Source organism: Talpa europaea, assembly GCF_964194135.1.
Source record: "Talpa europaea genome assembly, chromosome: 5".
In the NCBI taxonomy this organism is placed as follows: Eukaryota; Metazoa; Chordata; class Mammalia; order Eulipotyphla; family Talpidae; genus Talpa; species Talpa europaea.
In genome coordinates, this window is record NC_140071.1 from 22,129,371 (window position 1) to 22,201,459 (window position 72,089).

At 43.9% G+C, this 72,089-nt stretch overlaps 1 protein-coding gene across 2 annotated transcripts; it reads left to right on the forward strand.

Moving 5' to 3' along the window:
- Positions 1 to 15,880: 15,880 nt before the first annotated feature.
- ZNF131 (zinc finger protein 131) lies at positions 15,881 to 45,809 on the forward strand (the record flags this gene model as incomplete). 2 transcript variants are annotated; one of them, XM_084233468.1, is made up of 7 exons in its annotated part: positions 15,881 to 16,004; positions 17,113 to 17,214; positions 25,343 to 25,487; positions 41,047 to 41,407; positions 41,510 to 41,732; positions 44,289 to 44,419; positions 45,123 to 45,809. In XM_084233468.1, 7 exons carry the CDS (start codon positions 15,881 to 15,883, stop codon positions 45,807 to 45,809), a joined length of 1,773 nt encoding a protein of 590 aa, XP_084089594.1. The 2 variants fall into 2 exon arrangements, with proteins under 2 accessions (XP_084089594.1, XP_084089593.1); XM_084233467.1 differs by having other exon boundaries at positions 41,047 to 41,732.
- Positions 45,810 to 72,089: the final 26,280 nt, after the last annotated feature.

Here is a 72,089-nt window from a genome sequence, read left to right on the forward strand (position 1 = left end):
ATTTAAAAATTTTTATTTACATAAAATAAATATCATTGAGTATGTACAGATGTATTACGGTAGGTTGCAGTGGGGCCAATGAGAACATATCAGTCAAGGATTCATTTCTAATCCAGTTATATGAAATTTAATAAAATTAAGAAAGGAAATAGAACAAACAAGAGAGTTCTTGTCAACTTTTCATTAAAAATCAACCTAAAAGTATCAAAGGATAGGAAGTAAAGAGGCAGTGATAATTTCACACCTGGTAGAAGGCCTCAGGCAGATTCAGAGCAAGGCTAGTCAAATCAGAAAAACATGTTTCAGTTTTTCTGTCCTATTTCTCCCTCTTTGTGGCATCTGGGATGGTATCTTTTTTTTTTTTTTAAGATTTATTTATTCATTTATACAAGAACCAGGGTACAGGCCAAATGTGTGGGAGAGTGAGAGGATTCACCAGAGACAGAGCAGGGAACAGAATAGGCAGACTGACGAAATACACTGCTGAGGGGCCTGCTGGCGAGACAGGAGAGGTCTGCCACGCCATGTTGGACCCTCGCTTGCTGGCTGGGATCAAGTCAGCGCTGCAGAGGCTCTGGACAGCTTCACTGCGTGGCGCTCAACCACCTGCGCCACCAGGGGAGGCTCTTGGGATGGTATCTTCACAGTTCTCTAAAGTAAATTAAATAAGCTCAGGCAGCCCAGTCAGGCCGGAGGTACCAGCGGTGTGCCCCAACTCAGCCTGGTCTGGGGGAGTGGCTTCTGCCTCTGCCTGGGCCTCAAGTCATGAAGGGGAGGAGGGAGGGGGTGTGTCCCCTTCCTTCTGAATCTTATCTCAATCAGATTGGTGTAAGACACCTGTAATTCAGACACTCCTGCTGCAGACTTTCAGGAGACAAGAAGGACAAATCAAATCCTTGGACTTAGTCATTGCCTGGGGTGGACCCACACAGAGCTTGGGCAGATCCACATACGACAAGACCATGAGACTAGCTGGCCTGATGACCTATATCACATGAGCTCCACCTACAGTCTCTCTGGGGCCAGGGCAACCAAACCCCAGGTCCCAGCCTGCAGCAGCAGGAGTGAGGCTTCCTCCTTTTCCAGCTGGGGGAGGAACAAACACAGTTTGTGGACCTGAGGCATAAAAGGAGATGAGAGGAGCCGAACCAACCAACCACTGGAGTCCTCTGTCCCGACTGGGAACTTCTCCACCAACATTGGTGGGGACCAGGGCTCTCAAGGCCAAATTATAAGACTCAGAAGCAGCATCATGTGACAGTCACTGGAACAGACTACACAATCCATGTGGATGAGGAGGCATGGAACCCAGACACCACACTGGCTTGGATAAAACGGTAAGGTCCCCTGTACTCCAGAAGCTTCAAAATCAAGGAGTCTGGAGAACCACTCCATGCACTGCCCTGCCCTACAAAAGGTTCCTGAGCAACTATGCCTGGCTACCTGCTTCGCAGTTGCTCCTGTGATTAGAGCAGCCTGGTTTGCTGAGGCCCAGGAGCCCAGGTCCTTGCTCAGGAAAAGGACACGTTTCCAGGAAAAAGACAAGGCCTGTGGGCTGACCCTCAATTCACATCTTGCAGCAGTGGTGGTACCTGGGTGGATTATTGGTGGGAGGGCAGCACCCAAGGGGAACAATAACTATGGAAAGATGACCCATGATGTAATAAATATATTTATTACAAATAATAAATAAGGTAAGGCATATGAGTTACTTAGAACAATGTGTCACATCAGTGATACTCAATAAAATAACTTTTAGTTTTCTTATTCTTTTTTTATTTTTTAAAGATTTATTTATTATTTATGCATACAAGAACTGGGGTACAGGCCAGAGGTTGGGGAGGGATGGGCAGTGAGAGGATTCACCAGAGACAAGAACAGGCAGACTGATGAAATACACTACTGAGGGGAGCAGTGGGCGAGACAGGAGAGGTCTGCTGCGCCATGTGGGTTGCTCCCTGGCCGGGGATTGAACTTGTAGTGGCTGAGGATTGCTTCATAGATTGCATGTTAACCCCTTGTACCACCAGGCAGGCCCAGCTTTCTTATTCTTAATACCATGTTTAATCAAAGGTTGATTAGGATTGGGGGTAGGAGGGTAAGGCAAATATTTGTAAGGGTACAATTTATAAGATATAGCAAATAAGCAATAGAGGTCTAATGTACAGTAGGATATATATAGACAGCAGCATCGTACTGTCATCATCAAACTTACTAAGACACTAGTACTTTATTATTCCAGCCACTGAAAGAAAGAATTATGTAACACGATAGAGATGCTAATTATCTCTACACTGATAACAATAACACAACAATATAAATGTATCACATTAACATGTTAATTTGTGTTCCTTAAATTTATGCAATGGCATACATCAAATATAATCAATTAAAGAATTGGTTTGTACCCAGATTTGCTGACTCATTCTTCCACAAGCAACAGTGGATGCAAAATCTGAAACTGCAAGGAAAATTGTTGATATATCTACTAAATTAATATAACACTTAAGCAGGAATCCTGGCAGATTGAGCAAGAATTGCCCCCAGAATTAATGTTTCCATCTAGTAAATTTCCATCTGCCACCCTCTCCACTCTAAGCTATAAATTCCCACTAATTCTGGCTTTATTTGGAATGAAGTCCAGTTCTATATTTTCCCCAATTGCAATGGTCCAAATAAAATATGCTTTCACCTCTCTAACTTCTGACTGGCAGTGTAGTGTACTGTATTCATTTCCTGTGACTGCTGTAACAAATTGCCACTAAATGGATGGCTTATAAGGACAGAAATACACCTTCTCATAGTTCTATAGGCCAAAGTTTGATGAGATCAGACATGTTCAGGGTGGTATGGCAGTAGACAATAGGCTGAAGTTTGAAACTAAACTGTTGGCAGGGCAGCTCGCCCTCTGGAGGCGCTAAGGCAAAAATGCTTCTTTGCTTTCTGCAGTTTGTGGTAGCTAACTTTCCCAGATTGGCAGCTACAATATGCTTAACTCTCATTTCTGTCTCCTCAGCCCACTCTCTCCTCTTCTGTCTGTATCAGCTCTCTTCTGTTCACTCTTACATGGGCACCTGGATTTGGAGCTGACCCTTATAATCCAGAACAATCTCATTTCAAGAGCCTCAATTTAATTATATTTACAAAAACTCCTTTTCCATATAAGGTCTAAGCCACAGGTTCTGAGTATTAGGACATGCACATAGCTTTTGGGCTGCCACAGCTCAACCCCACATGAATTCTGCGATTTCTTTGTGCTGCAATTCCTTCTGTGCCTTTTCTTTAAAAAGAAAATAAATTATCAAATAATCAGGTGACAGAAACCACACCAGTTATTTGAACAGACAGACCTTAAAATGCTGAACTGAGGGCCTCCTCCGTGGCACAGTGGGTTGAGCACAGCGCTATGAAGCTGTCCACAGCCTCTGCAGTGCCAGTTTATTCCCGGCCGGGCAGGGAGATACCCACATGGTGTGGCAGACCTCTCCTCTCACACCCGCTGCTCCCCTCAGCAGTGTATATCAGTCCTTCTGCCTGGTCTGTTCCCTGCTCTGTCTCTGGTGAATCCTCTCACCCTCCAGAGCCTCTGGCCTATATCCCAGCTCTTGTATAAAAATAAACAAATCTTATATAAAAAAAAATGCTGAACTGAAACTAGATAGAAAGCTAAAAACAAGATCCTGAAGAGCTAACAAGGGAAGCCTAAGATGTCACAGGGATAGCAGCTGCAGGAAGCAGTTCGGGGACACAGAAAAAAAAGGCTGGATTTATTAAACATTTCAGTTTAGAGAGAGACTTTGCTGAGCTGAAGCCCTCACTGGGGAGGCAGGCGCATTCGGGGCCTGGTACTATTTTCATCGAACCCAGGTCTTTTAGAAAAGGGACTGACTGAGCTGATGTTCCTAGGGGACCATATGAAGGTGGTTTTGTATGTGTTAGGAAAAACAGCAAGCTGGATTTATTTGCTGCTCTGAAGAGAAAAACTCCCTCATTAAAGATAAAAATGCTGCTTTAGGGGGAACCAGCAGAAAAATCCCAGAAAGCAGGCAGGAAGGCCCAAGTCTTGCTCTCTCCTCTGGCTTGCCAGTCTCCCACTGAATGTGCGTTGAGGGAGAAACTACTCTGGAGTCACGTAGCGTAGCAAAGCAAACTGTGGTTTGTAGGGTCCTCACTCTAATATCACAATACAGAATACAAAAGAGTGGGTTTAGGGCTTAGAGAAAACTACCCTAATCACTCACACTCCCTCTCCCCCACATGTGTACACAAGCAACCCCTCCTTCTGCACCAGGGCTTTTACAGGCACTCACATATAATAACCACCCCGGAGCATTCATCCCCTCAAGCTATAGTGGTAGAAAGAGGAACCCCAATGTCCTGCTCAGTCAGGGAACACAGAATCTAAAAAGTCCAAGGAATCACCCGGTCCTGACCACTTTGGAGAGAAGATGTCAAAGGTGAATGAATACTAGGAGGTGGGGGCCATTGGGGCCAACTTAAAGGCTACCTTCCCTGGGCAGGGTTCTGAGCCCAAAGGGGTGAGAAGAGAATCCATTCCTGGAGCAATAGGAAAGGCATTGAAGTCCAGGGGGTGCCATAGGAGATTGGAGAATGGTTACTTATAGAAGGACTCTTAGATTTTTTTCACATTTTAACATGTTGAGAATCAGGATATATCCACAAATGTGTAGCGTTTATATTTTGTGAATTACTTGTAGATGCTCAATACTGTGTTCCTTTGGTATGTTGGCATACCCCCCATTAAAAAAATTTTTTTGATGGATGTATATTTATTTATTCTTATTGAGGTAACATTGGTATACAATACTGTATGTGCTTCAGAGACATAGGGTCACATCACACCACACCCACACCAAGGCACCCATAGTGAGCCACCATAGTCCACGGGGCCCCTCCTTGCACACCCTGCTCTCCACTCTACCCCTCGGATACACTCAATTCTACAGTCATATTTCCAGGGTTTGCTTTTGGTTTGGTTCTGTCTAATGCTTTATTTCTCTATATTCCACATATAAGTGACACCATCAGGTATTTGTCTTTTTCTTGCTGACTTATTTATGCTTAGCGTGATTCCCTCCAGTTCCACCTGTGTTGTCACAAGTGGCAGAGTTCATCTTTATATATATCATGTATTCTTATATAGAATGCTACACACACACACACACACACACACACATAGCTGAGTAGTATTGCATATATATACCAAGTCTTCCTAATCCACTCCTCTTATGGAGCACTTAGTCTATTGCAAATATGATGCAATGAACAGGGAGTATATCTGTTCCTTCGAATGTGAGTTTTTGTACTGTTCAGATGGATACTTAGGAGTGGAATTGCTGAATTTTATGGTAGACAGCTCCATGTTGTTTCCATAAGGGTTGGACCAGGACACATCCCCACCAACAGTGCACAGGGCTCCTTTTTTTTTTTTTTTAAGATTTATTTATTTATGCATATAAGAACTGGGGTACAGGTCAGAGGTGCGGGGGGTGAGAGGATTCACCAGAGACAGAGTGGGGAACAGAACAGGCAGATCGACTGAAACACACTGCTGAGGGGAGCAGCGGGCGAGTCAAGAGAGGCTCCCTGGCCGGGGATCGAACTCATGCTTTAGTGGCTGTGGATAGCTTCATAGGTTGTGACTTAACTCCTTGCACCACCAGGGAGGCCCCAGGGCTCCTTTTTCAAGTTGGTTTATCCCTTATAAGATATTTACATGACTCAGTCTATCCTCCATGATAATGGATTCCAGGGTATCTGTGAGATGCAGAGTAAATGATGGAAGAGAATAAGGAGAATTGAGGCATATTTTTTTATTTAAATATTTTATTTTATATAATTCTTACATCTTTTTTCATCTTTGCACAATGTATGCATTTTCATTTTGGTTATATTCCCCATACAATTGCACCCCCCCCACCTTATTTTGACTCTAGTCCTTCCTTTCCCTGCTCCTCCCTTCCCCCCGACCCGTAGTATGTCTCTGGTTTATAGTTGCTTGTTGATTTTGATTTTTACTTTGTATTGATTAGTCTTTTTCCTGGTCTCTTATTTAGGTTTTCTAAATTCCTGCTATAAGTGAGACCATCCAGTATTTTTCTTTTTCTTTCTGACTTATTTCGCTGAGCATGATCCCTTCTGGCTCCATCCATGTTGCTGCAAACTGCATGTGTTTATCTTTTTTGAATGCTGAGTAATATTCCATGGTGTCTATGTACCACATCTTCTTGATCCAGTCATCTATTTTTGGGCATTTGGGTTGTTTCCAAAGCTTAGCTATTGTAAACAGTGCTGCTGTAAACATAGGGGTGCAGGTGTTCTTTGGAATTACTGTTTCTGTGTCCTTTGGGTAAATACCTAGGAGTGGAATTGCTGGATCATATGGAAACTCTATCTTTAGTAGGTCAAGAAATCTCCACACAGCTCTCCATAGTGTTTGGACCAGTTTGCACTCCCACCAGCAGTGCAGAAGAGTTCCTTTTCTCCACACCCTCGCCAACATTTGTTGTTGCTAGTTTTTTTAATATGTGCCATTCTCACTGGTGTAAGATGGTATCTCATGGTAGTTTGATTTGCATTTCCCTGATTACAAGTGATGTTGAACATTTTTTCATATGCCTGTTGGCCATTTGCATTTCTTCTTCAGAGAAGTTTCTTTTTAGCTCTTCTGCCCATTTTTTGACTGGATTATTTTCTTTGTTTTTATTGAGTCTCATCAGGTCTTTGTAGATTTTTGTGATCAGTCCTTTATCGTTAGCGTTGTGTGCAAAAATGTTCTCCCAGTCGGTGGGGTTTCTCTTTGTTTTTGTTATTGTCTCTTTTGCTGTGCAGAAGCTCTTTAATTTGATGTAGTCCCAGCTGTTTATCTTTGCCTTTGCTATCACTGCTTTGGGTGATGTGTCTGTAAAGATGTCTTTGAGGTGCATATCATGGAGTGTTTCATGAGGCACATTTTAAATACAACTATGTACATGACACACTCCTTAAAGACTGTCCTGGTTTTAGGCTTGGGAAAGATGATAAAGGCACAGAGGTTCGGAGCCATCTGAATAGGTGAATCCAGGTAGAAAAATTAGGTGGAAGAAAGTACAAACCTGTGAAGGGGCAGGGAGGAAGCTTGGTTGGGAAGCAAAAAAACCTGGAGAATCAAAAGGCAAAACAAACTGTGACGGACTCGTCTCCACCAAAGACAGCTCCTCTCCCCCAACCTGACAGTCACCCAATACGTTTCCAAAGCAAACCAACAACGTGAACCAGCTTGGCCCTGGGTCCCTGCCTGAAGATCCACTCTGGCTTTGGTTTTCCATCCTTGCAAGTAGGGGAATGGCTCTGATTAGGGCAAGCGCTCAGACGCTGCACCTCAGCTGAGGGACCACATCTCAGCCCATCCCCTTAGTGCTGGGTAAGAGGGTTCTTCCAGAGCAACTGGGTTTCTTGGGGAGGCTGGAGAGGTGAACCAAGGACTTCGATGGTTTCAACCACCACGCGTGTCAGGACCTCCTGGAAGCTTTAGGCCCCAAGGCCTGGAGGCGGGGGAAAGCAGCGAGTACTGCGTCCTGTCAACTCGCCACCAGGGGGCAGTAGCACACGGGCGCCAGCTGGTATGTGTGATTTAGGTTCTTCGACCTTGCGGTGGTCAAAGCCTGCAGATTGCTTCCTGGGACTGAGCAACGCTGCCATTTTATATTCAGCCACTAGGGGGAGGTGCTGCTTTCCCCACGAAAGTGGAAGTGAAAACTTACTTTATTTTTGCTGTTCCCCCCACCACTCTACGGAAATATTGACACATAATATTGTGTACAATATGTTGATTTGATGCACATATAATGCAAAAGGCTTACCGCCATAGGTTCGCTAACCTCCATCACCTCGTAATATTATTTCTTGTCTTTATGATGAAAACATGTAAGATTTACTCTCTAAGCAACTTTTAAGTACACGATGCAATATTGTTAACTGTAGTCACCATGCTATACCTTCCATCCCTAGAACTTTTTTTTCTCTTTTTTAAAAGATTTATTTATTTATGCATACATGAGCTGGGGTACAGGCAGAGATGCAGGGGGTGAGAGGATTCACCAGAGACAGAGTGGGGAGCAGAACAGGCAGATTGACTGAAATACACTGCTGAGGGGAGCAGCGGGTGAGACAGGAGAGGTCTGCTGCGCCATGTGGGTTGCTCCCTGGCCTGCTGGGGATCATACTTGTGCTGCAGAGGTTGTGGCTTGCTTCATAGTGCAGTGGTTAACCCCTTGCGCTACCAAGGAGGCCCCCTAGAACTTTTTCATCTATTCACCGGAAGTTTCTAACCTTAGACTGGTTAGACGTTTCTAACCTTAGGCTGGCTCCCCATTTCCCCCACCCCTGGCCCTTGGCAACCATAATTCTATTCTCTATTTCTGAGTCTGGTAAATGAGATCATATAGCATTTGTTTTTCTCTGTGTGACATATTTCACTTAGCACAATGCCCTCTAGGGCCATCCATTTTATCCCAAATGGCAGGATTTCCTTCTTTCTCATGGCTGAATAATATCCCATTATTTATATTTCTATGACTCTATAGATGTCTATCAATCAATCTATCTGATGGATACTTAGTTTTGTAACTGGGTGCTCCCCAGGGGAAGGGAGGTTCCAGCTCCCTGGCCAACCCAAGAGCAGGGAAGACAAGAAGCTGAAGAAGGGACTAGAGAAGGAGGGAGGAAGGATAGAGAGCCAAAAGGAAACCTGGAGGAGGCACATGAAGCAGAGACATGTGAGAAAGCTGCACTTTCTTTTTGGTCCTGGACTGGGAAACAGTTGTGAGTGAGAGGCCTGTGGGGAGGTTGACAATGGCAACTTTTTTTTTTTTTAATTTATTTATTTATTATATTTGTTTGTTTGTTTTGTTTATACATGCACTGGGTACAGTCAGAAGCGCGGGAGGGTGAGAGAATTCACCAGAGCCAGAGTGGGGAGCAGAGCAGGCAGAAGGACCGAAGTACACTGCTGAGGGGAGCAGCGGGTGGCAGGAGAGGTCTGCGCACCATGTGGGATCCTCCTCCGGTGGCCGGGGAGCAGCAGGGGATCGAACCGGTGCTGCAGAGGCTGCGGGCAGCTTCGCAACCCAGCGCTCAACCGCTGCGCCACCGGGGAGGCCCGACAATGGCAACTTTTATCTTGGTTTTTCTTTTTCCCTTCCAGACTTGTCTGGTTGTTTCTGACCCTTTTCTATGGTCCCTGCCAGAAGGTGCTTTAGACTTGGGCAGACTTTCGGGCCTCAGTGGCCCTGATTTGGGTGAATCTTGTTTGACTGGGCATTTACCCACAAGAGGATGGGTAACTTTGGGTGCTTGGTTTGAAAACTTTATTCTTTGTCTTTTCTCTATTGCACACTAATTGTATTAAAGTTCCTTTCTATTAAAGGTCAATTGTACTAGAGTATGTTTTGTCTCAATGGGGTAAATGGCAGAACCTATTTAGAGCAGGCAGGTTTGGGGGCCCTGGGGTGCCCCTCACCCTGCCCTCTAACAGCTTGTACATGGGAGTGAAGATAACTCTTTGAGATCCTGATTTCAGTTTCTTTAGATAGCTTCCCAGAGGTAGAATTGTACAACAGTGTGCATTCTTACCAACACTTGTTATCTCTTGTCTTTTTGATGATAGCCATTATAAGAGTTGTGAGGTATATCTCACTGTGGTTTTGATTTGCATTTTCCTTATGATTAGTGATGTTGAGTATCTTTCCATGTATCTGTTGACCATTCGTTTGTCTTGTTTAGAAAACAATATTTAATTCCTCTACTTAATATTTAATTAGATTTGTGTGTGTGTGTATGCGCGTGCACGCATGTGTTTGCATACATACGTGATTGTGCTGTATGAGTTTCTTACATTTTGGGCTATTAGCACCTTATAAGACATGAGATTTACAAACATTTTCTCACATTCTGTAGGTAACCTTTTCATTAAGTCTCAGCGCTATTCAGCTGTCTCCAGCCACTGCAGCAAGATTTCGATCCCCGGCCAGGGCACTAACCCACATGACGCAGCAGACCTCTCCTGTCCACCAGCTGCTCCTCTCAGCAGTGTATTTCAGTCAGTCTGCCTGTTCTGTTCCCCACCCCCACACCTCTGGCCTACACCCCAGTTCTTGTATAAATAAATAAAATAAATCTTTAAAAAAAAGAAGAAACTTTCACCTGTGTTTTCTTATAGGAGTTTTGGGTTTCAAGTTTTATGTTTAAGTTTAAATGTATTTTGAGTTAATTTTTGTGAGTGGTTTAGGACAGAGATCCAAATTCATTTTCCTGCCTGTGATTATCCTGTTTACCTACCACATTTTTTAAAAAGACTATCTTTTTTGACACTTGAGTATTCTTGGCTTCCTTGTCAAATATTAGTTGACCAAGTGCGCTTGAGCTTATTTCTGGGCTCCTGACACTATTCCATTGGCCTATACCTATATTTTTATGCCAATACCATACTTTTTGATCACTGCATCTTTTTAGTAGTTTTAAATCATGATGTGTAATGCCTCCAGTTTTGTTCTTCTTTCTTAGGGTTGCCTTGACTATTTGGGAGTTGGTTCCATACAAGTTTAAGGATTATTCTATTTCTGTGAAAAATGCCATTGGAAATTTGATAAGGATTTCACTGCATTTATAGGTGACTTTAGTACTTAGTATGGAAGTTTTAAAGCATTTTTTTTTTATAGAGGCATTTTTTTTTTATTTGTTGTTTGTTTGTTTATACATGCACTGGGTACAGTCAGAAGCGCGGGAGGGTGAGAGAATTCACCAGAGCCAGAGAGGGGAGCAGAACAGGCAGAAGGATCGAAGTACACTGCTGAGGGGAGCAGCGGGCGGCAGGAGAGGTCTGCGTGCCATGTGGGACCCTCCTCCGGTGGCTGGGGAGCAGCCGGGGATCGAACCAGCGCAGCAGAGGCTGTAGGCAGCTTCGCAACCCAGCGCTCAACTGCTGCGCCACCAGGGAGGCCCTGGAAGTTTTAATAATATTAATTTTTCCAATCTATGAATATGGAATTTCTTTTTTTTTTTTTTAAGAAGAGCTGGGGTACAGGCCAGAGGTGTGGGGAGGGAGGTGGGAGGACTCACTAGAGACAGAGTGGGGAGCAGAACAGGCGGACTGACTGAAACACATTGCTGAGGGGAGCAGCAGGCCAGACAGGAGAGGTCTGCTGGGCCATGTGGGTTGCTCCCTGGCTGGTCGGGGATCGAACTCATGCTGCAGAGGCTGTGGATTGCTTCATAGTGCAGTGCTTTACCCCATATGCCACCAGGGAGGCCCAGAATATCTTTTCATTAATTTGTGACTTCTTCAACTTCTATCATCAAAATCCTTACAGCTTTTAGTGTACAAACCTCTTATCTATTTGGTTAAATTTGTTCCTATTTTGTTGATTTTGATACAATTGGGATTGTTTTTATTTCTTTTTCAGATAATTCATTACTTGGTGTGTTGAAATGTGACTGATTTCTGTGTGTGCTTTTGTATCCTGTAATTTTACTGAATTCATTGATTATTTCTAACAGTTATTTTGGGTGGAGTCTTTAGCATTTCCTATGTACAAGACCATACCATCTGCAAATGAAGAAAACTTTATTCTTCTTTTCTCATTTGGGTTTTCTTTCCTTCTCTTGCCTGAGTGTTCTGGCTAGGATTTCCAATACTGTGCTGATAGGAGTGCTAAGAGTGGGCATTCAACTTTTTTTTTTTTTTTTTAAGATTTATTTATTTATACAAGCACTGGGGACAGTAAGAAGTGTGGGAGGGTGAGAAAATTCACCAGAGCCAGAGTGGAAAGCAGAACAGGCAGACTGCCAAATTACACTGCTGAGGGGAGCAGCGGGCGGCAGCAGAGGTCTGCGCCATGTGGGACCCTCACTGGTCGATCGAACCAGCGCTGCAGTGGCTGCGGCCAGCTTCACAACCCAGCGCTCAACCGCTGCGCTATCAGGGAGGCCCAGCATTCAACTCTTGAGGCAGACCTTACAAGAAAAGTTTTTAACCTTTCACCAATGGGTATGGTATTAGGGTGGGCTTGTCATATATGGCCTTTATTAAATGGAGGTATGTTTTCTTTATATTCAATTTGTTGAGAGTTTTTATCAGGGAAGGATGTTGCATTTTGGCAAATGCTTTTGCTGCATCTATTAAGATGAGCATTCAATTTTAATCTTTCATTGTATTAATGTGGCTGTTATTGCATTTATTGATTTATATTTAATAGTCTTTGCATCCCAGGTATAAATCCCACTTGACTATTATTTATGATCCTTTTAATGTAATGCCATATTCAGTTTGCTAGAATTTTGTTGACAACTTTTGCATCTATATTCATCAGTGATATTGGAGTGTAGTTTTCTTTTTTTGTAGTGTCTTTATCTGGCTTTGGTCTCAGGGTAATAATGATAAAATGAATTCAAGTGTTTCTTACTCTTCAGTTTTTTGGAAGAGCATGAGAAGGATTGCTATTGATTCTTTCTATTAAATGTTTGGTAGATTTCATCAATGAAACCATCTGATCTTGAGCTTTTCTTTGTCAGGTTTTTTATTACTGATTCAATCTTCTTATTCATTATTGCTCTCTTCAAATTTTCTATTTCTTCCTGATTACTCTTGATAGGCTGCATGTTTCTATGGAAATTATACATTTTTTCTTGATTATCCAATTTGTTGGTGTACAGCTATTCATAGAACTTTCTTATCATCCTTTGCATTTCTGTGGTAGTTATAAATCCTCTTTCATTTCACATTTTATTTATTTCAATCGTCTCTTTTTCTTAGCTAGTCCAGCTAAAAATGTGTCAACTTTGTTTATCTTCAGAAAAAAGCCCACATCTTAGTTTCCTTCACCTTTCTATTGCTTTTCTAGTCTTTCATTCTTTGTGCTGTGTCCATTGTTACTGTATTATATTTTGATGTATGAAAAGGCAGAAATTGGGCCTCCCTGGTGGCACAAGGGTTAAGACGCAACCTATAAAGTAATCTGCAGCCACTGCAGCACGAGTTGGATTCCTGGCCAGCCAGGGAGAAACCCACATGCAGACCTCTCTGGAATGGCCCGCTGCTCCCCTCAGCAGTGTATTTCAGTCAATCTGCCTGTTCTGTTCCCCTTTCCGTCTCTGGTGAATCCTCTCACCTCCCTCTGGCCTGCACCCCAGCTCTTGTATGCATAAATAAATAAGTCATTTTTTAAAAAAAGCCTGAAATTTGTTAATCAAATATTTAAGGTAAGCCTCAATTTTGGAGACTTGTTTTATGATTTCTCTGTATTTTAATACAGAGGAATATCCTCTAGCATCACCTCAGGGAGAGGGGAGCCTTACTAGGTGTGGGTGACCAACCAGGCTCCTGTTTGGCCTTCTACGGCTTCACCAGAGCAGCAAGGAGAGTTGGCCTGGAGAGGGCCGAAGAACAGGCTTCTCAGTTTTGCTGACATAGATGAAGGTGGGACCACCTTTTTTTCTGTGGTATTTGACCTCCCTACAGCAGGTTTTGTCATGCCTCTGTAGGCTGCCCCTCTCCTGGTCCTTTGACTAGAGTAGGTTTTTTTTTTTTTTTTTAAAGATTTATTTATTTATGCATACAAGAACTGGGGTATAGGCCAGAGGTGTGGGGGTGAGAGGATTCACCAGAGACAGAGCAGGGAACAGAACAGGCAGACTGACTGAAATACACTGCTGAGGGGAGCAGTGGGCGAGACAGGAGAGGTCTGCTGCGCCATGTGGGTTTCTCCCTGGCTGGCCCGGGGATCGAACTCCTGTTGCAGAGGCTGTGGCTTGCTCCATAGTGCGGTGTTTAACCCCTTGCGCCACCAGGGAGGCCCATCGTCCAGAGTTTTTAGTTGTACTTAGTTGGAGAATTAGGAAAAAGTACATTTACTCCATCTTTATTCTGCTCTTTTAAAACTTTGTATAAAAATCTTCCTATTTCTGAGTTTTGGCACCCCCTTAAACTCTGCACCCCAGATAACTGCTTCCCTCACCTTGCCCTGGTTCCAGTACTGTTTGGAAATCACCTCAGAGACTGAGACCCTTAAAAAAAAGTCCATCCATAATAAGGCAACAAGAAAATAACACTAAGACAAAACATAATAGATTCAATATATTTTATATTAGATTTTATATTTTACATTATCTATTATATTTTACATAATAGATTTAAATATACCAGACTGACATGAAACCTGATAGATCGGAGCACTTCAATATTGAAAAGGAATAGAGTGGGACCCTCTGAGAGATCAAGGAGGGCCCAGGGAGCTCCACGTTTGCAACAAAAAAATTAAAAATAAAAGCAACAGTGCTTGGCTCCTAACGGACTCCTTGACAGTAACACTCCAGAGTTTCTCCAGCTTCCAGGAGCTTCCACACCTGCATGCCCCCCACCGCCCCCCCAACCCCCCGTTCCTCATCACGGTTCTGCACGGAGCGGCCAGAGCCGAACTTGAACCCTCAAGACGGAGCAGCCTCTGGGCACCACGAGGCAGGAAAGAAATCCCGGGGTGTGAGCGCTCAGGCTGCGCGGGCGCCCGGCCTCTTCCCGCGCGGCGGGCCGGTGCGCAGAGCCGCAGGGCGGCGTCCCGTGCCAGCGAGCGCCCCCGAGCCCCGCAGAGACGCGCGGCGGGCGAGCACCGGGGGGCGGGCACCCGGGAGGCCGATCCCCGGCGGCCGGGACGTGCTCGCGCCCGTGGCCGCCGCAGTCCGCGCCCGGCCTCTCGGGCTCGCCGCGGGGGCACGTGCGCCGGCGACCCGGGCGGCGGCGGCTCGGAGCGCGCGCGGGGAGATGGCGGGCGCGGCGCCTCGCAGGGGCAGGGAGCGGCGCGGGGCGGGCGCCGGCCCGGCGAGGGGCGGCGGGAGCGGCGAGGCGGCGCGGGCCGGCGCGGGGCGAGGGCGGCTCCCGCGCTAGGTGAGGCGGGCCGCGGCGGGCAGGCGGGGGGCGGGCCGGGGCGGGGCCGCGCGCGCGGATTAAAGCCGCGCGGGAACGGGCTCCGGCTTATTCTGCGGCCGGGGCCGGCGGCGCTCGCGCCCGTAGACGAGCGCGGGTCGCCGGAAGGCGGGAGGGCGGGGCTGTGGGGTGCCCCGACCCCCGCGCAGCCGGCCGCGACCGGGACGCCCCCCCCCCCCCCCCCGGAGCGCCGCTCCACTTCCTCCTCTCAGCGCGCGGCCTCGCCTGGGCGAGCGCCCGGCCCGCGGGCGGCTCCTCCCCGCGCTGGGCGGGGGCGGCTGGGGGCGTGGCCCGTCGTCGCCGTCGCGGTCGGCGCTCTCTCGGCGTCCGCGTCAGCCGGGGCCGACGCCGTGACGCAGCACGTCGACGTGAGTGACGCGCAGGCCCGGGCCGCTCCTCCTTCCCTGAGTGAGTGCCGGCCCGGTCGGGGCGGGGGAGAAGAGGGAGGGGGCCGGAGAGAGGCGACCCAGGAGTCGTTGTGGGCCGCGGGCCGCGGGCCGGACCGGGTCCCGGGGCGGCGGGCGCCCGGGCCGGGCGGAAGGGCTTGGCGGGCCGTTAGAGGGCCGCCGCGACGGTCGGGTCCCCGCTCCTGCCGGACTTACGCGCCCGGCGCCGGGAGCCTCCGGCGCGGTGCCCTCCCGCTCCAGCTCGCGTCTCCCGACTCCAATTAGGTCAGGCTCGGACGGCCCCGGCCGCGGCCCCGGCCCCCGGCGCGCGTCGGCCACCCGGCTCGCCTTTCTTTCTTCCCCCGTCTTCCTCTGCTCTTCCTCACCGCCCCCCCCTTCTTTTCACGTTGCTGAGGCTCGGGGTTTTGTTGTTGTTTTCTGCTTTCGGGGTTTTGTTCCCTAGCACGGGCTCATGGATGTCCATTATCGTGCTCCTCTTTTGTAGAGCTACCCGACGGCCATGGAGGCCGAGGAGACGATGGAATGCCTTCAGGAGTTCCCTGAACATCACAAGATGATCCTGGACCGATTGAATGAACAGCGAGAGCAGGACCGGTTTACTGACATCACCCTGATTGTCGACGGTGGGTAGCGTGGTGGGTGAATTTGTGGCTTCAGTTCTCAGCTCCCCTGCCGCCACCCCCCTTTTCCACCGCCTTATGGGTGCTTGGAAAAGTCTGTGAGGATGGTGCGCCGAGACCCTTGGGCACTTTGTCAGGGCCCGCTCGCGTAAAGCAGACCGCAGGAGGCTGGTGTCACCCTTTTAACAATAGTCATCACAGTTAACTTCTTGCAGCCTCTTGAAGAGGAGTAAAAGGTGATGTTTTAGCGATTGGGAGGATTTTTCTAAATATTTGGTTAATAGCCTTTTCTGGTGATCAGGTGCTTTGAGTAATCTCTCACCGGCGTCTTTTTGGGTGATGATTCTAGTTTCCCAGATGGTGTTGGAGGGAGAATGTGAGAGACTCCTTTGCAGCACTGGTAACCCCTTTGGGAGTCTCCAAATAAAATGGGGTCCTTGCCATTTTGGATACCCAGCTGGGTTATCTTTTTCAGTTAAAATAGGTTTCTCAAGACAAGCTTTTTTTTTTTTTTCCTTCCTCTCCAAATCTGCTGTAGTTTCCAAGTACTAGGTATACTAGAAAACTTTCCATAAGAAGCATCCAGCTTCCTGCTTGTCCTGTGACTTTTCCTTCTCTCTTCCAAATGATGTGTAACCTCTTGGGTTGTGTCTGTATTTATCAGTTTCAGTTGAATAGATTACGCCTTTCACTTTTTAATAGGAGGCTTCTTGCTTCCGGAAGTGTTGTAAATTGACTTTTATAAAATTGACTTAGTAAAGTCTTGGAGGTAATGGCTTGTTTAATGGAGATTAAAGTTTGACAAGAGAGCTGCAAGAATATTCTAACTTTAGTTCAGTAATCTATACAGGCTTATAATGATGAAGAAATCTGGTTTGTAGGGGAGGGATAAGCAGAAGGGACTGTGGTTGATGGTTCACAGGTGATGTGATAGTGGGAGATTTGTGGGGATTACACCTGCGGGGAGAAATCAAATATTGTACAAAAATGAACAATGTAAGAAAATAAAAAACAATTTTTAAAGGATGTTTTTAATGTTTTAATTTTCTAGTCTGCCTTACAGTTTTACATTTGGTTTTTGTGAGTATACATGATTTTATTTTTTATCTAGGACACCATTTTAAGGCCCACAAAGCTGTATTGGCTGCTTGCAGTAAGTTCTTCTACACATTCTTCCAGGAGTTTACTCAGGAACCTTTTGTGGAGATAGAAGGTAAATATTTGTTTTAAATGCAGTATTTAGTGAACATAATTGATGAAGTTTTAGACAGTTAATTTACCAGGACACTATGGGAAACAGGCATCAGTGGTTCCTATTAGGTGCCAATATAAATTGTTCTTTTGACACCTGACAGTTACTTTGAGTAGACTGCTTGGTAAAACTATCCGCCAGGAAAAACTCAAGTTCGATGGTAGATGTTGGTCTCTTAAAGGAATCTTTTCTATGGCTAAAGTCAGTGGTCACTGTCTTTTGAAAACATGTACTACAAGTGAATTCATGTTTTTATTCAGTACGTTTTTCAGACTGGTGGGGATGCAGGTTACAGTAGAACCTGTGTAGCAAAAGTACAGATGGCACATGCACTGAGAAGGCTGCCATAAGGAAAAGGCTAAGAACTGGTGTAGCATTCAAAGGGAGTTAAGTGGCTATGGAGGGCATGGGGTAGAAGGGATCATCCTGCTGGATAGTGGCCTTAAAATAGGAAGTGATTTTTGTACATAGCTTTTTACAATAACCTGTCAAGTGCCAGGTATTGAACTGTGTAGTTGATGTGCATTTTCTGAGATTTGTAGCAATCCTTTGAAGTGGTATTCTAATTTACACATCCCAGAACAGGCTCTAGAAGGTTACTTGCCCAAGGTTGCCCACCTAGCTAGGGATTCACTGTGTGCTAGTAAATACCATGCTTTTTGTCTTCTATAATACCTCCTCCCACTACCAAGATCCAAAAAACTATAGGAAATAAGTTAGCTTGCTTACATAAGTAGTGTTTTAGCTTTCAGATTCTTGCATTTTGGTTTTGTATCTCTTTCACTGTGTATATATTCTTTGTTATGAATGGGTTGCCTAGAAACACTATTCCCTTGGAAAAATTTAGTACCTAGAGGAGTAAAGAAGCAGAGTTATGATATTCTCTTATTTTGGTGCATTTCAATTTTTCTAGCATTCTAGCTCATATACCCAGAGATTATCTTTCATTACCTGTAATGGATAGAGCACAGGTATAGTAGGAATCTCCAAAGCTTTCTAACGTGACAATTTAGCTACCTACATAATAGTGGTTTCTGTTACAAGGCAAGATTTCATCCATTTATTCACCTGCAGTACTGTGAGTCCAGGCAAATTACTTTATCATGATTGCATCTTTGCCTCCTCATCAAAAGTGGGTGATTATTAACTGGCTTGTAATGAATAATTGAAATAATATGCAGAGTGCCTGGTATTGTTTGGTGTATTGTCCAAGCTTAATGAATTGGAGATATGAATTGGAGATATTTGTCACGGTGATCTGTTACAAAGTGCTGTGCTAGGCTCATGAAATGAAAAATTGATGACAGCTCTTAAAGAATTTGCAAAGTTTAATCACAGACAAGAAACAGGTAAAGAAAGGAGTGCAAAAACTTTAGAGACTTATTGTGGAATGTTGTCACTAGGGAGAATGAGTGATTTGGTTTACCTTTGGTGGGAAAGATTTCAAAGGGAAGTTGTCTTCAGTTTAGTTTAGCACACACAAGTCTTTGGTATTTAAACTTTAGATAGAGAAGAAAGTAGTCTTTTTTGTTATTTGCCTTATTCAGGTTTAAAGAACTAATTTGGCTCAGGGTCTTAAGCCTTTAACTTTGGGATTGCTATATTACAAACTCAGGTCACCTGGTAGTAGAGAAAGCCCTGGGCATGTAATTAGAAAACCTGAGAATTGTAGTCCTGACTTTGCTTTTTGTCAGTTGTGTAGTCTTGGGAATATTTAGGTACCATATGTACTCCCCGGGATGGTAGGCTACCCTCATGCACTTGTAATAGCCTTTGCTGTGCTGTCTCAGGTCACTTCTACTGCATGCAGCTTGGTGGTAAGCACAAGACTTCATGCACAGATTTAGCAGGTATTTTTCCAGCTTTCTCTTCTTCTTCTTTTTTTTTTTAAATAGAGGCATGTTTTATTTATTTATTTGTTTTGTTTATACATGCACTGGGTACAGTCAGAAGCGCGGGAGGGTGAGAGAATTCACCAGAGCCAGAGCAGGGAGCAGAGCAGGCAGAAGGACCGAAGTGCACTGCTGAGGGGAGCAGCGGGCGGCAGGAGAGGTCTGCGCGCCATGTGGGACCCTCCTCCGGTGGCTGGGGAGCAGCTGGGGATTGAACCGGCGCCGCAGAGGCTGCGGGCAGCTTCGCAACCTAGCGCTCAACCGCTGCGCCACCGGGGAAGCCCCACCAGCTTTCTCTTCTAATTTAGGAGCACCTTTTCATCATTTTCTGACTAGAAAAGTTGGGATTTTAAACCTCTCCGTGCTGTCATATATTTCTTGCAGTGGGATCCACTTTCTGGACAAAATAGTAAGAGGGAAAAAAAAATTCTCACCATGTTCTTCACGTCTCATTCCTAGTTCTGGTAGGGAGATGAGCTTTCTTTTAGGGTTTAGGTAGCCTTTATTTATTTATTTTTAAAGATTGATTTATGCATACAAGAGCTGGGGTACAGGCCGGAGATGCTGGCCTGATAGACTGAGTGAAATACACTGCTGAGGGGAGCAGCGGGCAAGACGAGAGGACTGTTGCACCTTGTGGGTTGCTCCCTGGTCAGCCAGGGATCGAACTCGTGCTGCAGAGGCTTCGGATTGCTTTATATGCAGTGCTTAACCCCTGCGCCACCAGGGAGGCCCCCTTAGGTGGCCTTGAAAATGCTCGGTGGTCACCAGCCACAGGTGTGCAGCTTCAGAACTGGCTCTTGCCTTAAAGCAGCACAGAAGAGTAAAAACCAGGTATGGGCCTCCCCTGTGGCGCAGTGGGTTGAGTGCAACACTGTGAAGCTGTCTGCAGCCTCTGCAGCGTGGGTTCAATTCCCAGCCAGCCAGGGAGAATCCCACATGGCGAGGCAGACCTCTCCTGTCGCGCCTGCTGCTTCCCTCAGCAGTGCTTTCGGTCCGTCTGCCTGTTCTGCCCCCCACTCTGTCTGTGGTGAATCCTCTCACCCTCCCTCGACTCTGGTCTGTACCCCAGCTCTTATATAAATAAAAATCTGGAGAAAAAAAAAAAAAACCAAAAAAAAAAACAGGTATTTTTCCCTATTCTCTCACCATCTCTTTTCCTGATCCTCTAACGAGAAATACTGTCTCAAGCTTTTTCTGTCTGTACCTACTGTGTAGTTACAGGATTTGGGCTGTCCTCAAGTCTAAGCTGGGATATGTGGAAGAAAAAATAAAAACCAGGAAACTGCTGTTTTTTGAGTTTTGATTCCCCCCCCCCTTAATATGCTTGTTTCTATTTTTCAAACTCTTTGTATACTTGTGTATGTATTCAGCTCAGGATTTTCATTTGAAATCAGTAGATAAGATCGGGTGGAATGTGCTTTCTCCATCTTAACTGGAGCTCCTGTCTGTTAAATATAATGACCTGTAGTGATGGTTCAGGTCCTTAACTGCACATTAGAAATGTCAGGGGAGCTTTTTGCAAGTACAGTGTTTAGGCTATACCTCTATGTCAATTAAATCAGTCTTTTGAGGGGGTGGGATCCAAGTATTTTATTTTTTTTTAAATAAAGATTTATTTATGCATACAGGCCAGAGATGTGAGGGGGGGATGAGAGGATTCACCAGAGACAGAGTGGGGAACAGAACAGGCAGACTGATTGAAATACACTGTTGAGGGGAGCAGTGGGCGAGACAGGAGAGGTCTTCGTCATATGGGTTGCTCCCTGGCTGGCCGAGGCTCAAACTTGTGCTGTACAGGCTGCGGACTGCTTCATAATGCGGTGCTTAACACCTTGCGCCACCAGGGAGGCCCTCCAAACATCTATTTTTAAAAGTTCTCTAAGCCACCTATTCAAGGTGTGGCCTGAGAACACCTATTTAGGCATCACCTGGAAGCTCATTAAATATGTAGACTTTCAGGCCTACCCCTCACCAGAATCAAGAGATCGATCCCCAGGTGATTCCTGTGGACAGTAAAGTTTGAGCAGCACTGGTTGATTCTAATGGGTAGTTAATATTGAGGAAAGACTGCCTTACAAAGTTTCGTAAAATCAAGTGACGTGTATATTAAAAGAAATTTAAATTGTAATGCGCTATGTAAGTATAAATTGTCACTAAGTATAAGTTGAGTTTGCCCTCTACCTACTTTCTTGGTTCCTGGTAAGTAAGTACCTTTGACTAGAACCACAGGTTTCCCCCTCAGGCTTCAAATCAAAAATTATTCTCAAAGCCAGTTGCATCCCAGCTCAATGTTGTGATTAGATTCATACCACATGAAATCTCCAATGGACAGTCATTCTCTCATTCCCTTGTTCAGAATATACAGTGTTTTAATGTGAACCTCCAGGTTTTAAATCCTTCCTTTCTCTACTTTATACCTAAACTAAGAGCAACTCTGCTATCAAAGTCAAAAATTTTAGCCCCTGAAAATAGAGACCAAAAAACTTGCAAATATATGTTCAGGTATATATTTTTAAAGATTTATTTATTTATAGAAGAACTGGGGTACAGGTCAGAGGCGCTGGAGGGCGAGAGAATGCACTAGAGACAGAGCAGGGAACAGAACAGGCAGTCTGACTGAAATACACTGCTGAGGGGAGCAGCGGGCGAGACCGGAGAGGTCTGCTGCACTATGTGGGTTTCTCCCTGGCTGGCTGGGAATTGAACCCGTGCTGCAGAGGCTGCGGACAGCTTTACGGCACCGTGCTCAATCTGCTGCGCCACCGGGAGGCCCCAGCTATCTTTTTGAACAGGACTTTTTCACCAGTTGGGGGAATTTCCTAGGACTAGAGAAATTCCAGATTGCTGCCCTATTTTGTTGCTTTCCAAGTAGAAAATTAGGATTCAGGGTAAAGGTGTTTATATTAATGTTTCTAAGTTATTTGTAGTCAGGAAAATTGGATTTTCCTGCATACCTCTTTTATGAAAGGGTAAGGGGTTAAGGAGAAAATAAACTGAGATTTGTAAGTTACCGAACTAGTCCTGATAGAGAATAAAATACTTTTGCAACCATCTTGTTTTCTACCACCACATCACTTACCTGAGCTGGTGTTACCGTTTGTTTAATGTTAGCTAATAAGTGAGGTCGTTTTATTCCAAGGGCCAATGTTTTGTCACATACGAAGCACCTGGAATGCCTATAGTTTCCTGTCTCCGTTTTGATTGTGGTGATTAGGGACCCATGCATTATTGGGTCTCCGGTGATTCTGATTAGCCAAAGTTGGGAACCAAGTTCGCCATTTTTGAAATCCTCAGAGGCTAGATGTGTTTTTCTAATTATTTAAAGATAACACAGTCTATGTCTTAAACTGTCAGTGGGGACTAGGACAGCATTCCATAACCAAATAATATTTCAGTAGTGTAGCATATTGATGTTTAGTCTCTCTAGGATGAGGATGAAGAGTGTAAATAGCCTCATGCAAGTTCAAATTTTGGTGCTAAATTTATGGGGAAACTTCTGGTTTGAAGAAATTTGGAGGACTTTGAAACTATGAATAAGAGATACAGGCCTGTAGTAGATGAGATGATAAGTATTCAGACTCTTCAAGCAGGAATATGCCCTGACTTCATCCTACTTAAAAAAATTATCATGGACTTTGGAGTTAGACCATTTGTGTTTGAGCCGAGTTTTACCACTTAACAATTATATGACTTTGGAAAGTGTTTAACTTCTGTACCTTGATTTCCTCATCTGTAGAATGGGGATTATAATAGAAGTTTAATGGATTGCTATGAAAATTGAGTTAATGAAGTGTTTAGTCATGCAATATATGTGATTAAAAATCAAAGTCTGTACTTCAGGAAACATCTACACTTTGTTTTTAGGAAGAATTTTCATTGTACTTTTAAACTTTTGGTTAGAACTCCTTAAAAAGACAGTAAAATCTGGTCGTCGTTCAGGTAACTCTCACATAGTAAAGAATAACATGGTCAAAAGACAACAGAAAGAAAAAAGATGATTTAGGGGCTTAACCCGTCAGTGAATCCCATTATTCTTGGTTTGCTTATTTGATAGCGTATAACTTGACCATCTTTTATTTATGATATTTCTCAATATTCAGATTTCTTTTAGACATTTTGAAGATGAATCTGCTTAGGCTCAGAGGTTCTGACTGTCCAAAATCATCAGGTCTTAGAGAGTTGGGACTAAAACTTGAGAGTTCTGACTCCCTGAATGATAGCCTTTTTTTTTTTTTTATTTTTTTTTAAAGATTTATTTATGCATGCAAGAATTGGGATACAGGCCAGAGTGTGGAGGGTGAGAGGATTCACCAGAGACAGAGTGGGGAACAGAACAGGCAGTGAAATACACTGCTGAGGGGAGCAGCGGGTAACTGGAGAGGTCTGCTGTGCTGTGTGGGTAGCTCCCCGGCAGGAAATCGAACTCGTGCTGCAGTGGTTACAGATAGCTTCATAGGTTGTGTCTTAACCCCTTGCGCCACCAGGGAGGCCCTGATAGCCTTTCTTCCCACAAATTAGAGGATGGTTGCTCTTCCTCTAACATACTTAACCATTGTCCTGAAGGTCACATTCCAGTATTGAAAGTGCATGGGAAGAACATTCAAATATTTTTTGTGCTTTGCATTTGTTTGCAGTTTGGAAGTAAGCATTTTTTTAGCCTCAAGCTCTGTTACAGGTAGTTTTCTTTTCATTCCTGTCAATAGATTTTCGTAACCTTGTATTGGTAGACTGAAACAATAATATATAGCTGCTTTCAGGACCACAAAGCAATAGAGTATCATTTTGGGCCAAATTTTGAACACAGAACTTGTAAGATAAAGTTGGAATTAAGGATGCTTAATTTTGAAAGTGACTTTAGCGTATAGTGGCTGCATTTTTAGAAGCATTGTGTTAGGTACTGTGAGGTGACAGTACAAACAAAATCATTTCCCTCTTGTAGCTTACATTCAAGAGCTTTAATTGTAATAAACAGAACAGGTCGAGAGTTCAGCCTCTGGAGAACTATTGACGAAGTTTTCATAAATGTGGCATTAAATATAAGCCTTCAATGCTGGTAGGATCTGTGCAATCATAGTAATTAAGCAGTTAGGGGGCGTAAGTATAAATGAAGACAAGGAAGCTCTTAGAAAGTGAAGGGTTTGTTTGAGCATTATTGTATAGCATGGACTTGATACAGTTTAAAATTTGGAAGGGAAAATAGTGATGAATACAAAAATAAGGTTGACGACCTTGAGATAAGGAGGAGTGGTAATGAACTTTATTTACTAAGCAATGGAAAACCATTTAAGAGCTGAGTTGACACACAACTCCCTGGCAGGCAACATGGTATATCTGACATATGATTTTTTTTTTAAAGATTTATTTATTTACTTATACAAGCACAGGTCACAGTCAGAAGCGCAGGAGGGTGAGAGAATCCCCCAGAGCCAGAGCGGGGAACAGAACAGGCAGACTGACGAAGTACACTGCTGAGGGGAGCAACGAGCGCAGCAGGAGAGGTCTGCGCGCCATGTGGGACCCTTGCTGGTGGCCGGGGATTGAACCGGTGCTTCAGAGGCTGCGGGCATCTTCGCAGCCCAGTGCTCAACCGCTGCACCACTGGGGAGGCCCTGACATGTGATTATTAATAAACTTAGTTATTAGAATGATAGATCTACACTGTTCTGTAAGAGCCTTTGGAAATTTTTGGGAAAGGTCTAAACTAAAAGTAGTTTACTAGTTAGTGCTGGAACTTGGCTACAGTATTACTGTACTATTAATGACAATTCTGTCAGGAAACTGTCTTCAAAAATGATAAATACTAGGGTCTCCCCGGTGGCGCAGCGGTTGAGCGCTGGGTTGCGAAGCTGCTCGCAGCCTCTGCAGCGCCGGTTCGATCCCTGGCTGCACCCCGGCCACCGGAGGAGGGTCCCACATGGCGCGCATTCCTCTCCTGCCGCCCGCTGCTCCCCTCAGCAGTGTGCTTCGGTCCTTCTGCCTGCTCTGCTCCCCGCTCTGACTCTGGTGAATTCTCTCACCCTCCTGCGCTTCTGACTGTACCCACTGTTTGTATCAATAAATAAATAAAAATCTTTTAAAAAAAATGATAAATACTAATCATGTTCCCAACACTGGGTGTTTTTTTGTTTGTTTTGCTTTTTCCCTTCAGGATTTAAATCAAAGGGACTAGATGCTAACGCCCATCTTTTTTACAGGTGTCAGTAAAATGGCTTTTCGTCATTTAATTGAGTTCACATATACAGCAAAACTAATGATACAAGGAGAAGAAGAGGCCAATGATGTGTGGAAAGCAGCAGAGTTTCTACAAATGCTTGAAGCCATCAAAGCCCTTGAAGTCAGGTAATTATTTCTCTGAGGAGGCACAGATGGTTGTATTCAATCATGTTCAGTTAGTCAGGGATATAATGAACTGACATTTTGAAATTAATATGTAAGGATCTATCATATTCTTCTGATACAGATTGTTCTTTCCCTCACACTTGATTTCTTGTACTTATGTGAAATAAAAGTAGTATGTTTTGAATCCAATAAAATAAGGATGACTAGGCAGCTTTTAAGGAGTTCTCTAGGTCCCTGTAAATTGTTTTGTTGGATTCAAGTTGTCAGTTATTTGTGCCAGGCCTTACACTAAAAAGGTTTGGCTTACAGAGATTAACACAGTAAAAGTAAGAAAAGTAAAAGTAAGAAAATTGATGAAGATAAATAAGCCAGGTGGGCCTATTCAATATAATCAGCAAAGTTAGAAACACAGTGGCCAAAATGCATGCTGCTTAATTCCTGCCAGATGGCTCAGTCTAGCTCTTGAGTTCCGAAGTACTTTAGAAAGAAAAAATACACATTATTTATGGTTATGAGAACAAATTAATTGGTTAGGAGTCATTACTCATATTAAAAAAAAAAAATTTCTCATAGGAAATACTAAGAAAACATTAGAGGAAATAATGAGTAAAGACTTTAACGTGCGTCCATAATGAATAGTGGTAATGTAATTTAGTGACTAAAAAGGAGATCTGGAGTCAGGCAGCCTCGATGTTTCCTACCTCTTACTGCTGGGTAACCTTAGCAAATTTACTCACCCTCCTGCCAGCAACGCAAGTTTTCTTATCTGCCAAATGGAATAATAATGGTACTGTCCACATAGGATTACTTGCGAGGATTAAATTAGTGTATGTAAGGTGTGTGGCACATTGTACTCCAAGTATGATTGGCTGTTACCACCTCGTTTTGTTTCTTAGGACCCTTAATATAGGTGGTTAGCATAACACTAAAGTGCAGTTTGGTGAAATCAGCTTCACATGAGGCAGAAAGCCATAGATAAACTCACAGATGTAGTCAAAAGATCTTTTAGAAGAACTAAGAAATGAACTATATATGTCCAAACATGCTATTTTACCTAGTGATCTTTTAATTAGTTTGAGTATTAAACTTTTCTGACAGGAGTTTGGTGCACATATATTCTGATACAGTGGCCAGCAGTGTAGGTGTGCATGAATGGATGCATGCTGGCTCAAATCAAATTGATATTCTCCTGCAGAGAACTGAGACATGGCTGGCAAAATAGAGCTATGTTGAGAATATGTACCTGATTAGATCATCTCTTAATGGAAGTGAACCTACAGAAATATATATATGGATGGAGAAATATCAGATATGTGGTTAAATTCTCTGTGCAGATCTTCTGAAAAAATGTTCTGTGTGGGGGCCTCCCCTGGTGGCGCAGTGGTTGAGCGCTGGGCTGGGAGGCTGCCCGTGGCCTCTGCAGTGCCGGTTCATTCCCTGGCTGCCGACAAGGGTCCCACAAAAAAAAAAAAAAAGAAAAGAAAAATGTTCTGTGTGGTTCCTTTCTGCTGATGGTATTGAGTAGTGGCTCACTATGGGGAAAGCCCTTGGTATAAGACAGTGGAATGTTGTCTATGACGGTGCACTAGGTTGAATTTTGGATTTTGCTGCATTTAGTTGAGTTGATGTGTACAGTCATTGAGAGATGAAGATAAGAATAACTGGATAGACCTGTTTTCCCAGAACTATTTAGGTCTTTATAGTTATTAGGACCACCAGTGCTTTTTGATATAAATATAATAGCTTGTTGATTTTTTTTTTTCTTGAACCAGTCAAGAATTAGTTTACAATTTAGACATTGAGGATACTGTGTAGAGTTCTTGAGCACAGGAAATTTCCAGTATTATGTATTGGTTGGTTGTAATACAGTGTCTGGACTTCCATGAGGACAGTTTCTATTGGCTTTTTCCCCTGTGTATGAGCTATGCTTTACTGTTCATCTATGTCTTGTAAATTTTTTTTGTTAGAAATTAGACATTATAAATAATATAGTGTGTCAAATTGATATTAGATACCCTCTCCCCCCTGTTTGTTGAGTGATTTATCTGGATTAACTCCGTAAAGTCTGTGTTCTTTGTGGGTAGCCATTGAAATCTCTTGGTCAGCTATTGATTAGATATATCCTTAAACCAGTCAGTCTCCAAGCCTTTGTTGAAAAGCTCTGTTTTGGGGCACACCAGCAATATTCCAGCAAGTGGTTTATGATTTTATCTTTAGTTCCTGTATGCATGGAACAGAGGTGAGAGTTTAAGGCTTTGTCACATCTTTCCTAAATAGGCACACAGACTTGCAGTTGCGTACCTGGAGTATATCAGAGTTTTCCCAACTCCTCTGTGGACATCTTAGTCTTCCAGTTATTCCTCTGAGTTTTTGGGCAGCTTTTTAAGTTTTGGCATCAGCTGTTAAGTCTGCAGTGATAAACAGGTGCAGCTAATTGTTTTTGACAAATGCTTGTGGTTAGGGCTGTTTGCAGAGTAAGCTGACTCAGGTCATATCTCCAAATATTTTTATCCTCTTCTACCTTTTTAATTGAATAAGTATAAAGTGCCTAAAACAGTGTCTGCCGCATAATAATACCCTATTCTCAACCTGGCATACCTTATACCTGTTAGTTCATTGGTAGAATCTTTATCTTTATGGTTGCAGTGGAGAGCCAGTCACCAGTTCTCTGAAGCCTGACCTACCTCCTCAAGCAGGTTGACTTAGGTACTTCTCTAAGTATTTTTATTCTTTCACATTCTCCTTTAGAGCAATAGTATTGTTCCACATCTCCCTAATGTAGTACAGCCTTTTTGATGCAGGGATTATGTGCTTTTTAGCTTTAGGAGATACTTAGGTGGATTTGAAAAGCTACCACTTAAAAGTGTCTCTCCTTCCCTCACCAGCCTCTAAAATATGTTAACTTGCCCTTTTGGTCTGAATCCAGACTTGCTTATCCTACTCCACAAGAGCCTGGAAACAACACTTTTTGTTGCTTTTTAATTATTCCTGTTTCAGGCTGGGCTCCGGGTTCACCAAATCATACCCGTAATTAAAACAAGCATAAGAAAGCTAGTCAAGGGCCTCCCCGGTGGGGCAGCGGTTGAGCGCTGGGTTGAGAAGCTGCCCGCAGCCTCTGCAGCGCCAGTTCGATCCCTGGCTGCTCCCCGGCCACCGGAGGAGGGTCCCACTTGGCGCGCAGACCTCTCCTGCCGCCCGCTGCTCTCCTCAGCAGTGTGCTTCGGTCCTTCTGCCTGCTCTGCTCCCCGCTCTGGCTCTGGTGAATTCTCTCACCCTCCCGCGCTTCTGACTGTACCCAGTGCTTGTATAAATAAATAAATAAATCTCTGGAAAAAAAAAAAGAAAGAAAGCTAGTCAAGAATTAGTTTACAATTTACCGTAGTATTTAGGTTTTTTTTTTTTTTTTATATTTGCATAGAACTGGGGTGTAGGCCAGAGATCCAGGGGGGTGAAAGTATTCACCAGAGACGGAGTGGGGAGCAGATCAGGCGGATTTATTGAAATACACTGCTAAGGGGAATAGCAGAGGTCTGCACCATATGTGGGTTAGCTCCCTGGCCAGGGATGGAACTCAGGCTGTAGCAGTAATAGCGCTGAGATTTGACCCCTAAGCCACCAGGGAGGCCCAATTGCTTATGTTTAAAAAGAACAAAAAGAGGGCCTCCCCAGTGGCCCAGCGGGTTGAGCACAGCACTGTGACGCTGTTCGCAGCCTCTGCAGCACGGGTTCGATTCCTGGCCAGGCAAGGAGATTCCCACATGGCGCGGCAGACCTCTCCTGTCACACCCACTGCTCCCCTCAGCAGTGCTTTCAGTGTGTCTGCCTGTTCTGCTCCCCACTCTGTCTCTGATGAATCCTCTTACCCTCCCACGCCTCTGGCCTATACCCCAGCTATTATAGAAATAAAAAACAAATCTTTAAAGGAAAAAAAGAACAAAAAGAACCATACTTCTTCATTAAAAGAATTAATTTCTTATATTAACATCTTTCACATTGGCATGCCTCTTTAACGACGTAATATTCATGACTTAGTTTCAGTTAAGTTGTTGGAGTTAATTTGCATTATTGATACCTGGCAAGTTGAAGTTGTCATTTAAAATGTCTTCAGAGTGACCAGACTGCATAAGTTGATATAAAAGCAAAAAGCTATTGTGAAATTGGAGCATTCCAAAGTGGAACATTAATTTCATGTTAGTAGTGCAAAATATTGTTATCAGAAGAATAACCACAGTTCTCTGTTAGCAGTAATTAAGGGCTCTTTAGGACCTCAAAAAGAAGATACGTGATTTAATAAAATAATTTCAGAATAAAAATTAATTTAGTTGTGATTAAATGAATTAGTTAAGGCACCCTGTACTGAGAAGACTGTATGACTGTTTTGCAGATGCAGGATTTGAATAAGGTGTACTTCTCACATTTGTAGTATGCAAGTATTTTTGGAATACAGTATAAACTTTCTGAATGACACTGAAAAAAAAATACTAGGACCTTATTTTGCTTTACTTGGAATTGAATCGTTTATATAAAACTGTATGAGAAAGTTCCTGCTATTTTTAAGGAAGTAGCAGTTGCCTTTCATATTTTTCCTCCTCAGCCTATTGAGGTGCCCATCAATCAGGGCCACCGGCTGACATTGCCTCCAATGTGACCTCCCCCTTCCCCAATTCAGTTAGAATGTTTGAGCTTCATCCTTTATTTTTGGAGGGAGTATCTGAAGGCAGGCACTGCAATCTGTCCTTTTTGTTGTAAATACCCACCTGATACCAGCTGAGTGACAATCATCCACCTTCCAAACACAGAACCATGGTAATGGGGAAAACATCTGGTGTTCTGCATGGGCAGCTAACCCCTGATGTTCCCAAGAGAACTTTCTAAGTTGGGGAGGATGGTGATAGGACTCAACCAGAAGGGGATAACAGAGCCAGCTCAATTTAGAAACTTGCAACAGTTGGAGATTGCTATGTCAGAGCAGTTTCCTTCTGAGGAATACCCAATGGACAGTTCTGAAGGACAAAGATCATTAATGTCCATTGATACCTGACTATCATGATACTATTGTCCCTTCCTCCCTATCTCCCTACCTCTCCTGGGGTCTGAGATGTCCTCTTCCCAGGTGCTGGGGTTACTGCTCTCCTTCCACTTCCATAAAAATCATTGTATTCCATTTCAAGTAGATGTAACTTCATTTCCTGTCATCTGCTTTTAACCAGATCTTTCTGTAGGATGGTCAGGGACAAGTGTATTTTTATAAAACTTAAAGACCCATTGTGTTTCCCATTTTGCTTCATATACACCATACTGCAAGCAGTATATTCAACCAAGTGGTTATTATTAGGTTTTAAGATGATGTCATTTCAACAAGAGAATCCAGGTGACTGAACTAGAATTAAGCTTGAATCTGCCATACCTGCTTTCAAACTGTCGCCAGAAGAGGTACCAACTGGACTGTTCCCAGTGTTACCGTAGGGGAAAGACAAGCATCATATCTATGAATAGTCAAGGCAACATCCCAAATTTTCAGTTAGATTTATGTAACTTCCCACCTCTTTTTTCTTGATCATTACCTAGGAAGCACTTAAAAAGAGATGATCCCTTTTTGGTGACAGCTGTGTTCAGTGACCCAACCAAAACTGCTTTAACTCAGGTTTTTGAACCAGGAGGAGGTGAGGGAGTAGTCAGAAATCTTCTTGAGTCCCTGTCTGAGGAGGCTCTTGCAGTACTCTGCAGTGTCATTACCCATGGATGATAGAGTTCGAAAGGTCCGTTGATAACTATCAGACAATTTTTAATAGTTTATGCCACATAATTATCAAACTGAAGGTGGTACAGAAAGCTGACACAAAATAGTCTTGAGGTTCATGGTGGTATGGCCAGAAACAGCTGGTCAGAGTGGAGTAGCAAGAGTATAACGTCAAAGTATCCAGTGAGGCCTAACTGATTGCCCTGAGACAGGCTAAAAAAGTTCAGGGTAGCCAGTCTGCAAGGAACAGTTGGAGACAGTGCCCTGGGCATTGTGACCTCCTTCACATTGATCTGCCAGCTTCTGGCAGGGATCACAAATCTGGTGTACAACAGCAAATTCCTCATCAGAAACACAGGATACTTTACTTTCTGTTCAGTCTGTGGTAGTGGATGATTTCAAAGTAATGATGGCTCTAGATGTCAGTGATGGAAGTCTGGGCAGTGCAGACTTGATTAGCAGTTTGATTCCATTGACATTTAAACGGTGATCTGCATATATAGTTTGATCAACTGCTGTGTGTGTTTTCACAATTTTTGACACAAAGATGGGTATGTTAACCTGCCAAGATGTCTAAATCTTCCAGACAAAATCGTCCAGACAACTAGACCGTTGGCAATAATAGCCCAAAAGTCAGTAAAAATCTAACAAGGTTATTATGGAGCTATGACTACAGCCTGAGCTCTGCCCTTTTAGCAAAGTGACTACCTCCATCTTTCGTTTTACACAGTTGTTGCTGAGGCTGAGCGTCTGCAACACCCAGGCTTCACCAAGCCATCAGTGAATCAGAGGCCCCACTGATCTGCTTTCTTTGGACAGCACAGTAGTGAGTGGTATGCACAGACTACCACTTTTTTCATATACAGCCAGAAGGTTAACCTCTTTCTTGAATATATTTTTTCTGTTTGCAAGTGAAACTTGCTGGGCATATCTTACCTTCTAGTCATGAAGTCTTAGTTCACACACTCCTGGTGGTAATAACAAGCTAGGGCACCTCAAAGCCTCCATGGATCAGGCATCAGTTTCAACAGGAGTCCAACAGCGCGCTAATTCTATTTCAAGAGAGCGCACCTTGTAGCCCTGTGGGGGAATTTGACTGTCCAAAACCTAGTGCATACCTTTGCGTGGAGGCTGCCTCCCTTTTCTAGAAGTTCTCATCTACAAAAGTATCAGTCACAGAGACTTGTAGTTCAGAGAAAGTTCATTATTAGGGTTGTGGGGCCCCATAGGTAGCAAATGTACCATAGCTTGATGGACAACTTCCATTATAGCCTGTTGGAGCCCCACTTAGAAAATTTGCAGGTGAGCTAATAATATAAAGACGAAAAAGAGGCAGAATACTCTCTTTGTATCCAAAATGTCCACTTAAGGTGCTGGACGTCGTTTTTGGTGGGAGGAAGTGATAAGAACAGTCAGCTTTTCCTTTACTGTTGTAGGAATTGAGTGTTGTTAACCCACCTGTAAAGTGCCAAGAAACTTGACTGTCTGAGCAAGCCCCTGAATCCCTAATGGTGAAGGTGTAATAATAACACCAAATCAGGCCTTTGAGACTGAGTCTTATGCTTTGGTCGACAGGACATCAATATAGATAGAAAAACTTGTGCTAAATCTTGATCCCTGCATTGGTGGCTCATGTCAGGGGGTTTGTTCTAGTCGCTCTTCTCTACCGGTGACTCTTCCAGATGGGATGATGGATCTCTGGTACTTGTGGGATAGTGAAGTGTAAGTGCACACAGTTCTTGCCATCTATTCGGATGTCAAAGCATCACAGTACACAGAATCAGCCCCACCCACAGGATCAGGATAGCCTCTTTTTTTTTTTTCCTCCCACGAACCTTGCCCAAACCCCATCATTTGAATACAGTATGCCCTCTCCCCAGTGACCCAGGGGGAATAGTTAGACACCTTAATCTAACAGAGCCATGGACGTTTGAGTTCCTCCCATTCCCAAGTTTCCTTCAGTATACATGACTTGAGCTGCTTTAAGGAGAAAGATAATTGTAGGTGGAACCAAGGTCTCTCTCCTTAAAGCAGCTCAAGTCAAGGTAGAGGGGAAGAAAAGTAGAAGAGGAAGGGGGAAAGTGATCTGTGTTAGTAAGCAATGCTTATTTCAGTTTCAAGCAGTATGAAACTGCTTGAAACACCTCCTCCATCAGGTGACAAGGTCGTCATCATTACTGATAATGTTTATATCAGTTTTGGGGATCCCTGATTTAACAGCCCCATCTACATTATTTTTCCATTGGGGTCCTAAGGTATAAACATTAATCCAGGACCGTTGTTTCCCTTTTATGCTTTTGCCTGTTTTTCACATAAAGATTTAGAAGGGGTTTTAGCTGTCCTGGCCATAGGAATTTTTATTACCTTGGGTCCTTTTCTCATCTAGTGCCTCTCAGTTGGACAGAAAGACTTTTGTTGTTGTTTTTAAGGTTATGAGGCATTATTTTAATACTTCATTTAATCAAAGAGACATATCCCATGGGACGATAAAGAGTTACTCCATTCTATTCTGTTCTATTCCATTTTTATTGTTTTACTCACCAGTTCTTAAGCCTGGAGCAGCCTAGAAGTCTGGAAGTGAAAGCTGCTAATGTTGCAGCTTTGTCCTGGTTGGTAATGTAACTTTTCTCCCCCCATCATCTCCTCTGTTCCTTCTTTCTTTCCCACCCTCTCCCCACTAACCTCACATGCCTCGGCATGTTTATTAATGTCTGCTAGACTTTGAGGCTATTTTACATGATCAAATCTGCTATGTAAATGTTCAGCATTTATTTTTATCATTTTAACTTTGCTGCATATAATTGTTAGATTTCCACCATTTTGTTGAAAATGACTGTGTTTCATCATTATTATGGCTGCATAATACCCCATGGCATATGTTCCATGTCTTCTTGATCCATTATTCCCTCGAAGGAGATTTTGGCTACTTCATATCCATGCTATTATAAATAGTACTGCTATGAATATTGTGGAACATATGGAGGTTTTTTGTTGTTGATGGGTTTCATATTCCATGAATATAAGCCCAAGAGTGGGATTGCCAGATCATACAGTATTTCTGTTTTTTTAATTTTTTAAGGTAAAATTTCTTTCCACATGGTCATACCAGTTAATTTGTACGAACAGATTAGGGTTTCATTTACTCTTTAGCCTTCCCAACAGTTGTTGGGGATCTTTTTAATGTATACCATTATCATGAGTATGAGATAGTACCTCATTGTAGTTCTGTCTGAAGAGTCTTCCTCACAGGATTTTGTTTCAGAGAACTGTCCTTATGGCAGCCAAAGCTCACTGCAAAACCCTCAGACCTTTTATGTTCATCTCCAAATGGGCAAAAGGGGGTATGAGAGATTGCAGGAGGAGCTGAGCCCCTCATATGACGCAGGTGTTGCCATTGTTTGATGAACATTCTGTTGCCTCACATATTGCACTTTGACCAGCCAAGGTTCTAATGACTCAGCTGGTTTCTGTTAGTAACAGCTGCAAATTTCCCTCTTGTCACACTTAGTTTAGGTGCATGTTGCAGTCACCTGTCATTAAAGGGGCAGAACCTTCAACATCCATATACAATAAGACTGACCAAGATGGAATATAAAGAATCTACCTCAATATAAAAAAGACCATATGTCACAAACAGCCAGTATACTACTCAGTGTTGAAAATTGCAAGCTTTTCCCCTAATACTCAGCACAAATTAAGGATGCTACTGTCATTTCTTTTTAACTTAGTATTGGCAGTTTTGGCCAATCAGACAAACATAGGAAATAAAGGGAATCCAGACAAGGAAAAGAAGTGAACTCTTACAATTTGCATATGATATATAGAAGGTTCTAAATACTCCATCAGAAAGTTACAAACAAATGAATACAGCAAAGTGGCTTTTTTTCTGGTGGGATCCTCGCCAGTGGCCGGGGATCGAACTGGCGTTGCAGAGGCTGTGGGCAGCCTGGCAACCCAGTGCTCAACTGCTGCGCCACCAGGGGAGGCCCCAAGTTAACATCTTTAAAAAAAAATATATATAGTTTTTTTATATACAAACAAATAAGAAACAAAAGAAATGAAGAAAATAATTGCATTTATAATTGCTTCCAAAATAATTAAATATGGGTGATTTGGTGGTGAGTGCACTACTGTAATGATATCTGGGGAGGGCTGTACTTCCGAAATACACGGGCCAACAGTGTAGGCCAGTGTTAATTAAAATACAACACTTTAGAATCAACATAACAAAGGAGGTAAAAGACCCATACCATGAGAACTACAAAATATTATTAAAGTACTTATATAGCGACATATGGAGATGGAAGGATATCTGTGCTTGTGGATGGGGAGAATCAGTGCAATCAAAATGACTATCTTGCCTAAAATGCTATACAAATTCGACACAGTTCCCATCAAAATCCCAGCAATATTTTGTAAAGAAACAGGACCCAAAAAAATGGGATTTATATGGAACCACAAAAGGCATGAATTGCAAAGACAGCCTTAAGACAAGAAATCTTAAGTTTATGGGGATAGCACCTTAATCTGATTTTGAACTTTACTATAAAACAGTATTAAAATAATTAAAAATAATATGGTATTATAATAATATGGCACAAAAATAGATCAAAGGCCAGTGGAACAAAATAGAACATCCAGAAATAAATTCACACTCATACCATATCTAACCTATGATCAAACATCCATGACCATAAAATGGGGAAAAGACAGTTTCTTTAGTAAGTGGTACAGGGAAAATTGGGAAGCCACACATAAAAAGAATCAAGTTAAATTAGTTGCTAATACCATACACAAAAATTCCAACTGGATTAAGGACTTGGATATAAGACCTGCAACAATAAGATACATAAAAGAAAACCTTGGCAATACATTCTACAGTATTGGCAATAAAGATCAGTTTAGTGTCTCAACCACTATGGTAGAAGTATTAAAAATAAAAATAAGCAATTGGGATTGCCTCAAGTTAAAACACTTAATTTGGCAAAAGAAAATATAAGAAGAATAGACATCCTACTAACTGGGAAAAATAATATTTAACTGATAAAAGGATTAATATCAAAAGCTCATACAGTTCAACAGCAAAAAGCACAGTTAACAAATAGGCAGCAGATCTGAACAGACAGTTCACTAAAGAAGGCTAAAAGACATGATAAAGTGTTCATCACTCCCAGTAGGAGATGCAGATTAAAACTACAGGTAGATACCCTTAGCACCCTTGAGAATGGCACATATCAAAAAGATCCCCAACAAGTCACATAAGAGAGGATGTTGGCAAGGAACCCTATTGGTGGTGGGAATCTGAACTGATGAAAGTAAAACCATATGGAAAGCAATCTCGATTTACCTTAAAAAATTTAAAGTGGAGGGCCTCCCCAGTGGTGCAGCAGTTGAGCACTGAGTTGCGAAGCTGTCCGCAGCCTCTGCAGCACTGGTTCGATCCCCGGCTGCCGGGCGAGGGTCCCACATGGCGCGCAGACCTCTCCTGCCGTCTGCTGCTCCCCTCAGCAGTGTACTTCGTCAGTCTGCCTGCTCTGCTCCCCGCTCTGGCTCTGGTGAATTCTCTCACCCTCCTGTGCTTCTGACTGTACCCAGTGCTTGTATAAATAAATAAATAAATCTTTTTAAAAAATTAAAAATGGAAATATTAGTGTATGACCAGGCATTTCTAGTCATGGGCATATTTCCACAGAATATTTAACAGTAAATCTCGTATGTTCCACAGTATTTACAACAGCATTATTTACAGTAGCTAGGATATGGAAGCAGCCTAAATCTCCTTCAGTGCATGAATCGGTCAAGAAGATAATAGTACATTCCATATTACATAGCCACAGGAAAAGATGAAATGCAGCTATTCAACAGAATGGAGGGAATCTGAAAAAATTATATGCAGCAAAACAAGTTAGAACTGATAAAAACAAGTATTGGACATTCATGTAACAGTTAAAGAGGGATTTAGGAGTGAAAGGGGATAGGAAATTCAAGGGATAGTTTGGGTGGAGGGAGAGAAAATTTTTTTATAATTTCTTTGATGAAGCCAGGTAACAATATACTAGTTTCTTTAAATAACAGAGTACACAATTAAAGGGGATGGGGGGAAATGGGACGGACCCTGTTTCTGTCACACACACACACACACGAATCTTAATTGTTAATGATGGCAGATTTCAGACTGACCATCAGACTGACAGGGAATTCCTTCCCCCAAGTTTTCAACAACCAGCACACAATTCCAGCAGCTGGCCTTAATGTTACTGCCTAGTACTCCTCCTGCAACCACCTTCCCAGTTTTTCTTCATAAGTATGTTTTGGTTTCCTGGGGCTACCATAACAAAGTACCACAAACTTACTGACTTAAAAGAAATATGTTTACAGTTCTTGAGATTAGAAGTCCTCAATCAAGGTAGTAGGAGGGCTGTGCTACCTCAGAAGCCTCGGTTAAAGGATCCTGCCTTGCCTTTTCAGCTTCTGGTGCTCCCAGGCATTCTTTGACTATGTTACCATAACTCCAGTCTGCATCCATCTCCTACTACCATCTTTCCTTTTTATCTGTATGGCTTTCTCTTTTCTGTATGTATCTAAATGTTCCTCTCCTTTTGTTTTTTTTTTTAAAGATTTATTTATTTATACAAGAACCGGGGTACAGGCCAGATGCACAGGAGGGTGAGAGGATTCACCAGAGACAGAGCAGGGAACAGAACAGAGCAGGCAGATCTATTGAAATACACTGCTGCGGGGGGCAGCGGGTAAGACAGGAGAGGTCTGCCGTGCCACATGGGACCCTCACTGGCTGGGATTGAACCGGCACTGCAGAGGCTGCGGATAGCTCCACAGCACTGTGCTCAACCCGCTGCGCCACCAGAAAGGCCCTTTTTTTTTTTTTTTTTTTTCTTTTTTTGGTGGGACCCTCGCCAGTGGCCGGGGATCGAACTGGTGCTGCAGAGGCTGCGGGCAGCCTTGCAACCCAGTGCTCAACCGCTGCACCACCAGGGGAGCCCCGAGGCCCATATTTTTAATTTTTTGAGAAATCTGTTTTCCAAAGAGGCTAGACCAGTTTATGTTCTCACAAACACTATATGAGGGTCCTTTTTCTCCACATCCTTATCAGCACTTGTTTCTGGTCTTTCTGATGTGGGCTATTCTCACAGGTATGAGGTGGTATCTCTTTGTGGTTTTGATTTGCATTTCCCTGATCGTAAGTGATGATGAGTATTTTTCTGTGTGCCTGTTGGCCATCTGTTTGTCTCCTTTGAAGAAGTGCCTGTTTAGCTTTTCTCCAGAACCCCATTTTTTGATTGGGTTATTTGGCTTGGTGGTGATTGTTGAGTTCTGTGAGTACTCGTTGATCGATATTAGTCTCTTGTTGGATATATAGTATGCAAATATTTTCTGCCATTCATTAGGCTATTATCTTTTACTGATGGTTTATTATGCTGTGTAGAAGCTTTTTTGTTTGATGTGGTCCCATTTGTATATTTTTGCTTTTGCTTCTCTTGCTGTTGGAGTTCTTTTTCCAAAGCCTTCACTGAAACCCATGTCATGGAGTGTTTTTTGTTTTCCTCTAAGAATTTTATAGTTTTAGATCTCACATCTAAGCATTAGATCCATTTTAAATTTCGTGCATCTATGTGAGATAGTCTTTTTTTTTTTTCATTGTTTTGTATATGACTGATTTTCCTAAGACCATTTATTGAAAAAAATCTTTCCTTTTTCCATTATATGTTCTCACTTCCTTAGTCATAAATTAACTGTCTATCTAAGTATGGATTTAATTTTGGTGAGTAGGGCCCACTCTAATGAGCTCATCCATTACATCTACAAAAATGTGTTTTCAACTAAGGTCACATTCATAAGTATCAGGGATCAGGACTTAAACACATGCACACATGTATTTTGGTGGAGAGGGTGGCAAGAGACACAGTTCAACTCATAGCAATAGGCAGTAGAGCAGAGGATGTTTATTTCTCAGTTGACTATACTGTTTGATCAGCATGTATGCTTCCAGGACCTCCCCATATCCCAATAATTGCTCTGAGGACGCCCCAGAAAACCTGTTGTAGCAGTCTGTTCTTGTTGCCAAGCTTAGCAAGTACTGTAAGTGATTTGTGATCTTTAACCACTTGCAAACTGTCAAGTTACCCTGTCACAATTTAATGGATGCTGTTAGAAGATGTGAGACTTACATATCAAAAAGAATGGACTGTTACTTTCCCTAAAGTTCCACACAGGTGATGTAGAGTGGCCACTTGAATAATGCTGTGTAGGTGATTGGTTTAACACTCAGTTGAGGAAAACCAAATCTTTTATAGTGGGCTAAACAAGTAATATACTGAGCGGTAAGCAAAGCTGCCCTCTGTCTCAGAGGGAGCCACTCTCCACCTTCCCGGGCTATTGGTTACTGTAAACTTCTCTGAAGAAATAATCCAGAACCAAACTGTCAGTTCATAAGATGTGTAAAAACAGAAAAGACTCAATGGAGAATTGTCTCTCAACAGTTGTCTTTTTCTTACTGTTTACTGAATTGTGGAATTCTTTTTATACTCTCCGTACATGACCTTTGAGAGAGAATGTTCAAAACTTTTTTCAGGGTGTGTGGCTTGCCTTTTTGTTTCAAAAGGAAAGTTTTTAATGGAAGAAAATTATTTTTCCAATTTTGTCATTAAGGCTTCTGGGGTTTGTGTGTGTGTGTGTGTGTGCTGCTTTAAAAACCCAGCGTTGGGCCTCCCCGCTGGCACAGCAAGTTGAGCGCTGCGCTGTGAAGCTGTCTGCAGCCTCTGCAGTACGGGTTCGATCCCAGCTGGCCGGCAAGAATTCCACATTGCGTGGCAGACCTCTCCTGTTCGATCCCAGCTGGCCGGCAAGAATTCCACATTGCGTGGCAGACCTCTCCTGTCTCACCCGCTGCTCCTCTCAGCAGGGTATTTCTGTCGTTTGCCTGTTCTGCTCCCTGCTCTATCTCTGGTGAATCCTTTCACCCTGCCTCGTCTCTGGCCTATACCCCGGCTCTTGTATAAAAATAAATAAATCTTTTAAAAAAAAAAGCAAAAAAACCCAGTGTTAAAAAGATTTTCTCCCGTTCTAGAAATTCAGTAGTTTAAGTTCTTGTCAGTAAGTATATAATCATTTGATTTTTTTTTTTGTGTTTGATATGATGGTAAAGATCAAGGTTTATTTTTCCCATATATCAATCAATACCAATTATTCCAGCAGTACTCTGTTAAAGATAACCTTTCTCCATTAAGTTACCTTGGAACCTTTTTTCAAAACTCAATTGACTACAGAGGTGGATTTATCTCAAGACTATTCAGTTCTATTTATTCTGCTCTATTAATCTTCATATTTGTCCTTTCACTGATAATCACATTTTAATTTACATTAGCTATTAGTCTTTTTTTTTTTTTAAGATTTTTTTATTTTTATTTATACAAGAGTTGGGGTATAGGCCAGAGTTGCGGGAGGGTGAGAGGATTCACCAGAGACAGAGCGGGTTGCAGAACAGGCAGACAGATCGAAAGCATTGCTGAGGGGAACAGCAGGCAAGACGGGAGAGGTCTGCCTCGCCATGTGGGATTCTCCCTGGCCAGCTGGGAATCGAACCGGCACTGCGGAGGCTATAGACAGCTTCACAGCACTGCGTTCAACTCGCTGCGCCACTGGGGAGGCCCTACTTAGTAAGTCTTGAAATCAGGTTGTAAGTCTTCCAATTTTGTTTTCTACCTTTCTATATAGATTTTATCAGCTTATCAGTTCCCCAAAGCCTGGCAGGGTCTTGACTGATCTTACAGATTTTTCAGTCCATATTATTTTGTATTTCAGGAGCAAAGAAAACTCAGCTCCACTAGAGGAAAATACTACAGGAAAAAGTGAGGCAAAAAAAAGAAAAATTGCAGAAACTTCAAATGTTATCACTGAGTCGTTGCCATCTGCAGAATCAGAACCTGTTGAAATTGAAGTAGAGATTGCTGAAGGCACAATTGAAGTGGAAGATGAAGGCATCGAAACCTTAGAGGAGGTAGCTTCTGCCAAACAATCCATAAAGTACATTCAGAGCACAGGTTCCTCTGATGATTCCGCTCTGGCATTGTTGGCGGATATTACCAGCAAGTACCGTCAAGGTGATAGAAAAGGGCAGATTAAAGACGAAGACGGCTGTGCATCTGACCCCACAAGCAAACAGGTAGAAGGTATTGAAATTGTGGAACTTCAGCTGTCACATGTGAAGGACTTATTCCATTGTGAGAAATGTAACCGTTCATTTAAATTGTTTTACCATTTTAAGGAACACATGAAATCACACTCAACTGAGAGTTTCAAGTGTGACATATGCAATAAAAGGTATCTTCGCGAGAGCGCATGGAAACAGCACCTCAATTGTTACCACCTTGAAGAAGGTGGAGTCAGTAAGAAGCAAAGAACTGGGAAAAAAATTCACATTTGTCAGTACTGTGAGAAACAATTTGACCACTTTGGACATTTTAAAGAACATCTTCGAAAACATACAGGTAATTAGCAGATATTTCAGGTTGAAAGTGTATTTTTTTCCACAATGACGTCACATTTCATTGAAATCCTTTTTTTAAAATCAGTACCACAAGGTCATGGAGATGAGACAAGAATGGTTTCCTAGAGGGATTACCCTGTCATGACTCTCAGAGGGAAAGGAGTTGGCCAGGAGACAGGCATTTCAGGCAAAAGAAATGGAACAGTACACAGGCATAGAGGAACGAGGGGAAGGGATTCTGGGAGCACTGCTGGTAGATTATTCTGGCTGGAGGATTGGGGCTAAATGAAGGAATGCCAGGAGAGGTAGCTGGATAATCCACAGCGGTTCACGGAGGAGAGCAGGAGAACCAGCAAGCATGCTTGCACATGCAGCCTGTGTAAGTGAGAGCAAGAGACGGGAGACTAGTCTGAGATTGCATACTAAGTGCCGTAAATGAGTTAGATTTTATCTTGGAAGACTTCACATCATTGTAAAGACGTTTAAGCTGGGAGGGGTTCCGATCATATTTATTTTAAAGACAGTACTGAGAGATATGATGGGTTGGAGGAATTCTAGTTTTGATTAGGAAACTGTTGGAAAAATATAAACAAAAAGAGGAAAAGTGTCAGAGATGTGAATAACATTAAGTAGACAGACTCAAAAGGGTTTGGGGATCAGTGGGATAATGGAGGTAAGACAGTGACTCCTAGCTTTTTTTTTAAAGATTTATTTATACAAAAACTGGGGTGCAGGCCAGATGCGCGGGAGGGTGAGAGGATTCACCAGAGACAGAGCGGGGAACAGAACAGGCAGACTGACGAAACACACTGCTGAGGGGAGCAGCGGGAGAGACAGGAGAGGTTTGCTGCGCCATGTGGGACCCTCGCCAGCCGGCTGGGATCGAACCGGCGCTACAGAGGTTGCGGGCAGCCTCACCGGGCGTACTCAACCGCCTGCACCACCAGGGGAGGCCTGACTCCTAGCTTTCTGATTAGGTAGTGATATGATTGGTGATTATTAACTTCAGAAAAAACTATAGAAGGATAAGCACTTTGGGAAGGGGGGCTGGTAACAGACATATTGGGAGATACTCTGTGGTATGCCCAGCATGGAAGAGAACCCTACAGCTGACCGTCAGCCATATTTTCAAATGATTGTTACCTAATTTTCCAGAGAAGTAATGTGAACTCATAGAAACTGTGTGTGTCTGGACATCGGAATTGCTTTCTGGCTCCGGTTCTGACATTTGCCTACATGATGAACTTAATATGTCACTTTAGCTTTCGATATCTCCTTGTCTGTATAAATTAAGCTAAATAATGGTACCTATTTACTGGATTGTAACAAAAAGAAAGCAATGAAAGCATGTGGAAGACTGTACTGCCCACACATCTAAGTCTTTTGCTATTTGTAGATTTTATTGGGTATTGTAAACTAATTTTTAAATAGAAAATACTCAAATAACATAAGTTCAATGACACGCAACGAAAAGTGCGTCTCTTTCCTCCTTCATTAGATCACTCTGGAAGCATCATAGGCTCCACCTCTGAAATTCCAGTCCTGTTCTTTACATACATCATTCTGTCCCTTCATCTCTCACTCCTCTCCTCGTGCTTGTCTGAGACTGTTTCTTCTAGCCCTTTCTATGTAGTTTATTGACCCATTTCTCATTTCTATTTTGTCCTCATTGTATACAGCTTGATTCACTTTTTCTTGTGCTATAATATAAGCACACTCTTCTTGCCTTTTGACCCCATTTTCTCTAAAAAATCCTCCTTGGATTATTGCAGCCATGTACTCTTACTCCCTGCTGAGCACTGCTGGAAAAAAATTCATATCTCAGATCTAACATTGGGCCTTTTAAATACTGGCTCATACACATAAGTCCACATCCCACCCCACCAGATGTCGTGTCTTCCTACCATCTCGCTTGTGGGTGGGAACTTCCATCTCTGTCTCCTCTTTTATTACAGAAAATTGCTGCCTTCGAGGGCAATCCTGTGTCCACACCTTGATGTCTAAATGTTGTCTTCCCATCCGTCATTCTCTCTTCTCTCCTCCTCCACTGGCTCCTTTCTCTTTAGTAAATAAACAGTGACTCTTCTGACTTAGCTCTCTGATTGTGTCTACCTCCAGTAACCTCTCCCTCTTGCTATCCAAGCCATCTTGGAAAGAATTTCTGTACTGTTTTCATTGGCTTGCCTCACTCACCTCCCTCATCCTACTGTGCTTTGGCTTCTGATCCCATCATACTACTCACCCTGTTCTTGCTAGATGAATAGTGATGTGTTGACCTGAAATAGAAATTGATTTAATTTCTAATTGATTTTTATGTGAGGGAAAATAAGAAAGTTTAAGAAATGCAAAAGAAAAAAAAAACTCGGCTCTAAATTTTCTTTGTCAAGCAAAGATATAAGTACTAAAAATTATTATTTCTACCTCTAAAGGAGTCTTGTGGGTCTGGTAGAAATGTTTGAATTATAACCCTCCTGTCCAGAAGGTGCTATTAGACTTAACCAAGAAAAACTATTTGTTTTTTGTTTTAATTTGTCAATTTAATTTTCTGTTCTAATAGGTGAAAAACCTTTTGAATGTCCAAATTGTCATGAACGTTTTGCTAGAAATAGCACCCTCAAATGTCACCTGACTGCATGCCAAACTGGAGTGGGGGCGAAAAAGGGAAGAAAGAAGCTTTATGAATGTCAGGTATGTGTGGGTGTATTCTGTCCTTTGCAAAGGACTGTGTGTTTGAAATCATTAAAAGTGAAGGGTAACAGTTTAGGGCAAAGGTCCAGAGCTGACAGGGAGTGGGAACATCATTGTCATGACTTTATAAGGACGATTAGAATAATTTTTTTAAAACCTGATCCAAGATGACAACAGTGTCAATAAAATTATGTCCAGGAAGGCAGATGTGAATCTATATATATATATATATATACACACACACACACACACATATGTACGTGTGTATGTGTATATAGAGAGAGCGAGCAAACAAGAAAGAGAGCGCGCACACAGTCTGTAGATTCAGGCCCACTGCAGGTTGCCGGGGAGGCAGTCCAGCTGAAATGAATTCTTCTTTCATGATAAGTATGTATCCTCCAAAATACAATGATTTTAAATGTTGATGTTATGAAACTGTGTTATTACTTTATTCCTAAAATTTATATAAGATTTCAACAATGAAGGCAGTGTTAAAGTGTTGCCCAAAATGTACCTCAGTTGTTAGTTACATTAGCTAAAAGACCAAAGAATTATGAAATGTCTTGCATCAGTTTATATTACAAATAACCACATTCATAACATTTTCAGAAAAATTCCAGTGTTTTCCTTACAGAGAAAATAATCCATATATCCTTCAGTTCTAATATCTGTATTGTTAACAATATATGTTTGATTATTTCAGGTCTGTAATAGTGTGTTTAACAGCTGGGACCAGTTCAAAGATCACTTGGTAATACACACTGGAGATAAACCCAACCATTGTACTTTATGTGACTTGTGGTTTATGCAGGGAAATGAATTTAGAAGGCATCTCAGTGATACTCACAATATTTCAGAGCGTCTAGTAACTGAAGAAGTTCTCTCTGTAGAAACACGTGTGCAAACTGAACCTGTGACATCAATGACTATAATAGAACAAGTTGGGAAGGTGCATGTGTTACCACTGCTTCAGGTTCAGGTGGACTCAGCACAAGTGACTGTAGAACAGGTCCACCCAGATCTGCTCCAGGACAGCCAAGTACACGATTCACATATCAGTGAACTTCCAGAGCAGGTCCAGGTGAGCTATCTAGAAGTAGGTCGAATTCAGACTGAAGAAGGTACTGAAGTACATGTAGAGGAGCTGCATGTCGAACGGGTAAATCAGATGCCAGTGGAAGTACAAACTGAGCTTCTAGAAGCAGATTTGGATCAAGTGGCCCCTGAAATCATGAACCAGGAAGAGAGAGAGCCTAGCCAAGCAGATGTTGCTGAGCCTGCCAGGGAAGATCATGAAGAGGCTGCGGATATAGACACCACGCCAACAGTGGATTCCCAAGCTGAAAAGGCAGGGAAGGAGAACAGAACATCTGTGCCGGTTTTAGAGTGAAATAACAAAGGATTATATTTTTAAATATATGTGTTGGGTTTTTGAACTGATGATGGGCAGTGTGACTGTCCTTAAGCTAACAGACAAGTGGACCAAAGTTAAACTCTTTCCTGTTGTGCTGAACTGTTTCTACTGAAACAAACTGATTCTCACTCCCACCCCAGCCCCCATTAATGCCACAGAGGAGGGATTTTTCCAATAAGGGAAGGGGGAACTTTGAGAAGTATATTTCTGTAAACTTAAATGATTATATTCTTATTATATAGTTGGGTATGAATGTATTTTCATTGTGGTAAGGGTTCTCCCTTCTCTTTCCCAGGTCATGTCCTTCCTCGAATCTTTTCCAATATTGTAAAATCAAATGTAAAATCATTAGAATACAGGCTTATGTATTCTAATGCATGTTAGAAAATTGAATATATAGGAAAAACAAGGCTGCATGAAGAAAAGTGCATTGTTACTGTGCAGTTCAATTTTGGCTTCTGGCTTTCTTTAGTTTGAACAACATTCTTGTCTACCTTAATAGTTAACGACGTTATCTCTGCGACAGAAATGGACTAGTGGTGGCAAAATTCCTAGAATGTTAAAGAAAAAAAAAAAAACCACACCCATGTGCCTTTTCAAAACTGATTAAGCATCTCTGGTTCTTTCAAAGTTGGTGTTGTAAGGAGCAGTGTAGGCGATGCTCTAGTGCTTTATATTTTTGCTTATAATGAAACTACCAATTCTTTTTCACTTACGTTAGGTTGAGAAATTCATTTAATGGCAGCTGAAGGGGCCATTTTTCAATTGAGAAAATTCGTTTATATCTGTGGTAAACTTTATTTTGATGAAAAGTTGCACTAGTATTTTACCACCAGATGAAAAAAAAATGAGCATCATTTAAAAATTAATGTATTTAAAATAAAGTACAGAAAAAAACATGTATATAATTTATCAGGCTTTGTTTTGAATGAATCTCCCCCCCCATCCTTAATGTAAAGATCTTGTGCTATAACTTTTAAAGCCATACAAATAAGAGTGCTAAACTGTGGACTTAAAAGTAGGTGTGTAAATATTTTTAATCAGTATTACTTGGAAAATAAAATATAACAGCCACATAAAATAAACCAATATGCTATTTTCTTTACCTGTTAAATACTGGGAGATATTTACATTTTTAAAGTAAACTTTAAAATGTATTCTTGACTCTGTTTTTTGATTACCAATGGGGAAGTTGGTTTGTGGTTAGGGATATTTTCTTATGTGTCTTTATGAACCTGCATAACATGCCTAATGCATGAATTGAGATAGAAAATTCTTATTTCATGTCTCCAATCCTCAAAAATCAGTTCAGAGGTAATGAAGGAAGGAAGAGGATATTTGCAGTTCTTCCATGGTAGGGCACAATAGCCAATGAATTTTTTTTTTTTTTTTAGTAGAAGTGATTTTAAAAGTACTTTCTCAACTTATTAGTGAGTTAAATTTAAAAGATCAGTTCAACTTAAACACCCTTTGGTAGTGCTGATGTTAAATGGTATCACATTTATGAAATATGCAGAAAGAAAATGGTTTCGCACAACTGGAGAAGTCAAAGGTAAAGGTAACTTGAATAGGGATTTGTATTTTTAAGATCAAAAAAGTATAGGGACATCTCGAAGTCTTTCCTGTTTGGCTATTGGGTACAAACTACAAGGCTTATTTTTCCTTTTACCTTTGAGGTAAAACAATACCATGATAAAATTGAGTCACATTGAATTTTCAGTTTGCCTTAGGATGTCCATACTCCGAGCTAGTTTTAGTAAAGAAAACCTGATAGTGGTCGTAATTACCTAGGTACATTACTAGTTAGTATCTAGTGAATTTTTGAATGCTGAAAATAGCTCATGCTATACTCTTAAGCCAAGGTATTAAACAAGGTTTATTTTTAAACACTCAGAAGTCTCACCACATGGTGGAGATCAGGAACAAAGACACAGCAAAGTTTTAAAATTCTCATTGGCGTTTTTAGATTGGCAAGGCCTTTCAAGATACGTTTGTTCATTTTAGTTTTCCCAAAAGTTATGTGTAACATTTATATGCAAATTCTAATAAACTCAGTTGCAGAAGAGGAAAGCTACCCTCTGGTGAAAAACCTTTTATTGATTTGGCATTTTGCAGTTTACATAGCATTTTTACACAAAACAGCTACTTTTTATTTATTTTTTGTTTTGTTTTTTTTTAATAGAGGCATGTTTTTATTTATTATGTTTGTTTGTTTGTTTGTTTTGTTTATACATGCACTGGGTACAGTCAGAAGCGCGGGAGGGTGAGAGAATTCACCAGAGCCAGAGTGGGGAGCAGAGCAGGCAGAAGGACCGAAGTACACTGCTGAGGGGAGCAGCGGGCGGCAGGAGAGGTCTGCGCACCATGTGGGATCCTCCTCCGGTGGCCGGGGAGCAGCCGGAGATGGAACCGGCGCCGCAGAGGCCAGCGCTCAACCGCTGCGCCACCGGGGAGGCCCAAAACAGCTACTTTTTAAAACCCATGATGTATATTGACATCAAGTACTAGACTGGATACCTTGTTCCTCCCACTTCTACTGCTGGAGATTTTAGCTTGGTCTGCAGTGTCGAAACTGGGCAGGAGAGGGCCAGCCGCTGGTAATCACAGGACTCCCAAGTACACTGGAGCATGACAGGAGCGCCTCTTCTGCAGCAGTTCCTTGATTCTCCAGCACCGACTGGGTGGCCTTCAATTCTGACACTACCCAAAGTTAGCATACACTCCTCAAGTTCACTTCAGAAACCAGCTGAAAATAGGGTCCCTGGGATTCCTGCTCTTCTGCTTTGTCAGCTTCAAATTAGGAGTTCCTACCCCTCCGGTTTAATGATGCCATAGACCAACTCAGTACCTAGGAAAGCACTATACTTAACCTTACTGTAAAGGATACAACCCAGGAATGGCCTAATGGAAGAGATTATTGGGCCAAGGGGATGGGCAGAACTTAATGCTGTCTCTGGTGTGCCACCCTCCCAGCACGCGGGTGTGTTCACCAACCTGGAAGCTCCCTTAACCTGGTGCACTGAAGTTGTGTAACCTACCCATGATGGATTAAGTCGCTGGCAACTGGTTACCAGACTTAATTCCCAGCCTCTCTCCCTTGAGATCTTGGGGTAGCCCTCTAATTTAGGGGTTGGTTCCTTTAGCAGCAGGCGCCAAGAGTCACCTCATTAATGTAAACTCGGGTATGGTCCAAGGGACTTATTTGAATAATAAGGCATATCATGAATTTCCAGAGTTTTTAGGCGCTCTGGACCAGAAGCCAGGGACAAGGTAGCAAATTATGTATGTTTTCATTGTTACATCACACCTACCATCTGAGATTCAAAGGAAAATGAAACTGAACCCTAACATACACATAAAACCTGGAAAACTCAGTATGTGCAAACAAGAAGACTTAACAGTCAATACAAAAAGTGCCATCACCCCACTGGAAGTACTACTAGGTGGAGATGGAAATGCTGAGAGCACCACTACGTTCAACTGGAAATTACAGACCAGGCTTAGGGTTCGCGAAGGTCTAGACTATTACCCACTTCACATTTAGCTTAAGCTGACAGCATAGACAGAACTAGAGTCTCCACCAAGCCAGCAGATTTTAGTAGCACATCTTCAATTTAACATAGGTTGATGGTTTTAAACATGATAGTTGATGTGTTGACATGTCATACAAAATTACAAGTGAGGGCCTCCCCGGTGGTGCAGCGGTTGAGCGCTGGGTTGCGAAGCTGCCCGCAGCCTCTGCAGTGCCGGTTCCATCCCCACCTGCTCCCCGGCCACCAGAGGAGGGTCCCGCATGGGGCACAGACCTCTCCTGCCGCCCGCTGCTCCCCTCAGCAGTGCACTTCGGTCCTTCTGCCTGCTCTGCTCCCCGCTCTGGCTCTGGTGAATTCTCTCACCCTCCCGTGCTTCTGACTGTGCCCAGTGCTTGTTTGTATGTATCAATCAATCAATCTTAAAAAAAATTACAAGTGAATGCTGGACTCTAATAAAAGTTTAGCCTGATTTCATTGGTGAAAAGGGAGCAGCTTTGAACTCCTAAGGTTGACATTGACCTTTGTGTTTCCTCAGGAGAGGGAAACCTATGCTGAGTGTTTTATTTTATTTTATTTTTTAAAGTTTTATCTAAGGTAAAGTGACTGCTGTTTACTTTTATTTTCTTTTTAAAGATTTATTTTATTTTATTTATTTATACAAGCACTGGGTACAGTCAGAAGCGCGGGAGGGTGAGAGAATTCACCAGAGCCAGAGCGGGGAGCAGAGCAGGCAGAAGGACCGAAGTGCACTGCTGAGGGGAGCAGCGGGCGGCAGGAGAGGTCTGCGCGCCATGTGGGACCCTCCGCTGGTGACGGGGGAGCAGCCGGGGATCGAACCGGCGCTGCAGAGGCTGCGGGCAGGTTCGCAACCCAGCGCTCAACTGCTGCGCCACCTATGGTCCTATGCTGAGTGTTTTAATTCATTTTTTTTTCTACTCACCTTTCCTACAGCCTAATACGACACATTAGATTCAAGAAGCAATACCCACCTTGATATTTATACCAAATTGACATGGTCTAAGAAAAATAGCATCATTTATAAATCACTTTGCATCTCCGTCACCTCATGAGGTGTCTTTTGAGGAGAGGGCCTCCTTTTAAAGACAGAACCTCTCAGAGGGCCTTCATCCTACATGACTCCATGTCTATTAAACCAAAGGCGCAATCATTCCAGGTCCATGGAGCTGTCCAAGGTTTCATTTCTTGCTATTTTTGCTCCTTGCTCTTCAGTCATCCTATGAAGAGGCAGCATAAGGTAAGGAAGGAAGCGAGCTGCCACAGGAGTCGGATCCCAGCACCAGCAGCAGGCCAGCGTGACCCTTTCTGGGCCTTGGTTTCCTCACTTGTCATGGTCAAGACAAGAATGCTATTGAGCACCTGACTTAAAAGGTGGTGAGGATTTAATGCGTCTTTGTAAAAGCATTTATAACTGCCTGACAGTAGCAAACAGAGGAGGCTTTGGGTCCCCTTGTTTCTACCACAGAAGAATTTCAGACTTGCTACATCTGCTTTGTACATGGACACAGGATGCAGAAGCATGAGGAGGTGGGAGGAGTCCACGGAGCTGGGACTCAGGGCAGGCGCCTGCTCTCGGCTCTTAGCAGTTGTGTGACCCTTGCTAAGTGGCCTGACTTCCCTGAGCTCAGCTTTCTCTGTGAGATGAAGGAACTGAATCTCAGCGGCATCATCTCCGTGCTTCAGCATTCTGTGAATCGCATTCCGCGCTCCACGCGCAGTTCAGTGACTTGGCTTCCTCGTTTAAAAACGGGGAAAATATTTGGCACCTCCCGTTAGCCGGGGCGGCGTGGGGGTCACGGCTGGGGCTCAGGCAGTGGCCCCAGAGGAGCAGGGTCCATCTGAGTGCGGGGGACTCAGAGGGGCCCTTAGCACTATTGTCCGCAGCCTCTGAGCCTTGCCAGACTCGCCCGAAGCCGCCGTCACGGTGCCTGTGGGAACCCCGCTTCTGCGAGAGGCTACTGGGTCGCGGTCTCCCCAGGACACGCCGACCCTTGATCCGCACAGGCGGGCGCGCCACCCCGAAGTTGACGCGAGCCGGCAGCCCTCTCGGCCGCCCCCCGCCCGCGCCCCGGGAGAGGTGCCCCCCGCGACGGGCCCTCCCCCGCCCCCCCGTGTCTGCGACGGGTGTCCCCGAGCCGCGCACCCCTCCCTCCCGGCCCTCCCCCTTGGCTGCCATAGAAACCGGCCTACGAGGTCCAAGGCCGCGCGCGGGTGTCCGACCGGCCCCCTTCCCGGGCCAGCCCCCGGCTCGGGATTGGTGCTTCGGAAACGCCGCCGGGAGCCCGGGGGCCCGGCCGGCCCGCGGGGTTCGCCCTGGCCGCCGAGGGTCGGGTGGGCCGCCCCTGACAGCCCCGGGAGCCTCCGGCGCGGCCAGGGCGCCCCGACACCCGCGCCCGCCCCGGAGACCCGCTGGGCCGCGCGGTCTCCCCGCCGCCCCGGGCGCCCCCGAGGTGAGTGAGGGCGGCGGGGCGCGCGGTCGGCACCCCCCGCGCGTCCTCTCCCCCCGGCGTCCAGCTGGGGCGTCTCCGCGCACCCGAGGGGCAAGGACCGCACGACGCGCGAGGGGCTGCTGACTGGGGGTCCGGGGAGGGCGAGCAGCTCCTCGGGGGGACCCCGGCCGGCGCTGCTGAGCGAGGAGCGGGCGTTCGCGCCCGGGGCCGGGGTGCGCGCGGGCCGTGCGGGGGCGGGGTGCGGGGGCGCCCGTGGGTCTGCGCGTGGGCCCCGCGCCCGTGTCGCTGCGCCGCCCGCACGTGACCGAGGGGCCGCCCCGCGCCTCGCCCGCGTACCCCAGGGGCGCGGGCCGGAGCCCCGAGGGGCCGCCCCAGGTCTGGAGGGCTCGAAACACGGGTGGCCGGGCTGGCGGAGGAAGGGGCCGGCGGCGAGCGGCTGGGTCCCGGGCATGGACACTGCCCCCTCGGCCTCCCCCGGGCTGCTCAAGAAAGGTGGGTTTGGGGTTTTGGGCTTGGGGTTTTTTTTTGTTTGGTTGTTTGTTTGTTTTTTTTTTGTTTGTTTTTTTGTGAAAGACCGAACAAGCGCGGAAGAACCTCGCTGCTCCTCGCAGGCAGGACTGTCAGGAGCTTGAGGGCTCGGTGCCATGCCCAGGACAGGACCCGAACAGGGTCCTTAAAATGCCCTTTGGGGTCGGCTTCCGCCGCCCGCTCGCACGGGCCGAGGCGAGTCAGGCCGTGCCAGATATGGGGGATTTCGCTTCTAGTTAAGGGAGCGAAGGTTCAGGCTTCTGCACTTTCTCCTTCCTTTTCCTCGCTCCTTCTTTCTCCTCTCCCCCCAGCTTCCCCTCCCTGCCCCCAACCCCCCTTCGCCCTCGGGGTTCAGCGGACGAGCGGGCTCCGCGCGCCCCGCCCTCCCCGCCCGCCCCGCGGCCCGCGCGCGCCCCCGGGCCGGTCCCACAAGTTTGAGAATTAAATCGCGTTTGCACTTGGGAATCCAAAAGGGAAACACACAAAACCAGACCAAAAACCTATTCCCAGGGAAGCCAAGATTTCAAAGGAAAAGCTAAAGGGAGTATTTGTTTATGGCCCCGTGGTGTTCTTCCCTTGCTGTTTGAAAAACATGCACCCCTCAAGCTTGCATCATGAGCACCCAAAGTGATTCACAGAAGCGCTTCAGAAGATGGTTTCTGCTAGTGTTGCAACAGCGCTTCTCCTTTCGGTTGCCACGGTAACCGAAGAAGTCGCCCGGCACCGTCGAGCCTGCCTGGCTGGAGCCCCGAGCTGCTCTGGAGGGGAGTCTCCTGCCGCCTCCCGTCACCATGGCGATCATCATCGGGCTCACAAGATACTTGTTTCTTTTCCCTAAAGCACTACAAGTCCAAGGCGTGTGTTGTTGGGTTTTTGTCTTTTTTTTTTTTTAATTTTATCTTTTCAGAGTTTGCAATTTGTGATGAGTTCTTCCCTCTCAGACAGCTCCGAGTAAAGGCTGCCGGGCAGCCAGGCTCGTCCCACCGCGGCTGCCCTCACAGAGGAGCAAGGCGGAGGCTGTGTGAAGTGAAAGGAATCCTGGCCTGGGACCAGATCGCCCTCCCCATTTAGCATTTAAATTTAGAGTCCTAATTAGCTTTCTAATTAGGAGATGGGGGAATGTGGGTGTGGGTTCCAGAAAGAGGCTAATGGGGAAAAAGCGAAGTCCAGCCTTCCAGGACCCGGGTTTTGTGAGCAGTTGAGTTTGCCTAGTAAAAACCCATGGGTTTATTTTTGGCCTGACCACTGTTAAGTGGTAAGCCTGGAAAAACCTTCAGAGAGGCCTCCTCTGTGTTAGGAAAAAAATGTGGGTTGAATATTTAGTTTGAGGTGTGTGTTTTTTCCTAATAACTAAACTATTTAAAATAAAAGCAGGTTTGTATGAACTCTAAGTTTCTCAGTAATAACTTACAGATAGGCCGTAGAGCCTTTTTACGGTCCTGGTTTAGCCGTCGGTTTTTGGTTAAGGTTTAATTTGGGGGCGCAATGGTGCCATTCACATACTTTTAGCAAATGCTGGTGTCTTTAAAGAACCTTAGTTCTTGACACATCCTTAATTCTTAAGCATTGAATCCTACAAATCAGTGTTACATATTTATAGTAAAAATTTACATGTTGATTGATCGATTTTACATATTGACAGCAGGTGGCTAGAAATTTTAAGACCCCTTAGACCTGCAGTTTTCAAAGGCAGAAAACATTTTGCCTTTGTCGGTTGATGTTTTCAGCCAAATACATAATTCCATTTGGAGAAACTTAAAAATTAAAATATAATGCTAACGCTAGCCTCTTTCTTTGAATCTGCTTACAGTACTTCTCCAGGGATTAAAAGGCCTTACTTCATTGGCTGATTTTCTTTCAGTTGAAAAGATAAACTGTTGTAGGCTAAATGAATTAATCAGGCTTTTTCTGCCACTAGCCTCTGTGGCTATCACCTGTGGCCTGGATGATGTTAGTGCAGAAAGCACTTGGGAGTGTGGGTGCGGGGCACGCAGCCTGATTGTGGACAGCTGGAGTATGGTGTGGGCATGTGTGAGTGTGCACACCTGGGCCTGGAGGTGGGTCTACAAGGAGGACAAGCAGCATGACTACAGAAGAGGTAAGGCCATGAGATGATCAGAGAGAGTCCAGTGACAGGGCGCAAAGATTCGTATCCTGCCCGCCCCCACCTGCCCTACTCATGCCTGGCTCCTTGTGTGCCAGCCTCCCTCTGCCTGGTGCGCCTGTGTACCTGGTTCCCTGAGAGAGCATTCAAGCCTGACAAGTCTACCAGGACTCTGTCCAGTCTGCCTGAATGATAATGAACCTGCCCTGTGCCTACTGGCGCTAGAACCGCCTATAAAGCTCGTCTCCTTGTACGGTTGTCATTTCCCATCATCATTCTAGATACAGCGCTCTAGAACTGAAATTATACATTTCAAGAGGAGAATGTTCAAATTACTTCTGAAGACAATAGCCTACAATTTGAATTAAGCAGAGCACAGTTTTAAATGACTTCTCAAGAACTCCAAAGACAGCTCATCCATTGTTCTATACAGCCCCCTGCGGAATAGGAACCCTCTCCGCGGCTGGGCAAGCTCAGTCAAAAGAGCCACTTGGAGAATTAAAAGACAAAAATCCAAATCTCCTGGCATGTCTCTGCACACAAGGATCAGCCAGGACTGAGAACAGGTGGGGATGAGAAGGTAGACCTGGGGCGGCATTTGGGGGGGGGGGGCAGGAAGAAGTTAAGATTTGAGAGAAAAAAGTAAAATTCTATGGGAAGAGGAGATGTGAGGAGAAAACTCACAGTTTAAGGCAAAGAGAACAAAAAAGTAAAAGTTTTGAGTAAAGAGAGTAGGACAGAAAAATGAACAAGCTGGAGTACAGGAACTAGAAAGAACTTCACGCTCTGCAGAGAACAGGGGACAGGCAGTCCTGGGCCGGCAGCCTTTTGACTTAATGACTTCGCAGCTGACGGTGCTGCATTGCTTTGTGCCATCAGGACTTTGAATTTTTTTATTGCTGCCCCAGTGCCTACTGCCAGCTATTCTCCCACCTCTTCAGAGGAGAGAAAATGATGGCGCCTTTGCTAGAGCACCCCCATCACCCAGCATTTAGTGAGTGCTTCATTTTCAGGCTCAGTGCGCTTGCAGCTGTGTGTGTTACTGGTTAGAACTCGCATAACGATTCTTTTCCACCTTCAGCAATAAATTACATAAGATAGTCCACTTTATTATAAAATAGGATTTGTCTTAGCTGGTGTTGCCCAACTGTAGGCTGGTATGAGTGTTCTGAGCACATTTAAGGTGGGCTAGGCTGAGAGATGGTGCTCGGTGGTCAGGGACTAATGCCTTTTTTAAAAAAAGCTTTTTTTTTTTTTTTAAGATTTATTTATTTATGCATACAAGAGCCGGGGTGCAGGCCAGAGGTGCAGGGGTGAGAGGATTCACCAGAGACAGAGTGAGGTTGCAGAACAGGCAGATCTATTGACATACACTGCTGAGGCGAGCAAATGCACGAGACAGGAGAGGTCTGCTACGCCATATGGGTAGCTCCCTGGCCGGGGTTTGAACTCGTGCTGCAGTGGCTGTGGATAGCTTCATAGTGCTGTGTCTTAGCCCCTTGCACCACCAGGGAGGCCCTAAAGCTTTATTTTTGTATGCAAGAACTAGGATACAGGCCAGAGGTGAGCGGTGGTGGTGAGAGGATTCACCATAGATAGAGTGGGGAGCAGAACAGGCGGATCTCTTGAGATACACTGCTGAGGGGAGCAGTGGGCGAGACAGGAGATGTCTGCTGCGCCACGTGTGTGTGTAGCTACCTGGCCAGGGATCAAACTCATGCTGCAGAGGCTGCAGACTGCTTCAGAGGTTGCGTCTTAACTCCTTGCACCACCAAGGAGGTCCCAACATGAAGTCTATTTTTCTTTCTTGACCCATGTAAGGAGTCTCTCATTGATTTATGAAAACCCACGATGTGTGGATTGATTCACTTTGTGTGGGGGACTCATGTAGGTGTACTTAAAGGATGGCTCCATTTTCTTGGTTACTTCTTTGTCACATAGTGATTATTATTGATGCGTCAACTTGGGACTTTCAGCCTTGAACAGCTTAGTTGCTGCCCAAGGCCCATTGGAATCTTGCAAAGTTGTCAGACTATTTGACGCTCCATTTCCATTTTCTCACCACCACTTTTTGCCTTTAAAAAACAAAACAAAAAAACAATCCCTACTGTCATTTGTAAGGAGTGACACCCTCAGCTTTACTAAGGGTTTTGATATTCTTAGTGAGTGCATTTGCTTTATGGGATGTGCTGGTTTTAAGATGTAAATCAAAGCACAAAGATGCAAATTTGCTGTTGACTAATCCCTGATGTGACGGCCAACTCTAAAATGATGGATCATCTTTCATGACATTTCATGCCAACTGTTGGCAATCTGCTGAGTAAATATTTCCCTAGAACGGAGCCTTGCTCCCCCTCTCACTTTGCAGTTGAGGAAACAAATGCAGAGATGTTTGGGTCATTTCTCCTGACTCCCTCTTAAACATCCTTTCACCTCACCACCTCTCTCATAAATTGTAAAATATGTGTAAAATAGGGGTGCTCAGCTTTGGACAGAGAGATTCAGAAGGTGATTTACAAAGTGAAAAGAAATGGGCCTCCCGGTGGCGCAGCAGTTGAGCGCTGGGTTGCAAAGCTGCCCGTGGCCTCTGCAGCGCCGGTTCAATCCCTGGCCACCAGCGAGGGTCCCACATGGCGCGCAGACCTCTCCTGCCGCCCGCTGCTCCCCTCAGCAGTGTACTTCGGTCCTTCTACCTGCTCTGCTCCCCGCTCTGGCTCTGGTGAATTCTCTCACCCTCTCGCACTTCTGACTGTACCCAGTGCTTGTCTAAATAAATAAAATAAATCTTTAAAAAAAAAAAAAAAAAGAAAGTGAGGAGAAGTGAAGTGTTCCTACCTTGCTGAAGGTCACTCTCTCTGCAGACACATCACATCCAGGTGAGGACAACTGTGGGTGGCTGGGTGACTACTGTCTGCCCGGAAAAGTTAAAACATTGCTAAAACTCTAAAACGATATCTACTACACACACACAACACATACCACACACAAAATAGTGATTTTGGTTAAAATTCACTGCTTTATAGGATCATTCATTATAGGAGACTTTGCATCTTAACAACATTGCATGTTCCAATATTAAACATGTTATGCCTCCCATTTATTAGACCTTTTGTGTTCTCCAAAAAGCTTTCATACTTTTCATAATTTGTCTCTCTCAGCTCCTTTGTTAGATATGTTCTTATCTGCCTCATGAACTTCATTGCTACTCATGAATGGATTTCCTTATTAATACATGTCATTGAATTTGCACCAATCTTGTCTCCAACAATATGTAAGCTATTAAGCTTACATATTAGTTCTAATATTTTTTGAGTAGTCTCTAGAATTTTCTGTGCTCTAAATCTTTGTCTGAAAATAAGAAAAGTTGTATTTCATCCACTTCAGTAATTAGTTCTTTTCTTCTTTCATTGGCTAGAGGCCAATAGCAGGGCTCTTGTCTTCTTCATTGTAGAGAAAGCTTCTAATATTTCTAGTATTTCACCATTCAGAAGGAATGCTTGCTGTAGGTTTCTGGTAGATAGCCTTGACTTGGACAAGCAAGTTCTCCTCTCTACCTAGTTTGCTAATATATTTAACAATGAGTGTACAATTTTATCAAATATGTTTTCTGCATCAGCTGAAATGTCTTTTTGTTTTTATCCTTTGAGTCTTCTGTTGAATTAAATTCACACCTTCCTATTGTTATGCCATGCTTGCATTCTTGGGAGAAATTTTACATGATTTTTAAATTTTTATTTTACTTATTTTTTAAAGGATTTATTTATTTGGGCTCCCTGGTGGCACAGGGGGTTGAGCGCAGTGCTGTGAAGCTGTCCACAGCCTCAGCAGCATGGGTTTGATCCCCAGTGGGTAATCCCTATGGCGTGGCAGACCTCTCCTGTCTCAGTCGCTGCTCCCCTCAGCAGTGTTTTCGGTCAGTCTGCCTGTTCTGTTCCCTGCTCTGTCTCTGGTGAATCCTCTCACCCTCCCGCACCTCTGACCTGTGCCCCAGTTCTTGCATATATAAATCAATAAATCTTTAAAAAAATTAAAAATAAAAGTTATTTATTTATTTATATATGCATACAAGAACTGGGGTATAGACCCGAGGTGGGCTGTGGTGGTGAGAGGATTCACCAGAGACAGAGTGGGGAGCAGAACAGGCAGATCCACTGAAATGCATTGCTGAGGGGAGCAGCTATCGAGACAGAAAGGGTCTGCTGCACCGTGTGGGTCACCTCCATGGCCAGAGATTGAACTCAGGCCGCAGTGGCTGGATAGCTTGATAGTGCTGAGATTTAACCCCTTGCGCCACTAGGGAGGCCCCCCCCCCTTTTTTTTTTAAATAAATACACTGCTAGGTTTGATTTTTAGTACTATTTCATCTTAAATTTTTGGTATTTATGTTAGTGAATGAAATTGGCTTCTAATTCCACTTTCTTGTACACTCTGCCAGACTATTAAGAGATATTCTATTCCAAGATAGCGTGAGTTGTGGTTCAAGCTTAAAGTATAGTTTGCTTCTTCTCTGGTATATAAAAATACAGCCAGTACTGCTAGGTATTACTATTTATAACTGCCATTGAAACACTTGGACTCATCTAGCAATAATGATTATAATCATAACCCTTTTTGGACTCTGTCTAGGTCATCACTAAATGGCCTAGTGCCAGCCAGAGTTTCATCATGTCAGTTGGTACTTGCAGGACCATTGAAGAGCAAGGATAATTTAACCTGTGTATTTACTGTCATTGATATTCCCCAGGCTCAATGGCTAATTCAAAAACAAATCTTTCATTTTTATTCTCTTGCCTGCCCTTGCTACTATTGCTGATTCAGACTGTGCCAGGCCTGATTTCATAGCAGTAGCCTGTTCCCAAGGATAAGCCAAGTGGGGGTGCCCTGCCACTCACTCGCTCCTCAAGTTTGGACAAATTCCTCAACCTCTATAAACTTTATTTCATCTGTGCAGTGGGAATTTTAGTATCTGTCTTATAGACAGTGTTTGTTATGATTAAATCAATAATATAGGCGCATTTGACATGGTGATTTTACAGAATCTGGCATATACAAAGCATTTAATAAAAGCAGCTCTTTAAAAAGTATACTTTTACTGTTCTATTGAATAAAGTTTAACAAAACTATGCTAACACCAACAGAAAGAACGGCTATTTCCGGCCTCCCTGGTGGCGCAGCGGTTGAGCGCTGGGTTGCGAAGCTGCCCGCGGCCTCTGCGGCGCCGGTTCGATCCCCAGCTGCTCCCTGGCCACCGGAGGAGGGTCCCACATGGCGCGCAGACCTCTCCTGCCGCCCGCTGCTCCCCTCAGCAGTGTCCTTCGGTCCTTCTGCCTGCTCTGCTCCCCGCTCTGGCTCTGGTGAATTCTCTCACCCTCCCGCGCTTCTGACTGTACCCAGTGCATGTATAAACAAAACAAACAAACAACCCAGCAAACAAATAAATAAAGCATGCCTCTATAAAAAAAAAAAAAGAAAGAAAGAACGGCTATTTCTAAATATCCTTCAAACATGCCATGATTGGTTTATGGTGTACAGGTTTATATTATAACATCTTTCCTGTATTATGTTTTTATTCTCTTTTTTAAGTAAATATTTACTTGATGCCTACTAAATCCTAGGTTGTACTAGATTCTGGGGAATATTGAGGATATAGAATTAAGTAAGCAGCAGCTTAGTCTAGACAGGCCAAACATAATTAGAATATGAGCTGATAGAATATCAAGACAGGAGCAGAGTTCAATGGGAGGACTGGGGCTGGACGTATAAGTGGGTGGGGAGAAAGAAGAAGGCACCAAGAAAGTGGGATCGTGAAGATTGAAAAAGACAAGGAATAAATGTATTCCAGTGAGGGCAAGCTGGCTTTGTAAAGCTCTCCAGGAATGAAAGGATATTTTATGGCAGAAAGGTAGAACTTTAAGAACAAATTGCATAATTGAATCACAGCTCAGAATTTTCCTGCAGGGCCTGGTTAACTGTGAATCTTTGAGCTCAGGACAGAACTGGGCTAGGGATGCCTCAGAATCCTGGGTAAACATTGACCCCCTGGTGTCTTAGAAGTGGAATTTAATTCACTGCTAATTAGTGTTGATTTTGGCTGAGGGGTGGGGGAGTGCAAATATGGAGACAAGGAACAGAGACTGAGAGCAGGGCAACACAAGGACGGGTGTGCTTGTTTGCACAACTGTTTTGGGGGAATTGAGAAGTGCAGAGGTCTTGAAAATAGAGCAGGGGTTCTTTCTCGTGCTTTTGAATAAAGTCAATTCTGCTGGAGGCTTCCTGCAAATAAAAACAGGGAAATGGAGCCTTTTTTATTCTGTCCATGGTCATTTAGACCCTGCTAGCCTCTCAATGGGAAACTATAATCTGGCTATTTTTATTGTCTATGGGCTGGAGCAAATGCTGGTCTGTAAATATTTTGAGGTTTCCAACTCAAATAGCCTCCATAGGAATGTCTCTCCACATTTGAGGTATGCTGCCCCGGAACCTTAGAATGTTGTTCAAAAGCAGTAGGGAATTTCATCAAACCTGCAGCATTTAGTTTTCTAGCCAGGTGTTCTGGTTAGAAAAGTCCCCAACAAATAAACTGCCCTGTTTCGGGAGTATGTGCAGGACACTTAGAAAGTTTTGGGTTTTCTGTTCGGCTATGTTTTAAAATTTTTGCCTTTTCTTCATCATAGAACAGTTGCTCATAATCTATTTTTTTTTCATCTGGAGGATTTTGTAAGAGAAATAGATCATTCCTCTCACTACCTTTAAAAATGTCTGTACAGGTCTGGCCTCCCCTGGTGGTGCAGGCGGTTGAGCTGGCCCGTTAGATCCTGACCAGCGGTGGGGGAGGGTCCCACATGGCACAGCAGACCTCTCCTGTCTCGCTCACTGCTCCCTTCAGCAGTGTATTTTGTCAGTCTGCCTGTTCTGTTTCCCACTCTGTCTCTGGTGAATCCTCTCACCCTCCCGCTCATCTGGCCTGTACCCCAGTTCTTGTATAAATAATTCTTTAAAGAAAAAAATACAACATCTGTACAGCTCAAGTCAATTCAACCAGCACTTAGAAACTCCACCTGGGGTGGGTGCCCAGAATCCTGAAATTCATAAGGTTGAGGACCTGCCCCCAGAAACCCACATTCCAGTAGGGGAGACAAACATAACAAATGAAAAACTCACACACCAGCAGGATTTGAAGATGTTGAAGGAAAATGTAAAGTTCAAGCAGAGGGAGCTGAAATTTTCATTGGAGTTTCAGCAAGAAAAGAGAGTTTAAACTACATTTGAATAATAGAACTTTGTAGCTGACTGAGATGAGAAAAGGAAAAATATTGATCTCTTATTTTTAAAAAAAAGTGTGCTTCCCACCAAGATAAGCCTGTTTTCATTCATTTACTCAGTGAACACATCTGAGTAGCCCTGGCACTGTCTAGAGACAGATGCATAAGACATCCTCCCTGCCAGAGGTGCCCTCACCGTCCAGGGAGGTAGACAGAGGTAGACACACCCCAGAAAGACAAATAGCATCTGGGGTGCATGGAATACTCTGAGAGCACTGTGGACCCAGCAATTGAGTTTGGAAAGTTCCATGGGGAATGGGTGGAGCAGAGTCCAGGCCTCGGGAAGTCACGCATGAAAGCACAGAAGCCTGAATCAGCACAGGTTGTTCATGAGACTGAAGCATCTTCATATGTCTCAGATACAGAGCTGGAGTCTCAGAGTCTCTGACTGGGTCTGAACATTAATCTTACAAAGACAGATTAACAGGAAAAAAGCATACACGTTTATTTTCTATAAGTTGTACGTGACCTGGGTGCCTTCATAAGGAGATGAAGACCCAAAGAAACATTTAGATGAGAGTATTTTAAGCTAGGTGTGATGATAAGTGGGCAGTCAAGGGAGAATATGAAAGGTTCAGGACTAGGAAGTAAGTGTAGTAAACTGGGGGGGCGCATGGCAGAGCCTGTTTGTTAGGATTCTTCCTGTGGCTCTTGTCTTCAGAGACACGAATGTTCCTCTCCTCCAGGCATAGAGAGGGCTCCTCTCATGTGAGAGTTTTATGACCAGTTTCAGGGGAGAAGTGGGGAAGGAGAAGGAGGCTAGCGTGACCTCGGGCTTAAAATATCCACTATTCCAAGGTGCCACCTTTTGGGGTAACATGTTCTGAATCTGTAACAGTGTAATCCAGAAAGGGAAGTTCCATGTTCCCTGCCCCACCCAATGAAGGGTAGGGCTGAGGATCCAGGGGAAGCTACAAAGGACTGCAAAGAGAAGGCTTGGAGGAGGCACATGGAGCAGAGAGACATATGAGGAAGAAGCTGTACTTGCTTCTTAGCCTTGGACTTGCACCGGGGACTTGGGGGACAAGGAAGGAGACACCTGAAAGAGATGTGGGTGAGAGACCCGTGGCTGACAATGGCAGCCTTTTTCCTGACTTATTTTTTGATTTTCTCCTTTCATTCCAGTCTTGCCTGGTCCCTTCTGGCCCTTTCCTGTGGTTCCCCACGAGATGGTGCCTCAGACTTGTGGCAAGATTTCAAGCCTCATTGGCTCTACTTGGGAGCCAAGCCTGTTTGGCAGGACTTTTACCCATGAAGGGATGGGTGTTATACTGGGAAACTATTATCCTTTCTTCTCTCTCTCTCTCTCTCTCTCTCTCTCTCTCTCTCTCTCTCTCTAGCATACTAGTTCTGTTGAAGTTCTTTTCTATTGGAGGTCTTACACACTAGGAGTGTGTTTTGTCTTTATGAAACAGATTTCAGAACCTACTTAGAGTGTGCAAGTTTGGGGGCGTCCTGGGGTACCCCTCATTCTGTCCACTAACAAGCCCTTAGAGTATTTTAAGGGGGGCAAGTGGGAACTGGGAAGATGAAAAATGAGACTAGAAATAAAACCAACAACTATTGCTCTGTCTTGAAGTGCTTTCTAGAAGTGCAGTGGAGACTGAATTTTATCCTGTAGTCATTTTGATAAAGGATTTTAAACTAGGCAGTAATGCTGCATTTCAGAAAGATCCTGTGGATGGTTTCCTGGAGAATAAATTGAGCTGGGCAGGGTGGGAAGCAGGAACGCCTCCTGGAAGGCTGCCTCACACATGAGGTACAGGGTGGGACTGTCCCTCATCATCCACCACATGCAATTCAAAATTCATGCAAAGCTAACCTAAAATAAGTTCAATAAGCTCCAAGTTCTGATTTTTCTTTGATGATTATTTAGATACATTGCAAAAAAAAAAAAAAGGTCAAATATCAAAATACTTAAGACTTTTATTGCCTCCTCTCTTTGGTGTCCTTGACCTGCTGGTGTCCTGAAGCACGAACAGCTCTGGCCTGGCCCAGGAGAGGTGGAAGATGGGGTGGCAGTGGGTGGGGTGGTGTTAAAGTAGTAGGGTGCACAGGACTGGGCTAGGGGAAGAGATGCATAGGGCAGCACCTAGATTTCTACTACGTACTGTTCCCGCACCTGGCAGCAGCCCTCTCCAGGCAGGCACGCCTCCAGCAGCTGTTCCTCCTGCAGAGACCCTCCATCTCTGGCCTCAGCCCAAGTTCCCACAGGTATCTTTATTTTTTTTAAAGATTTATTTATTTATGCATACAAGAACTGGGGAACTGGGGTGTAGATCAGAGGTGCAGGAGTTGAGAGGATCCACCAGAGACAGAATGGGGAGCAGAACAGGCAGACTGATGAAATACAATGCTGAGGGGAGCAGCAGGCGGCAAGTCAGGAGAGGTCTGCTGCACCCTGGCCAGGGGATCGAGCTGGTGCAGACAGCTTCATAGGTTACATCTTAACCCCTTGCACCACCAGGGAGGCCCAATGTATGCTCTTAGCCTTAAGTCAGGAAAGCCTCTGTGATGAATAGCCAAAATAACAACAAAAGTTCAAACACGAGTATACAGGGTAAAATGTGACCGAGGTTTTTGAATTCACCTCCACCCCAGTCTTATTTCAAACCTCTCCTTGTGGACAAGCGGGTAGCGAGCAGTCAGCCCTCAGCAGGTCGCTCATCCCCTTCCTTACGTGCTCAAAGACCCCCACTTGACTGAGCACGATGATCTGGATGCTCTCAAAAATGTTTATCCCTTCCCCGCGCCCCAAGAGCTCATGGTTGCTCCCCTACACACCCTTTATGACGATAGGTAATATATAAAGTTAAAACTGAAGTCGCACAGGGGGAGGGGAGCGGCAGAGAACCCCGCAGAATCCTTCGAAGGCCGCCCCTGCGCCCTGGCGCTCGGGCTGAACTTGCACTCTCGTGCATTTAAATAATATCTTGTCTCTAGAGCTCCAGCCCCGCTCGTGAGCTGCCCCATGGGAGGGGAGATCCTCATTATCCACTCTCACCGGCTTCTTTGGGGACTTTTTTTTTTTTTCCCAGCCAGAAATACCAGGTCATTAGCGCGCCGTGGAACACTGTGATTCTCAGAACAGCTCCCAGCCCTCGGGCTCCCTGGTGGGCGACACTCACGCAGCCTCTCCAGCATTGTGTAATCGCTTCTTCAATCAGCCCCAAATCCTTCCCGCTCTGGGGGAGGAAGCGCCTCTAATTACATTTGCCTTTCTCTTCTCCAGTCGCCAAGGTCCCTCGAGAGCTGCTGCCGGGTCCTACCTGGAGCGGTGAAGGCGCAGCCCAGAGGTCAGGCCCTCCCCGGAGCCACCTCGCTTTCCCCAGCCAGGTAGGCCTGTGCGGACGGTCCCTCGGTGGCTGCAGGCCTTGCTAGTTATGTCCCTTCCGATGGAAGGTTCTGGCGGTTTTAATTCTTCAAGTCACCTCTGGAGTGACCTCTTGCACCTACATCATTTACGCATTTCCTACCTCCTGGGAGGGTTTTCTGTTTCCCATTAAGATGGAGAGTTGTTTGATTAAAAAAGAAGCAACTTACTCTTTGATCCTGGGTTGCTGGAGATATACACCCATAGAGAAAGGCAAATGCCCTTTGTTACCATTTTCTTTCCTGAGAGAGATGCTGTTTTTATGTGGGCTACGTTGCTCTGAGGAAAGGTTTTCTGTGAGGTGAGTTGAGAGAATGTCCTTGATGGAAACTGGACAGGGAGTTTGTCTTGTGTTTGCCCCTGGTTTGTCCTAAGTCAGCCTCCTAAGAATTTTGTTGTTTGTGACAACAGAAGGAAAAGAGGCAACAGCGGAGGCAAAAGTGACTGTGGAAATTAAAAAGGTTGCTTTTTCCCTGTGGAATGCAAAATTTGCATTTCAATGTGTATGTCTTGAGATCAGTGTATTTGAGATCTTTCTCAAATTACACCAGTGTAATAAGATAAAGACATCACAGCTTCGGTAGAAAGGAAGGGCAATGCTGCTGCTGAATAAATAAAGGCTTTTTGGAGGTGGAGAGCAAGGGCAAAGTATTTTGGGAACCCTGGACAAGTCATGTGCCCTCTGGGCCTTTGTCTCCTGAACCACAGGGTGAAGAGGTGGAAGGAGAGGAGTGCCAAAATGTGTGCTTTTCTGACGTCCCACAATTATGTAATTCTTAGTTTTAGTCATTTTGGACAGTTAGGGCCATGCCTAGTAGGCAAAAATAAATACAAGTCTGAAAGGGGAGATAGTGATTAAGAATATGCACTAGAGGGCCTCCCTGGTGGCCTAGGGGTTAAGTCTCAGAGCTACCACCATGAGGGCCTGAGTTAGTTACCAGCCAGGGAACTAACCCATATGGTGGAGCACATCTCCTGCCTCATCCCTGCTCCCCTCAGCAGTGTATTTCAGTAGATCCGCCTGTTCTGCTCCCCACACTGTCTCTGGTGAATTCTCTCATCCCCTCTTCTACACAAAAATAGATAAATGACATCTTTTTAAAAAACCAAAACAAAGAAAAAAGAATATGCATTGGAATGGAAGATGTGGGCAGAAAGGTAAGTAGCAGACAGGGAATGGGAATGGCCTAGAATTAAGAGATTATATTTAATCCAAAATCATGGTCAAAGTACCAGAAAGAAGGATTTTGAGGTAGCTAACTGGGTAGTGTGCAATAAGTGAATATTTTCTGGTGTAACATTTTTGGCAATTCATCTAAGAAATCAGTGCCTAGCCCAAGTCCATTAAGAAGTATGCCTTTATTTTCTTCTAAGAGCTTTTATAGTTTTAGCACTTAACATTTGGACCTTTTGTGCATTTTGAGTTAACTTTTGATTATGGTATAAGGTAGGGGGTCTAGCTTCATTTTATGCATGTTGATAGTTCTTTATTTTTTAACTATATATTTTGACTTATTTTCTGAGTGGTTGCTCTAGAATTTACAATACACATTTTAAGTTTTAATCACCTAGTTTAGATTCACACAAACTTAATTTTTTTTATTTATGCCCCTGCTCTCAGGGACAGCTTGTGAGGACACTTGGCTCCCAAATGAAATGGAAAAAGTAGGAAGTCAAGGACCCCGGTTAAGGGCTGCAGATCTCAGGTACTCAGGATAGTAACAGTGGTCAGGAGTAATCAAAGAGTGCTTCTAGAAGGAAATAGGGAAGGAGCCATCTTCACAAGATGGGACCGATTTATAGAGGAAAAAGGGTAAAATTGTGGGTGTAAACAGGAGCCACTTAGGACACAGATATTCTATATATGGCTGGGAGAGATGTTGGATTTTTTAAAAAAATAAAATGGTTCCTGGAAAAATGTAGGCACTTGGTAAAGGACAACTAGTAATTTCTATTATTTTGGGGAATTAGAGGGAGACAAAACTGTGTGTAAAACTCTCCTGAGTTTCTCCTCTAAGTCCACACCTACTCCTTTGATGTCCTTTCTCCTTCCCTAGGTTGACCTCTAATTCTGCTGTTAGAAACCCTTCAAACCTGGCTTTCTGAGTTGTTTGTGCGGGAGAGCAGTAATTGGGTTGTAATAGTTGGGCGTGTCCACGTAGGCATAGGCGTTTTTTAATAATCTCACCCATGTGAGTATGACAAAGGTCCAGAAGGGGGCAATGTGGCACTTGGGCTTCAGGAGGGTTTTTGTTTTTTAAATAAATGTTTTGGGATTCACCCTCTACTGTAAAAACCTCAGAAGTGCAGGGCTGGAGTGATCTGTAGAAGCTGTGGATGGGGTCCAGCACTGTCGCTGGCTGGAAATGTCACTGAAGCCCCGAGAGCGGGGTGGCCTTGCTCACCCTCACACAGGCAAGTGTGGCAAAGCCAGGACCTATCTCTAATGCTCACCCTCAGCCAGTGACCTCTGCGTTGGCATGGCCCTTGACTTTAAGAAAATTTGAATTCTGTATGTCAAAGAATGGGGGGGTTCTGATGGAGAACTTGAGGTCCCAGGAGAGCAAAAGCCACCTAAGCCATCTCTTGGTTTGGTACCTGCAACCATCACGTAGTGGATGATCCATCTTTTGTGAGTGGTTTGAAATGCCATCTCGAGCACAATATTCAATCTTCAAATCTATACAGATCTTACATTTTTTTCCTAATGTTTGTTCTTCTAGTTCAAATTGCTATCGCATGCTGACACCTCTTCATTTCTTCACATTTGCTAACTCCTCTTCTGTCCCCCGCCACCACGGCCCCTCACTTGCCTCTGACGCTGCGTGAATAGTTAAGAATCCTCAGATGTGTGGCTTATGCTGCGTGAAGGGATGGCTTACAAGGCAGGGGAGGCTCTTAATAAAGGTTTCAGTTCCTCTTGAACTTACTGTGATGGGGAAAGTAAAAGCTTCTGTTCCCTGCAACAGTTTTCCTTTCCTGTGGGCACCGCCCTCCGACCTCCTGCCCAGTGGGACCCTCCCAGGGATGTGCTCAAGTGGAGAGGAGAACCCGTGTTTCCCGGCAGCCCCTAAAGCCATCCCCCAGCCACTGCACAGACACCAGAGTTGAAGAAAGTTGTAAGGCAGCAAAAGAGCAGTTTCCACTTTAACTTGCAAATATTTTTGATCCCCTAAAAATAAGCCATGAGCTGTAAATAGGCACGAGTGTTCCCGAACTGTTTCCTAACTTAGTTACTTCAGAGGCGACGTAGAGCTGATTTTTTTTTTCTGCTTAAGGCCACCTGCTCGTGATTCAATACATGGCCCCATTTGGTATCGTCATGCCTGTCCGTGTTGGCTGCGAGGCAGACATGCTCCCTCAGAAAAGACGGGAGATTTGTGTTTTGGAAATTTATTGTCAACAAGATTAAAATTGTTATGGGGAAGGGCCTGAATTTCTGCCATCTCTACCGAAATGTGACTCCATTCTCGCCCTCAAACAGATTATAAGGTTTACTCATCAATCCCCGCCCTCATGGTGGAGACACTCAGGGCAACTTTCTTGACTGACTTAAGTTTTATGTTCTGTTTGTTTTAATCTATAAAAGGGAGTAACAGTACCTCGCCTCACCGGGCTGTCATTTATTCTTCCAGGATTCATCCGCAATGTGGCCCCTTGTTTGATCTAGCAAATGTTAACAGTCATCTCAGGCACCTCGTAGAAAAATCTTTAACAGTTAACAGTTATAAAGGTACAAATGGTACAAAAACATTACAAATCTCCACATGCTCATCACCCAGCTTCAAAAATGATCTATTTATGGCCAATATTGTTTCATTTAAATTCCTGTCATTTCCTCCACTCATGGTAATTCTGAAGCAATTTCCAGAAATATCCTGTCTATGTTTGATCCCGTTTAAAAATTAAATCTTTTGTCATTTTCAGCTATAGTTATCATCTAATTTACTTTATTTTTCTTTTAAAGTTTTTATTTGATTAGCAAAAAAATCCCAAATACCAGCAATTATATAATGATTTAAACATATAAACAGGATAAAACTAAAGTTCTCTTAAATGTATTCCAAGGCTGTTTATAAAGTTCAGTTTCAATTTAAAAACACAACTCTAAATTGAGTATTTAATTCTTCATAATTCTTCATTTTAAATTGGAATCACAAAACTAATTTGTTACTTTATTGTGCCAAAAATTTTTTCATGTTCGAGTACATAAAATACCAATTTCATATAGGTTTATCAAAACAAAATTGTTAATACTATGGAATTTGTGTCTCTTAAACATTTCCTCTTTTCAACATTACCTTTTCCCAAGGTTAAAAGATAATTAATTACTAAATAATGGCTATGTAGTCCTAGACCCTACCCAGTGTCCTACATTTGTGGATTAAAGTCAATCTGTTTTCTCTTATTCTATACTGCATTGTTTCCATAATTTTAAAAAAAGATTTATTTTCTATTTATTTATGTATACAAGAACTAGGGTATAGGCCAGAGCTATGGGATTTGGGGGTGAGAGGATTCACCAGAGACAGAGTGGGGAACAGAACAGGAAGATCTACTGAAATACACTGCTGAGGGGAGCAGCGGGCGAGACAGGAGAGGTCTGCTGTGCCATGTGGGTTATCTCCCTGGCCTGGGATTGAACTCAGGCCTCAGTGGCTGGTGATAGCTTGATAGTACTGAGACTTTAACACATGATCCACCAGGGAGGCACTCCATGATTTTTTTAACTTCTTACAGATATTTGACAGTTAATGAGAATTTTGTAACCTTGAGTCAGAGTTGTAAGAAAAATGTCAATGACAAAAAGATAGTCCGTGAGAATTACCTAGTTAGATGAACTTGGGCAACAGTGAATTAAGCAAACAAAAATAAGACTTTGTTTGTGTCATTATGTTGATGTGTTTTAAATACCACAGGACTATACAGTACCAATATCTAAGAAGGGCATAAAATACACCTTTCCCAGACGTATTTGACTTTGACCCCAGTAGAGGTCCCTCCCCTTTTTTTTCTGGTGACAGGCCTATAAAACCTGGAACAGAGCCAGCAAGTTGGTAACCAGAAGGCCAACAGTGGACTGATGGTTCAGTTTCACTGGTCATACAGTGTTTTAAAAAAAAAAATCTAATCTACTATTTTAAAATTGAGAGTTCAACACAAATTTCTTGGTTTCCAGTTGCTTTTAAAGAATTCAAAGGCCTGGCAAAAGTAAGCCTGCCCTGTAGCGTGGCTGCCTGGCTACCTGGCGTCGGCTGCTTTGAGGGGCTGCTTTGACCTGCCCTGACCTGCTAGGCCTGGGAGGCCCAACACCCCGCAGACACCTGTGCACAACCTTCCCAGGTGACTGAGTCCGTGACCTTATGGCCAAGGGAACTTCAAGAGTGGCAGAGCCCAGTGTGGGATGAGCTGATGTTAGCCCATCAGACTGGGGGGACAGGCAGTGGGGGTGAGTGTAAGTGGAGAGATGTGGACTGAGAGGCCAGGAAGTAGCTGGTGGAGGCCCAGGGTGAGAGGTGGGATCAGGGAGCTACTCTTCATTGCTGGGGCACAACCAGTTCACACTATTTTCTATTTGCTTTAAAATTTCCCACCCAGGGCCTCCCTGGGCACAAGGGGTTAAGTCGCAGCACTATGATGCTATCCACAGCCACTCAGCACGAATTTGATCACTGGCCAGGGACGTAACCCACATGGCGCAGCAGACCTCTCCTGTCTTGCCCCTTGCTCCCCTCAGCAGTGTATTTCAGTCAGTCTGCCTGTTCTGTTCCCCACTCTGTCTCTGGTGAATCCTCTCACCCCCTGCACCTCTGGCCTGTACCCCAGTTCTTTGATGCATAAATAAATAAATCTTAAAAAAAATTGCCCACCCCACCCCGCCATGGAGATCTTGGTATGTGCTGAAGAAAAAAGAGCTAAGACCAAAGGTTAGGATGGTGCAAGTGATTTTCAAATGTTAAACTAGATTTTCAAATCCAGCGTGTTTGATAACAAGCCTCCCTGAGGGTGCACCTGCCTGGAAGGGTTGCGATGGGATTTGGTTTACTTTGCACATGTTGCCACTTAGAGAAAAGGCAGCTTTTCCTCCAAGGTAGACCAGTGTCTCGTCTTGCACAGCCAGGAAAAGATTGTCTGAGAGCCCTGCCCAGAAGTTTTCTAATTTAAACTCAAAGAGAACAAAGATACTTGGGTATTATCTTCACAAAGTGTTGCAAGTCAAGAAAATAAATTATCAAGTGAACTCTGTTTTCTTTAATCTTATTTAATACATTGCTATGTAACAACAATAAACTAGTAATTACGGACCAACCACCTCCTCCAGAAGCTTTGATCTGCTGTGATGTGACTATTTTTGACGGGTTGAGTTTCAAAGCTCTCATTAGTGTCCATAAAAATTGGTCAAAATCAAAAAGGGCTGAATAATATTCCATTATATATCATATATGCAACACACATATATAACATGTCATGTATTGTATACTAAATAACATTTTCTTTCATCTAGCAATGGACATTTGCTTCCTTACCTCGATTATTACAAATAATGCTGCAGTGAACATGGGGTGCAGCTACCTTTTTGAGTTAGGTGTTTTTGTTTTCTTTGGATAAATTTTGCCCAGAAGCGGCTGGCTGGCTGTCCCAACTAGTTGCATTCATCATCAGCACAAGCACATAACAACCTTTGCAAAATTGTAAAAACTGCTTTATCTAATCTAAATAGAAGATTAACTCTGCCTGGCCATTAAGGCAAAATAATTAATTGGTTCAAGTTTATTGTGCCAGAATTTAAGTTGTGGGCACAGGGTATGGCCTCTCTGTACCAAGATAGAGTCTGACTGCACTTGGCAATGGAGTCTTATCCCTCCCTCCATGTCTAGTTGGGAGGGGCCAGGAGACACATTCCTGGGGGCTCCTGAAGTGAACCAGA